Here is a 60948-nt window from a genome sequence, read left to right on the forward strand (position 1 = left end):
TAAAATAAATAAGTAACCGGGATGTAATGTATAGCATAAGGAATATAGTCAAGATATTGTAACAGCTTGGTAGGGTGAAAGCTGGAACCTAGAATTATGTATATAAATGTTTTATCACTGTGTTGTACACTTGAAACTAATGTAATGTAATACTGTGCGTCAACTACCCTTCAATAAAAAAAATAATTATCTTAAAAAAAATAAAAAATAAAAAATAAAAAATAAAAATAAAACCAATCAACTTTCCTCCTGGAACAGTATCTGATATCCACTCTCATTACCATAGTCAGAAGCCAGATGAAATTCGTGCATGTTTCTCAATTTTTGCAAGTGTGAAAAAAAGACGTGCCAGTCCTCGAGGTCCCAGGGTGAAGGGATTTTACTTTATCGGAGTGGTATGCCAGTTCTGGAGGTCCCTAGGCTGTATTTCACTTATAAGCCCAATACTGCAACCTCACAAAAGAGCCGAGGCAGCTTTCTGCACTTGCTAGCAGCTTTATTGAAAGGTGGGACGTGGCTGGCAAAAGTAGGCCATTTGGAGAGGTGGAGGGAACACATCACTAATCATCTGCCAGGCTGCTTTTTTTGTTTACATCGAGTCTGGTAGCAAAAAAGAGAAATTGGGCATTTCCTTAGGCTAGGCTTTCTACAATTAATTCTCTGTGACAGCACAGATGTCTCCTGCTTGGGAGAAGCCATCGAAAGATTCTTTTTGGTGTGATGTGCTCTCTCAAAGTGGGGAAGCAAAAGTATTGCTTAGACGAGCGGGTCTGGATTCTCAGCAAACCCTGTCGTGACAGGGAGGTTGTGTCCCTGGAGTCAATGAGTTTGCTGCCTGTCCATTCCTGGGGTCCAGCATGGCTTTACACCCAGTGATACCTCATTCAGCCGGCAAGATTTTTTTGTCCAGATAACTATAGGTTGCCTCTTTGTGGCAACTTTCCTCCTGTGAATCATTCTGCTGAAATTTATGGAGGGCCTATTATGTGGCAGGCCCCGTGCCAGGAACTGGAATTTAATGGCATGGATGCCCACAGTCAGTGGGGGAAGCAGAGACACACACAGAGCGTAATAACTTGTCCAGAGTGGGTGAGTGGGTGCCGTTTGGGTGTTCTGTCCAAATATCTTTCCCTGGCCCAGTGTACCCACCCCTGCCATGTGGGGAGGCTGCTAACGGCTCATGGCTGCCCCCCTCCTCCTGAGAGTTCCCCTCAGCCGTTTGGGGCCACTTCTCTTGGTTGTTATTCCCACCCGCAGGCAGCCCCCAGCCTAAGGCTGACTGATAAGGAAAATCGAAAGGCCAGAAGCCCCTGGCATCAAAGTGAGGAGAGGACCATTCCACAATGTCACTCATATTCCAAAGGACCCGACCCCTCCACCCATCTACCCAACCACTGGGAATCAGGCCAGGGCTGGGTTCTAACCAGGACCCAGCCCCCGTCATCCTCCCTCAGACCCTCACGCATCTCTCTGAAGAGCATTTCTGCAAGAAGCCACGTGCCCCAAGTGCCTATGAGAGGCTCTGCTCCTAAGGAACTGAAACTGTGACAGTTTTATTGCAACAGTATTTCAGAGAAATCTTCCTGAAACGTTAACCCTTCTTTGCCTTTTTGAGCAAAGACTCTTAAGTATAATTTTGCATGTTTTAGAATGATTTCCCCTTTCAGTAAAAAGAGGACATTGAATAAGATGATCTCCCCTCTAACTCTTCTGTGTCTTAGGCTTCATAATCTTGAACACCACTTAGGGGATGGGCGGAAAGAGACAGACGTGGGTTTGTAGGGACCAAGGGCAGGCTGCCTTAAGATATGCCATTTTGAAGGATATGAGCAGACTGTTTGCCAAAAAAGTAATAAAAATGCCTCTTAAACATGAAAAAACAAAAGATGTGCCATTTTGACAGGCAGATTATTTCAGAGTTGAGAACAATCAAGGCCCAAAAGACTCAGAAAGAAATTTTGACCTCCCAGCCCCCAACTGCATAAAAAGAATTTAGGTGGAAACCTGCTCCAGGAGGAGGGCTCTCCCTGTAGAAGCTATATTATAATGTGAACTGGCTGCAGTAGGCTGGCAGGAATGGGGTAAAGTCTGTTAAATCTCTCCCTGCATTTCATTGCTTCTGTGTAGCCCATCAAGTATTTGTCAAACATTCGCTCTTTTCATATTCCTGTGCATCACTTCCCTTTTCCTTTGACGTCTCAGATGCCCGCCGCCTTCTCCTTGGTTCAGGATGCCCTAGAGTCCTCACTCTCCCTGTCTTTGGCTGTGTCTATGGCTTCCCCATTTGTCCGTAATGAAACTTTGTTTTTTTTTCCTCCTGTTAATCAGTCTCATGTCAATTTGATGCTTAGACCAGCTAGAAGACCCTTGAGGAGTAGAGGAAATCTCTTCCCCCACAACAGGTTCAAATTCCGACCCTGCCCCTAACAGCGGGGGGCCCTTCCAGCTGCTGCCCTTTGCTGAACTGCCATCCCCCCTACTGAGTGGGGACTCAGTGCTTGTCGCAGGGCTACTGTGAGGGCTAAATGAAACCATCTGTATTGGAGCACATGATGCAGCATCTAGAATAAATCATAGGTGTTGTTAATACTAACATTTTACTACCATATCAAAATAGGCATGCCTGCAGAGGCCTGCAGGACAGCTCGCCCCACACTGAATGGTCCTAGACTTCTGTGCTTTCTGATTGTTGGTTTCATTTGGTTATTTCTGCTTTTCGTCTGTCAGTTATCTCCAGTGATTCTTTCCTGCATTTGAATTTTTTGACTCTAATCTTCTATAGGCTGGAGAAACCTTCTAACCGGATTTAATAGAATTGATTGGGTTTATTATTACTATTATTAAATCTCTTGGCCCAGACTGGAGTTACCACTTGGTAAATTGTAGATGTGTAGCTTTCAACTGAAGTAGAGCAGGGCACATGGGACAAACATCACAATAAATTCTTCCTGCTACTGATGAAAAATGCTGGGATATAAATAGATAGTTAGGAACAGGAGGGATTCCATCTTAAGACTAAGATACTATTTTAAAAACCACGGAGTTAGGAGATAAGATTCCTAAGATACTTTATGGTAATCAGCCAATAACTGGCCCTGTCTTAACGCAGGACAAGCAGTCCTAAATGGCATGTTTCCACTGCTTGAGGGTCACCACTATCTTGGAAAAGAACAGGATCAAGAAATTCCTGTGTTATGTTTATCTTAAAGGACTATCTAGAGGACTGACTATGGATGGTGACATAATGTCTCTCACTGAAGATAGACATCAGGAGACCACATGTCAAACCTACACCCACCCTGGTCCTTTGCCCCATTCTTAAAAAATTCTTAAAAGACATAAATCCTAAGCTTTTAAGCATGTCTCCTGTCTGAGGCTGCCCACACTCCCCTTTCTTCAAGTGTGTGCTTTGCCTTAAATAAAGAGCTATTGCTGTCCACCTAACTGCACTTGGCCTCGGTGCTCTCCCACTGGTGAGCATCTTTGTTACTTTGCTATTTCATTCAGTTATCTAGACTTAAGCACTAGTCTTCTCTCTCTCTCTGCCCTACTTCAGACAAGTAGGGAAGGATTACTGAGATCTCTGATTTGGGCTCCCAGGTTCCCGTTGCCTGGCTGGCCCAGACAGGACTGCGGCTGTATGATCATGCTCTCCTGTCTGTGCCTTTGGGAACTTCTCAGAACATCACCTGGCCCCATCCAGCGCTCTGTGGCTCCCACAAATTCTGGGGTGGTAGGGCCTTAGTTCCCACACCATGGAGAGATGCCCCATGGAAAGATGACCCTGGTTTCAGGAGTTGGTAAGGGATCTGTCATTCACTACCACTCCCGCTTTGATGAATTCCTTCCCTACCTACATTCTTCCAACCTGGCCAAGAACCCTTTCTGGATCAGAGTCAACAACCCTCCCCCATCCAGACTCAGGTTTCACCTTGTGCTCAGGGAGAGACCTCCTCAGGCGAAGCTGCCTGACAACACAACTAGATCGTAAGGTCTTAGAGCAGAAAGATGATGCCCTAATCATCAATCTCTAATGCCTATCCTACTGCTGGTGGGTAGTAGGGATCCAATAAACGCTAAGTTTATTAAGTTTATTAACTTGAAATACAGTTTAAATAAGGATTGAAAATAAAACGTAAGGAAAGGGGCTCAAAATGAGGGCTCAAACTGCTACATAAGTCAAGCCCATACATTTTTGTCCTGGATGGGTAAGGCTTCTGGGTAAATGATTTTGAGATTAAAAATTAATATATATGTGGATACTGAAAAGGGAAAGAAGCAGGCAAATCTTATCTTTCAATTTATGTTAATATGAGGGCTAATTCAGAATGTTAAAATTCTGCTTTTTTTCCCACAGTCCCCACAATAGGCAGAGTGTCTTAATATTGTGGGTTTTGCAAACTGTAGAGAAACCCAAGGGCAACACATGGGTATTTATCGCCTGTAGCTCCTAATCACCCTCCTTTACTCTCTAATGTCTTTCTTGTCTGATTCCCAAAGTGACACAGATTCTCCCAGCCTGTTTTGGGGCCAAGTTGCCCCTTGCTCTCGGCGGGTCGGGCAGAAGCCAGATGAGAAAGAGCTGGGTGCTTAATCAGCTGTCTTCGCTGTTGAGGCCACCAAGCAGGGCTGGAAGGAGAGGCCAGCCCTCCGAGATCAAATTCTGCAAACTGCTGCCATGGCACATTTTGTTCACTCAACAATTCCCCTGGTTGAACAACTGCCTGACCCTGGGATTGCTGGCTCTGCGCCCGGGCTTGGTCTTCTTATCTCCCAGGAGCCAACCGCGCAAGCGTTTGGGCTGGGCTGCCTTTAGGCCTAGTAAGAGAGTGCTTTTCTTTTTTCTCTTAAAAGCCCAGCAGCTTCTGGGCAAATGTGATCTGGCCAATGCTACATGGAGATCAGAGCATCAACTGTTAAGTCCTTCATGATCCCGGTTTGGACGGAAGCCTCAGAATCACCGTGCTGATTTCCCTAATTCAGTGACCACCGTGTTAGGCTGCCCATTAGAACCACCTGGGGACTTTGAAGTGCTCTCTGACCGCAGGCTGTGGCCCGGACCAATTGCATCAGCATCTCTGGGGGAGGAACACAGGCCTCTGCTGCCTCCATTTACCTCCGTTGCTTTGGGTGACATCCACTGTAGAGCAGTTTAAAAGATTTCAAATGATCCAGCTCAGAGAAGAGGAGAGAGTATGACATTAAGATTCATCTTCACTGGAGAACCAAGTCAAGAAATAGCGAGGCCCCAGGGAATGTAGAAGGAGAACCTTCTAGAGGTTATCAGACTCATGGGGTTCAGGGTTCTGGTACTGCCACCTGTTACCTCCATGATCCTGGAAACCTAACTCTGGGCTTCCATCTTCTCCTCTATAAAGTGGGAGTTAAAATCCCTCCCCCGCATGGGTTTTGTGCTATAGGTGATACACGGAAAACTCTTTGTATACAGCAGGTATTCATAAAATCATGGTTGCTGTTAAGGCAGCAGTGTGTCCTCACCCAGACTGAGACCCTTTGATTGGACTAAACTGGTAAGTTTTTCCCCATTTAAGTTGGACAGGAGGATTAGAAGAAATTTAAACTATTAGAGGGCTACTCTAGATGATTTCTTTTTTTGCTTTATACTATTTTACATTATTTTCCAGTTGAACTAGTTAGCAAGTTTTTTCATATGTTCCCAGGCAATGGTGCTTTCACAGCGTAACTTGTATATGTCAATTCGAGTATTTAATTTTCACAGTTCATATTTAAATGACAGAAAAATAAACATCTGTGGAGGCTACAGAAGTTGTGGGAGGACTTCTGCTTGTTTTTCTTGTGCTCATTTACACCGTCGTTTAGTCAACCACATACTTCCCAAAGACACCTTTGTAGAATTCCACTCAAGGGTTGTGAAGTTAATATAAATACTCTCTGCTAAGTTAGCTGTGAAACCATGAACCAAAATTCATCTAACTGGGAGTCTTCCAGTTTGGTTTTTTAATTCTGAGGACTGTGCTTCAAGAATTCAAGAATCTCAAAACTATTTCCTAGTTTTGAACACATAAAAGTTCCCTCATCCAAAATTAGTAGCATAAGTAACATTAATTAAAAGCTTATATGCCTGGAACAGTGCTAGTATTTTACACGCATTGTTTCATTTAATCTTCTCAGCAACCCCGTGAAATTGGCATTACAATAATCCTGATTTTACAGATGAAGAAATTGAGACTCAGAAAGTTGATTTATTCAAGACCAAGCAGAGAACTGGGATATAAACCTGTATCTGTCTGATGCTGAAAACTTTGCTCTTAAAAAAAAAAAAAGCTTTACTGAGATATAATTAACATGCCATACAATTCAACGATTTAAATTGTATAATTCCATGGCTTTTACCAGAGTTGTACAATCTTCACCATGATCAATTTTAGAACATTATACTCACTCCAAAAAGAAACTCTATCACCTGATGAATGGATTTTAAAAACGTGTCATAACCATACAATAGAATATTATTAGTCCAAAAAGAAAGAAATGAAGTGGTGATACAAAAGGCTTTTGTTGCTTCTGCTTTTGATGTCATATCTAAGAAGCCATTGCCTGAGTTAACAATACTGTATTATGTACTTCAAAATTGCTAAGAGAGTAGATCTTAAATGTTATCACCACATGCACCAAAAATGGTAATTATGTGGGGTGATGGAGATCTTAACCAACTTTATTGCAGTAATCATTTTGCAATATATACGTGCATCAAACCATCACTTGTACACCTGAAACTTATGTGTTATGTGTCAATTATATCATAATAAAGCTGAAACAAAAAGAAACCCTTTTCTGATCCAAGGTTGTGAAGATTTATGCCTATTTTTTCTTCCCTTAGGTGTTTAGCACTTACATTTAGGTTTTGAAGCGTTTACTCGTAGTTACAAAGCTTTCCATTTTGTGTGTGAATGGACACAAATATATCCACCAACCCATGGAAGAGGTGAGGGAGCATGAGTACCTGAAAAATCGGAATTTGGAGTGATCAGTGGATTTTAATGATCTGTGTTTCTTCCTTTCCAACTATCCTTATAATTGAGAATTAAATCCCTTGGTCACGTCCTGAATATATTTAAAAATCTTGGTTTACGAAGTCCCATATATTTACATTTCCACGGCCCTAATTTAGGTCCTCATCTCCTCACCATAGGCTATTTTAATAATCTTCTAAACAGGCCAAGTTCTGTTCTCATTAAACTCATCACCCGTTATTGAAATGGGTTGCTCTGAAATCGGATTGGAAGACAGAGACCATACCTTTTCTTTTCATTATCATGACCTTGGTGCCTAGCATAGTGCCTCGCACCTAGTAGGTGCTCTACAAATCATTGTGGAGAGGAACATGCAGGGTCTCCTCATCTCTAAACTCTTCACGTGGACCAAACCCATTTTACAGTCTGCTGCTAGCTAATAATCCAGTTAATAATCCACCGCTCTGGTCATTCTCTCCCTTGCTCAAAGACTTTCAAGGACACTCCACTGCCTTCTGAGAAGCCTAGCTCCTTAGCCTGGCATTCGAGCGAGGGCTGTCTCTTGCTTTCCCAGCCACCTGGCCCGTCCGTGCTCACAAGCATCTTTGAGGTTGGTCAGGCCAAGGGTGAAGTCCTGACACTGCTACTTGTGAACCCGACTGGAGTCACAAGTTGCTTAAGCCCTGTAAGCCTTGGCTTTCTCACCTATAAAGTGGGTGTGCTGACTCACACTCTGCAGAGGTAGTTGCAGTGGTTTCACAGAACATATTTAAGCACCCGGAGTACTGTGGGGACTTGATGTATGAGAATGGTCACTTGCTCCTGTCATAGGTTTATAAGATTTAGTAAATACAAATATAGGATGTCCAGTTAAATCAGAATTTCAGATAAATGAGAAGTAATTTCTTAGTATAACACAAATATTCAAATATAACTGGGTATCAGGTATTTAATAGGGTGACCCTATCGTCAGTCCCAACCACAGCCCCGTCTGCAAACACGTATCCACTTTGTGCCTGTTTGAATGCCCTCCCTCTGCTTTGCCAGAATCTGCCACCGCTTTGAAGGCCCGGCTCAAGGACACCTCTCTCACAGGTCTTCTCTGGCCTCCTCAGACAACTATGATTCCTTCCTCTCCACTCCCAAAGCGCAAAGAGCAGACTGATCATGTGTCACTTAACACATGCTTCCTTCCACTCTGGAGAAGGATGTCCTGGGACTTATCCCCACTGGAGCCTGGAAGCTTCCAGAGCACCCTGACCGCATTGGGCATGCCACCTTATGCTTTATACTCAGAAGGTGCTGCCAGCTATTTGTTAAATGAAAAAATGAGGCTCAATTGTCCTAAATCAGAGCTACTTTCTGTTTTCATTTTCAGAGTAGACTTCCCTCCTTAAATCCTGGAATCCACAGCACATGGGCATCACTCACATATGTGGCTTTGCAGAGACTTAATCTGAAATCTTCCAATTTAGGAGAAAAGGGAGAAATGTTAGTATTTTTCTTCTCTGGTCAAGGAAATGAGAATTTATGAAAGAGAAAAAAAAAAGACTCAACACTGGCAAACATTGTTTACAAAATAAAATTATTACAGTTAAATGAAAATGTCCCCATGCAAACAGTTCTCTTTTGTCGCACGCACAGGCAGACAGATGTATCTCAGCAGCCTTTTGAATAGGTTTGCACCGAAACAAAATGAAACCTCCTAGGCGCTATTTGCCAAAGGATTTGCTCCCTTCCTTTGTTCTGCTAATCGTGGAGTGGCTGAAAGCTGCCCATTTTGTCTTTGGGTCCAGGCAGAAGGGAGAAGTCTTTTCTAAAGTAGCCCACAAGATTGCTGGCCTTCCTGAGACAGGATTTGGGAGCAGTACAAAGGAATCATGTGGGCCTTTTATGAAGAGTATCTGGATTGGGGGCCCAGTCATGTGGAAGACAACTGCTCCTGCCATTTGCACATCTTAAAGTAATCTGCTATGGACTGCCGCCTGTGCCCCCTCCTGCCCACGTAGACCGGCCCTCCCCGAAATGCCCTCTGATGTCAGGCCCCCTCTTTACTGCTCTGATTCAATGGCTTCTAATTGGATGCTCTGTCTAGCTAATGGCTTCAACCCAGCTGCTGGGCTGACATTTACTTACCTGGTTTCCACCCCTCCCTGTGTTCTCTGGCCTATTTTGTGAGCAGAGCTTAAATTAGGCAGGATTTCAGATCCAACACCTTTTTGTGTTTCAGTTTGGGTCTCTTTGGAGGGGAGGGGGGCGGCTGAGTAGAGAAGAGCCTTGGCAATAGACCCTGGGCTGATCAATGCTGACAGCTGCAGATAAACCCTGCTTGGTGGCTTATCTGGATCCCAGAACCCCAGCTGACTCTGGGCTGCCTGCCTTTGTTTGCTTTTCAACCTGGACCCCAGCCTGCTAATTTCAACTGGAACACTCTTTATTTTGCCGCCTAATACCAGGCCACTACTGAAAGAACTGCTGCTCGTTTCCATCACTGGGAAGGTTCTGGGCTGAACATTACACCTCATCATCAGGATTCACACTCAGCACTGCAACTGAGGGCTCCTATCCTCTTAATGGCTATCTTAGTTGTCACAATCTCAACTCATTCTCTTCCCTGTCCCTAGATGGGAACGTCTTTGGGGAGATGAGAGAAATAGCCCTGAAAGCATTTCCCATTTGAAACATCTTCTTTCAATCACTGTCTTTGCATTTGTCTCAGTCTTGTAACTTCAAACAATGCAGAATAGAAAGGGAAACCAGTGCCCCCAAATATTTGCTTAGAATGGATAGCCATGAACTGAGTTTAAAATTATTCTCAGATTACAGGTTATGGAATTTATATTTATAGGCATCACCCCACAGGACAAACAGGGATGGCCAAGCTCCCATTGATTTGGGGCCACGTGGCAGCAGGGCTCCGCCTCCAGCATCAACCAAGCAGCCATCGCCTAGGCAGGTGGTTTGCTTGTGGTCTATAATCTGTCTCCAGGGGTTAGTTTTACTTGACTCTTAATTATGTTCTGCTTTCCAGAGCCTCCAGGCCCTTTACACACACACACACACACACACACACACACGCACGCACGCACGCACACACACACGCACACACACTCCCTCTTCAATCAGGCTGTAGCATTCTCTATCAGGCGTTTCTAATATGGCACACAGTTCATTCTTGGGCTGTTCTGATGGATACCTGTCTCCTGGGCCAGCACTTCATTAGGAGTGACAGCCTGCTGCCAACGGTCACCAGGCCACCCTGTTCAGAGGCCAAAGTGCAGGTCAGGCCAAGTCTGCGAGACAAAGGGACAGTCACGGCGGAGTGGCAGTGAGGATGGAGCGGCCCCTGGAACAGGCGTATAACACAAACTGCAGTGCAGTTCGCTTTCTTATACCACATTATGAAATTAGGAGCTGGAAAAATGACAGCCACTCAGTATGCAGGTGGTACCTCTGCAGCTGAGAGGTTGATACACAAATCTCAGGAAACACGCAGGAGATCTGAGTCTCCATAGGTCTCTTATCACCTACAAAATCAACGTGGCCTGTGTATGAACACCTCCCTTTGCAATCCTCCTCTTTTCTTTCTAGTTTTCATCTCTTTCCTCTCTTTCTGGGGAGAGGGCCAGGGAGTAAGAAGTGGGATGAATATTTCCTGTGTTCTTGACACTCAGGACTGGTTTACCTGGTTATATAAACTCACATAAAAATCAGGATGTAAACTTGGATTAACACATAGTCTACAGGCACACACCTGATCATCTACATTTGCTCTCTTACAACACTAAACTATGTTTTCTACCTTTATCTTGTATCTACCTACCACTTCAGCATTTTATTAAAAATAATAATAATAAAGAGAGAAATGTGGTATATAAATCAAGTATAAAAACCAAATGAGTATTCATATTTGAACTGACTGTTTATAGTTCATAATGCATGAGCAAAACCGAAAGTTTCTGTGATGGCTGCCCTTGTACTGTTCACTATGTAACTTATTCATTATGTAAGAATTTGTTCTACATGTAAGAACTTGTTTGTTATGCCTCAGAAGATTGGAGACTGACGAAAATTAGGCTTGGGGTGGATTAATGATTGTGCATTGAGCATTGACTCCCCTATACAGAATTTTATTGTCGTTAACAACCATTTGATCAATAAATGTGAGAGATGCCCTCACAAAAAAAAAAAAAAAGGACAGACTTCCAATGGTAAAATAAATAAGTAACCGGGATGTAATGTATAGCATAAGGAATATAGTCAAGATATTGTAACAGCTTGGTAGGGTGATAGCTGGAACCTAGAATTATGTATATAAATGTTGAATCACTGTGTTGTACACCTGAAACTAATGTAATGTAATACTGTGCGTCAACTACCCTTCAATAAAAAATAATTATCTAAAAAAAAAAAAATCAGGATGTAGTTTACATACAATAACATCCACAGTTTGATGGTTTTTGACAAATGTATATGCCCTTATAACTGCTCCATCAAGTATCATCTCATAATTAATCCTCACACTTAATCCCCATGACAGAAGCTGGTGTGACTGGTTCAATTGTAAACTGAGGAGAGGAGGATGTCAGAAGAGTGACAGTGCAAACACTACAGCTCGAGCTGCTTTACGGACCTCACACCTATGGCCTCATTTAATCCTCTCCACGACCCCACTAGTCCCATTTTACAAATGAAGAAACTTGCCTCAAGTCCCACAGCTCAATAGCTGGAGTGGGATTTCTGTTGCTCAGTTTACCTTCTGACCCCCACAGTACCTTCTCAGAGAATTAAAAAATTCCCCTAGATTTTCTTTTGCTCTAGAGAGACAGTTCCCCCAAAACAGAGCACAGAGTCGTGGACAGACGAAGCCACTTGTACAACCTCGGTGAGCCCATCCTGCCTTCTCAAAGCCCCGCACGGTCTGCTCTTGCGGCAGGCACTGAAGATGTTGGCCTTAAAAGGCAGCCTGGTTTTGTTACACCTTGAAACCCTAGTCTTTTCATCTAAGAAACTTCTGCAAACCATTGCCCCAAGCAAAGGGATCCAGATCACCCTCAAAGGTTCGTCTGGACTTGGGAGATGTGCTGAGCTTTGCCAAGGCAGCTGCTCATCCTCTCTGAGCACTGATGGCCCATCTGTGCATGGAAAGGCAATGGTGTGGGGTGGCTGCCTGCGACAACCCACTCCTCCTCCTTTACCAGCCCCACCACCCCAGAGGAAGGGAACCCGCAGGTCCTGGATTAGGACTGAGGGCATTTGCCCTTTGCTTAAACGCTCTGGCAGCATTGCAAAGATGGCCCCTTTCTCTCTTCTTCCCATTCTGCCCCATCTGGCAAAGGAGTCTGGCTCTGTAAGTCTTCTTTTTGTTGGTTAGTTTCCATGGTAGTTATTGTCTCTGTGTGTGAGGGTGTCCGCCCTCTCATCCTTTCCCCTTACAGGCGCACTGGGGGATGAGGCAGGCAAAGGTGCCCAGCTCTGGCGAGGGGGCTGCTCTTGGTGGGGAGGTCACGTGTCCTGGAGCTTGGCCGCCCTCACGGGGCTTCCGGTACATGCAGGTTAGGGCCGCCTCCCTGGGCATCCGTGCATGCGGCTTAGGGCCGCCTCCCTGGGCATCCGTGCATGCGGCTTAGGGCCGCCTCCCTGGGCATCCGTGCATGCAGGTTAGGGCCGCCTCCCTGGGCTTCTGTGCATGCAGGTGAGGGCCGCCTCCCTGGGCTTCTGTGCATGCAGGTGAGGGCCGCCCTCCCTGGGCATCCGTGCATGCAGGTGAGGGCCGCCCTCCCTGGGCATCCGTGCATGCAGGTTAGGGCCCTCTACAGAGACTTCCGGTGTGTCCCAGCTTATTGGCCAGAGGCAGCAGCATGGGCTTGGCAATGGTGGAGGAAGCCCTTGGGGCCTTGTTGACACTACCCACAGCTCCCAGGAGGATCCTCCAGCCAACCTCTACCCTGCCCTCCCCAGCTCCCTTCCCTCCTTTGTCTTTGGCCCGTGATCACCTGATGCCCTTTTTCCCTGGTCAGGTGACTTTTATTTCAGTCCATTTGCAGAGTGTTGGCCGCCATCCCCCGCTCCTGCTGCTGGGGAGACAGGCAATGGTGTTGAGGGGAGGGCTGCTCAGCCCCGCCGGGCTGGCATGGGACTGGGAGGGGTGAGGAGCTCTGAGGGCCTTCTTCCAAAGCTGGGCGTCTCTGACTTTGAAGTTAAATGATCCTGCCCCGCTGGTTTTAACCCAGATCATTAACTTCAAAGATCAGCATCCGGGGCACAGACTGACCAACATTCAGCCAACATCCAGAACCCCTGGCTTCAGGTCTAAATTCAGTTCAGCTTATGGGATACCAAATATGTGCCAGTTGTTGTGCTTGGCCCTGAAGGGGTTCCGGGAAGGGCACATGACACGGTTCCTGCTTTCAAATGCTTAGCACCTGGTAAGGAAGATGGACCGTCCACACAGAGGGGTATGCACACTCTGGGGTCAGGCAAGCTGGATCTCACGCGCCTATTCTGGCTATGCGACCTTGAGCAAGTCACTTAACATCTCTAAGTCTCAGTTTCCTCATCGGCAAAGTGGGGATGATAAGAGCTCCTATCTCATAGGCTAAATTATATGCTCACACACATGCATAAAACTTAGATCCATTCATAACACCCAGTAATCATCATTACTAGCTAACTATTGTTACTGTTATTCAAATTACTTAAAATGTGTACTGAATTTGGCATAATGCTCTGAATATTGGTGGTGGTTATTACTAGGGGAAGCATTCATAAGTGGTAACATAGTTATAGATAAAGTTATATGAAAGCATGGGAAGGTTTGCTCTGGCCTGCAGGAATGCACCTGGCTCCTGGAGGAGGGAACATTGAGGCTGAGGACTGAAGGAAATAGGCTTTCAGCTAGCAGGGAGGAGTATGTGCAGCAGAGGGCACCAGGCCTAGGTGTGGGGGCAGGGAAGGAGAGGTCTGCTGGGCTCAGCTCAGAGGGGTTTGGCTAGAGCCCAAACACCGAGCGTGGCCAGAGGCTGGCCTGGACTTCGGGCTCCCAGCATCTCGAGGATAAAGGCCAGGTTTGGGGTGTGATGCTGTAACTAACCAGCCCAACACTGGGGGCAGGAAGAGTGTGACACCTGAAGACCCAGTAGGGGAGCCCCGAGACCAGGGTTTGGATCCTGGCTGAGCTTCCGATGGAACTGAGACTAGGCCCCTCACCTTCCCTGGGTGTGTTCCTCCCCCCCGTGAAATGGAAATAATAAAACTTGATTTACCTCCCAATTTTACTGCAATTACTAACCATGGCATAGGAATGTGAAATGATAAATCAGTATGTAAAATGCAAAGTACTGTTCTCAAGAATTAGTGTATCATCTGCACAGCTCTTGGGGAAATGCAGAGGATTTAAATCATTGAGCAGGGAGATTTATGAAAATCATCTAGTACAATGCCTGACTCAACCAGTAGTTCAATGAATGATCTCTTCTATAATTGATTGCTTGACTCATCCATCCATCCATTCATTCATTCATTCATTCATTCATTCATTCATTCAACAAGCATTCCTGGAGTCCCCACTGCCCACCAGGCATTGGCAGGAAAGAGGGGTAAGCCATGCATGCACCCTGCCCTGAGACACTTACAAGCAACTTATGACACTGACAACCTGTGGGCGTCCTTGTGCCCCATTCTAACAGTTTCCATCCCACTCCTCGGCTTCTGGCTTCTTTCAAGGATTATTTCTGTTAGACATTTTAGTTGGCTTTAGACACACCCCTCTCTCGTGGGTCTTGAGAACACCTCCTTCTCTGCCCTCTGCTGGTGGGGAGCTGGAAGGGCTTCGCAGTAAACAGCTCACTGTTCATTACTCATAAATACCAAGCCTTCCCTCTGCCTTCCGTCACCCTTAAGATGAACTGAAGTGCCTTAATATTTAAAGAGGAGTGAATTTGTAATTAGCACCTTAACAATATCAGAGTCATTCCGGAGGCTTTCTATTTAAATGCAAATTGAATCTTCCCAAAGGAAAGCTAATAGTGATGAAAGGAGGTAGCAAGAGGATGCTGGCACGAGGAGAAAAGAGGTACTGATGTGAAGTTGTCACTGACGTGTTGACTTGCTGCCTACATCCCAATGACCAGGCTCTGAGCCAGAGGGAGCCTAACGTGGGGTCTGGGTCCCTAGAGCTCAATTCCCCCATCTACTCTTGGGGATGTCCAAGCAGTAGCATTTGAGTGGGTCCTCCCTGGGCTGCTGGAGGTCACCTTAGAATCAGAGTGGCCTGGAGACAATATGGACAGACCTGGGTTTGAATCCAAAATCTTCCTCTGACTAGCTTGAGCTATAAGAGCTGGGGCTAGTTTCCTAATGTCTCTGAGCCTCTATACCTTCATTATATAAGAAATTAAAGTGTGTTCTTCTCAAACGTGCTGTAAAGATTTTGCAATAAACAGAGAAGATGTGCATGGTATATAGTAGGTGCCCAAGAAATGTAAGTTTCCTTCCATTGTTACAAGATATTGCTATGCCAACTTAATGTGTCAAGGTAAGTGAAAAACAAGTTGTCAAGAAACAGGTGGAGACCCTCTCTTTCCCCTAAAATAACTTAAGGGGGGTGGAAAGGGGCATATTTTCTGTAAAGGGCCAGATAGGAAGTGTTTTACCCTTTGCAGGCCATACACTTTCTACTGCAGCTGTCCCACTGCACCGTTGGAGCAGGAAGGCAGGCACAGACAACACACAGACGAAGGAGCATGGCTGTGTTCCAATATAACTTAATTTATAGACACTGAAATGTGAATTTCATGTAATTTTCATGCATCACAAAATAGTTTTCTTTGGATTTTTTTCTTAACCATTTAAAAATGTACCAAACATTCTTAGAGCACCGGCCTAAGTGGAAAAGCAGAAGGCACCCTGGATTTGGCCCGCGAATCACTGTTTGCTAACCCAGCCCTAAGGTATTGCAAGAGGCCTTCACCTGTGATCTGGGGGGAGTCTGTGCCAAGCTCAGAGGAGAACTCCCGAGGCTGGGATTACGGGGGAGCAATGACATCCAAGGAGGCAAATAGCCCTTTCTGGACCAGGATGACCAAGGACAAAAGGACACACAGGATCCCTGGTGGTCGTCCCTCTTGTGGCACCAGCCATTAGGTCAGGGCATGAATAGTGGTGTCATTCTGCTTCTTGCCTGGAGATGTCCAGGGAAGGCCTGATGGCTCCTGGGCTCTGAGCAGGGGCCACATTCTCCTGGGGACAGGCTAGGGAAGAATGCTCAAAGACTGTACCTTGCTGCTGTCTCTTCAACTGGGAAAACAGTGCAGATTCCCTGGGCTCCTCAGGCCTGCCAGGTGCACACATGCCCGCCCTGGGAGGGCCTGCTGATGAGGACGTGTAGGCCTTCTGATTCACCCAAGGCCTTCCTGGGCTCTTGCATCTGTTCTTGCATACACACACACAGCCCACTTGCAGCCCGCCCATCATACCTCCCCACTTCCTCTCCATCCTAGCACAGAGAGAACACAGGTCATCACACCAGATGGCCACCTTGCTGCTGCCACAGATTGTTGGTCTCCCGTGGGAGAAGAGCGTTCAAGCAGGGCCCTGGATGATGGCAGCTCTCCATCCCCACCCCCTCTATAATGTGCCTCTGCCTGGCTCTTCTCCAGAACTTCTAGGAAAGAAGGCATGTATGCACATCCATGTGTGCAAACCCACATATGTGCATGGGCATGTCTGTGTGCTCACGTATGCATGTTTGTGCATGTGTGCACGTGTGTATGTGTGTGCTTTCACTTGTGTATGTAATGTGAAACACTAGAGGAAAAAGAGAGGAAGTTAGGAGAAACAGTGCCAGAGAGAAAGCTACTCCATTCTTCATACCCACCACAGTGGGCTGGCACCTCTTTCCAGCTGGGCCTGCTCCCCTGGCACCCATGGAGGAAGGTGGGCTCTTAGAAGTCAGCAGAGACACGGGGTGGAGATGAGAGTGCTCCATGAGAAGTGGGTCCAAGACCTGGCAAGAGGAAGAGGCAGAGCAGGGCTGGAACCTCTGAGGGGGACTGCTCTCGCTTCCTGGCTCCCAGGAGGCCCCGGGCTGAGTGTCATCCCATTCCAGTCCAACCTATAGGCCCCCATCTGTCCCTTCCCAGCCCTGTAGAAGGGCCCAAAACCTTGGACCTCACCAGACATCAGGTTCAGACAAAATTTGGTGCTAGCAGGGAGGCAAGGAAAGAGTGATAGGCCATGAGAAATCTTCCACCTAAAGACAGCGTAATGATCGAATAGAAGCCCAGTAAATGGGATTTCTCAGTGAGCAATATACACCTGGGGAGGAGGGACTCTCTAGGGCGTGGCCCCTTTCTCTCCTGAGTAGAGATGAGACAACAGCCTCACAGCCTGAGCTCCTGTCCTCCAGATAAGATACTTTTGCTAGGATGAGGGACCCCAGCAGGAGGTAAGCAGGAAAGCCCTTTGTTCAATCATGTGTTGGCAGAAGACCTTACCTCTGGGCCTGCAGGGCCCCATGGACTGGACTGTGGGTCACCAGAGCCTGCCAGCCAGAGCCAGCCCTCCTTGTGCTGCCTCCCAGCACAGGCACACACCATCCATGACAGGCAGGCTGGCCCATCTGCCAATCAATCTTCCTTGCCGATTTCCCAGCTGGAGCAACCGAGCCGGTGTGTAAATCATTCAGAGACATCTCAGCTCTGCCAGGACATGGAGCTCTTTTTAATTAAGAAGAATGGAGGATGCTGCTGGCTCTGGAAATGGCGATATTACCTTACTAATGGGCATTTAAAGAGCTGTGTTTGAGTGGTCTGCGGCTGTGCTTCCAGGCTGCTGTGTCTGCTCCTCTGCAGGGCTACCCAGACCCCCAGGAAGGCACTGCTGTCCTCTGCATTAGGGAGAGTGGAAGATAGGGCCCCAAGTGGCCCCAGTGGCCAACCAGGCCCCTGCATGGTAATCTGGGAAAAACAGACATGTTTCTGCTTTTAGAGGACGGGCCAGAATTGGGATGGCTTGAGCCCTTATGCTCTCTGCCTGCTGTCCTGGCAGCCCGTGGGAAGGCAACAGGCACCCCAGAAATGTCAGGCCCCTACAGACAGCATGATTAGGCCTGCAGGCAGTGCTCGAGGTCTACAAGGAGCTAGTCTACTAGCAATAGCTGCAGCTGTCACAAGGCCCCCATGTCCTAGGCTACTGGAGGGAATGAGATGATGGCAGCAACAAGGCTGGGGAAAGACCCCCAGTGAAGTCCTTTCTGGTGACTGAACCTTGGGTAGCTGGCAGTGCTCACGAGAGTAGGTGGGCCAGATCCTTGTGCAGACCTCCCGGAAGAACACGAGGATGTCCATTTTGAAACCTGCTGTTTTGTCACTATGGTTAAGCAATTCTTTCTCTATGGTTTCCCACCCTGTAGACCCCTAGGAGGAAAGAATGCTCTGGCTGGGGAAGATCTCAAGCTGCTGTCTTCTTCCTCTGTTTCCTTCTAATTTTGCAGACACCAGAAAGGCTACGACTTGCTCAGAGGAGCACAGTCCATTTATGGCAGAACATGGGCTGGAACAGAGGGCTCCTCACCCTCAGCCCTGTGTCTCTCCTATTTCCATCATCTCCCAGAGGAGGTGATACCACAGCCTCTCACCTCACCTTGTGCTGGTATTTTCACTTTCTGATGCTTGTGGGCAGGAAATCCTTCCTTGTTTATAACCCAGATCCACAGGTTTTATTAGAAGCCCCTGTTCCTCTTATAATTTCCTCAATAAACATGGGGAAGTGGCCGAGGTCTTTCAGAGGTTTCCCTTCCTGCTGTCGTGATCACCTCATTAAACAGCAGAAGGGTTCACAGCTCCCAACTCTTTCTTACCAAAATCGTGCAGCTCCTGAGTCTGAAAACCAAGACGACCCCTCCCTCTAGCCTCCAGCCCTTACCTGAAATCCGCTTTCCAACATCCCAGTTTTACCTGAATAGGCGTAAAGGTGCTCACAGGTGGACAGGTGCATCCTTTGACTGATACCCATCCCTCTAGCCTGGACTATGCTCAGGAGAAGGAGGGAGCAGGGCAGGTAGTGGAAGGAATGTGGCTGACTCAACCCTCTGATCAAGGCTGCATGGTTAGCAGCAGGGGGACCAGGGGACAACGTCTGAGGCCATTTTGCGGGACCCTTGTAGTGGCAGTCAGTCCACATGAACAGGTGGAAGTTATGGTTCTGACTGCTGCCATCTGCGTCACACCATCTCAAATCAAGCTCACTTGAGCCCTAAGTCCTTCCTCTGGGCTGATGCTGGAAATGGGCAGGAAGAGGCTCTAATGAGGCTTTTCTATGGTGGGGGAGGAATCTACTCTTGCCTCGGTCTGCTGGCAGCCTCAGTCTTAATTGGATGAGTCATCCTCACTCCTCACCCCTTGAATACACCCTAGATTCTGATGAAGAATAAGATGAGTCTCTAAAGGAAGGGCCCCAGCTGTTGTCCAGAGTAGAGTGCCCATTGAGGCAGCGTGGAAGGGATTTCAGACAGCCAGAAAGAAGGATAGCCTGCCCCATATACAGGCTGATCGGTGGTTGGGTACAGGAGGCTGTGTGCCCTGGTGAGGTGCCCATCTTATGAAGTTGGCACCTGCCCCTTGGACACACTGGCTTAAACACACCTGAAGTCAGAGGTATGGAAACTTGCCATCACAAAGGAAGGAAAGAAGATTACCCTTTACAGAGTACCTACTACATGCCCAGGAACTACGCCTGGCATCTTGTTCCTCCCATAACTCTAGAAAGTAGGTTTTCTTACTCCCTTTCACAGACAAGGAACTGAGACTCGGTGTAAGTGACTCGCTCGTGGTCACACAGTGAGTGGGGCGGCCGAACCAGGATTCAGGCCCAGCCTGTCTGATTTCAGAGCTCACACACTTGCCCACTGCCCCATGATCTGTGGGCACTGAAGTCAGGGAACCACACAGAGAAGGTGATCCCGTGAGCTGGGACAGAGGGCTCCTCACCCTCAGCCCTGAGTCTCTCCTATTTCCAGCATCTCCCAGGGGAGGTGATACCTCCCCTAAGTGAAAAATGAAAGGCATATTGTGATAAAGGGATCACATTCTGTTGTGATCCCCCGGCCAGCACAGCCCACAGAGGGCGCGCCCGTGGTACCCACTGCCAGGAGGTAAATCACATTTCTGAAGGAGGAGGAGCTACAGCACCCAATCACCAAATGCCCTTCCCTCCCCTATCTCCTAAAACATGCCCTGCCCTTGGAATTCCACCAGTCCCTGGAAACCCTACCCACAATGCCTCCATCCACAGTCTGCCCCACTGGGAACCTGCCTAGTTTACTAGGAAGGATCTGTTTCTCTGGCTGAGCTCCCCTTCACAAGTTCGATTGCTGTGTCAGTAATAAAGACTGCCTGGTACCGAAGGCTTTATCTTTAGAGACGTTCATGAACTTTCCTTCCCCCGCTTCCCCACTCTCCCAGTGCCACCTTGCAACCAAGGCAAAAAGTCAAAAACTTTTTTTAAGAGAGAAGAAAAACCCAGGCCAGATGCAATGCAAGGTCTTAGAGCAAGAAGGATTTAGGTTTGACCTGAGGAGGAACAGGGAAAGTAGCTATGCACTGGAAGGGGTGGTGAGCAATCAAAGGGTCTCTGGACTCCCCCGCCTCAGCTTGGTACTCCTTAAGGCCCTAGCCTGGCGAGCTTGGCCCCAGGCATGGAAACCACAGGTGACTCAGGAAATCTTAAGTGGTGGTTGCTAGGTTACAGGCTTTCTCTAAGCCTACTTGGTGAAAGGACTAAAGGATGTCACCTGGCTGGGAGGAAGAGGGAGGCGGAAGGAGTCAGGAGATGGAGAGAAGCCAGGACTTGCAGAACGAGCAATTAGGCCATGGTCTGGAAGGCCATCCTGTCCCTAGGACTCTTCCAGGGCTCTGAGTCCCTACATCCCATGGTTCTCAGAGGCTGGTGCTTGTGCAACACAAACATTACGTTAGAATGGGGGCTATTCTGGGTCTGGATTGCAGTCCTTTCCCAGTTACACTGCCTGGCACAGACAGGATGGCAGGGGGGAGAGGGGCAGTCACTGGAGCCCCCTGGGGGTGGGGGCTCCTTCCTTCACTGGAACAGGACAAACAAACAGAAGCCAGGTGAGAGCGGAAAAGCCTGATGCCCTTCATAAGGCACAATTCTTTCATTTGTGATTTCAGTGTGATAAAGTGAAAAAGCATTGGGTGTGGAATTCACAAACTAGATCCACGCTGAACAGATCACATGATCATAAGTCAGTTACTTCATTTCTCTGAGTCCCAGATTCTTCATCTCTAAGAAGTGGATACTGACACCTGCCCTGGCAACCTTTCCCAGGGTTGTTTTAAGATAATAAGAAAATGGATATACAAGGGCTTAGTTTAGTCAATGAGTTAGGCAAACATAAAGTAGTCGGAACTCTGTATATCTGCTTATCAAGCCACCCAGCTGGGTGGGTAGAGGAGACACAAGAAGCCTGGCCTCATTGCTTTGGTAGAAGGCTCTGCAGGCAAAAGGGGCTGAAGAGGACCCCAGTAAGTCCCTTTGAGGAGGGTCGGTGGCTTTCAGTCTTCCTGATCACCCCATGCTGATTTTGTGAGCGCGGTTCAAGTGGAGTCTCTGGGCAGATTGCGATCCCTGGGAAAAAAGAAATGTTTCATGTTGCCCGTGAAGCTTCATTAATTCAGACCACATTCCTTCGGAATTTATGAGTTCTTGCCGAATACAGAAAACAGAACACAGTCTTCCTGTGAAGGTTCCTGAAGGTGCTCACTTTATAAGTACAGAGAACTCAGCTAAAAACAGTGGACTTTCCAAGCCAAGAACTCAAGCTCTCAGGATGGGCCTATCTCGAGTTGTGAGGGGCAGAATGTTTATGCTTCTGCTTGTTCTCAGCCTTCCCTTTTCTTAGTTTTGCTGACAGTAGTAATGGTGTTAACAGTAATTTCCCAGGCCCTTGCTATGTGTCAGAAGCTGAGCTGAGCACTTTACAAATACTATTTCATGTAACCTTCACGAAAACCTACAAGGATGTGTCCATACTACAGAGTGCTACTCAGAAATGAAAAGGAGTGAACCACTGACACGCGCAACAACTCGATGAACAGCCACTGAGTTACGCTGCAGGGAGGCAGGGAGAGGGGGACTGGAAGTGTTCGTCTCTCATCAATGTCCATATCCCCGTTGTGATATTACTGGGCCAAAAGTGTTGTAAGATGTTACCATTGAGGGAAACCGGGTGAAAGGTGTTTTTCTTAACAACTGCATGTGAATCTACAATTTATCTCAAAATAAAAAGGTTAACTAAAATAATAGAAGAAAATTTAGGCTCAGAGAAGGTAAGTGATTTCAGAGCCAGAATTCACACTCAGGTCTGTCCAACTCCCACGCCTGAGTGTTTCAAGACTTGGCTATAGTCAAGGGAACTAGGTAGGAGGCCCCCATAGGCCTGCAGTCCATCAGACAAGGTGGCCCACCCGTGTCATGGGCAGCTTTGTTACTGGGGACTACTGTCCTGAAAAGGCTATTGGAGAATGGCTTGGAATAATTATTTGGCAAGCGCTATGAGCTGATGTGGAGGGCCAAGATTGGATAACCAGGTTTCCCCTTCCCAAGGTGTGTGAAGCAGGGGTGGAGGAGGGAAAGACCACCTGTATGTCAATCTGTGCGGGAGTCTCTCGTTATGTGTCCACTATCTGTGCACTTGTCAGTTCCTCGGTGAATATATCTATTTACAGGGGCGGGGGGAGAGGGAAGGTGGGCGGGGAGTCAGGTCACGTGTAAGTTACGCCTATGCGTGCGGGTCTGCATATGTTAAGTTTGGATCCCCTCCCCGCCCCCGTGACAGGTCTGTGTGTGTCACACCCACATAACTTGTTTCTATTAGGTTAAGCCATTTTATAATACCTCCCCCAAAGCAAAGCTATTGAGCCAGCCTGTCACGAACTGGGTCTGTGTACTGTAGATAAACTGGGTAATTGGACTCTCCGCCTCCTCATCCAAAACAAACACTCACAAACCGCCCACCCCCACGCTGGAGGGAGTCTGGTCCCTGTCATCTGGGTACTTGGCTCTAGTGCCCCCCTTTCCCTGACCCTGTAGACACGGTGAGCGTCTCCGCCGGGGGCCCGCGGGCCGGGCGCTGCCAGGGCTTATGTAAAGAGGTCGCCGATTGCTCCGCCGCCGGACGCACGCGGATTCCTGCACAGGTGTGGTGACTGCGGGTGGGGCCGTGCGCGGAGCGGGCTCGCCCGCCTCCTCCCTGCGGGCGGCTCGGCTTTTCCTTTCTGCTGCTCATTCATCCTCCTCGTCTGCATGTCTGACCGCGGAGGGCCGCCTCGGGAAGGACAGAGGGCCCTCTCCTCTGCTCCCCGCCGCGTGGGGGGCCCCGCTCTCGGGGAATGCGTTGTCTGCGCCCAGCCGCCGCGCTGCTCCGGCCTGGCTGCGTGAGTGGCGCGGGGGCGCGGGCGCGAGGTCGCGGGGACGGGGCGCTGGGGAGCGAGAGGCGTCGGCCCCCAAAGATGGTAACTCTTTGCTACGCGGGGAGGTAGCCCGGCGCCCGGACCCCGAGAAGCCCGCGGGGCTGGGCTGGGGACAAAGCGGTGCGGAGCGGGATGCCGCCGCGCGGTGGCGCCGCGTCCGCCGCGTCTTCCTTTTAAAGTTGGCGGGGGGCTGGGAGCCCGCCCGCGCGGGGACGCGAGGGCGCGTGGCCTCGACTGCCCTTGATTCGCCCCGCTCCTTGCGCAGGGCCGTGCGTGGACGCCGCCGGACCGCTGAGCCTGGAGGGACAGTGAAGCGCCGGCCGGCGTCGGGGTCCGTGCTCGGGGTCGGCTGGGAGCCGGCGGACCCGAGCGCGATGGAGGCGGCGCGAGGGGGCGCGGATTAGCCGGCGGACCCCCGGACTAGCACCTCCCCCGGCGCCCTGGCGCTCCGCGGGAGCGGGGGCGCGGAGGGTGGGGCCCCCGGCCCTGCCATGGAGGTGCCAAACGTCAAGGACTTCCAGTGGAAGCGCCTGGCACCACTGCCCAGCCGCCGGGTCTATTGCTCCCTGCTGGAGACCGGGGGGCAGGTCTATGCCATCGGGGGATGTGACGACAACGGTGTCCCCATGGACTGCTTCGAGGTGTATTCCCCCGAGGCCGACCAGTGGACTGCCCTGCCCCCCCTGCCCACAGCCCGGGCCGGGGTGGCCGTCACCGCCCTAGGCAAGCGGATCATGGTGATCGGCGGTGTGGGCACCAGTCAGCTGCCCCTGAAGGTCGTGGAGATGTACAGCATCGATGAGGGCAAGTGGAAGAAGAGGAGTGTGCTGCGTGAGGCTGCCATGGGCATTTCTGTCACGGCCAAAGGCGAGTGGGTCTAGGGCTGAGGACGGGCAGAGAAGGGAGTGGGGGGCCATGGGGAAAGGGGTGGGGGACAACACTGAATTGGGGCCCACATTCGGGATCCCGTCCGATCCTTACAATAGATGCCAAAACTAGAGACCCACAGGCCTTATTTTACAGATGGAAAACAGACTCAGTAGGTGAAGTGTCTAGCAGTTCTATGTACTGCCAGAGCTCCACTCCATCCGTCCCCTCCCAGCAGGCTGGACAGGTGGGTCCAGAGGGGAGAGCCCGAGATTTAGAGCAATGTCTCTGCCCACCCTCCATTCAGCAGAAGGATGCAACCTCCCACTTGCAATACCCCATGGCCTGAAATCTGCCCTGTAGGTGTGACCACCTCCAGGCACATATGTGGGGTCCTGGGGATGTTCACTCCATTCTTGTACCATCATCAGGGCCCACTGGTCGAGCTTTGGGACCTGATGCCAGGGCCTTCTGCCCACCCTCAACCTCCCCCTCTGCCTTCTAATCTCAGAGGCACCCTGAACAGAGGCCAGAATGTTTCTGAAGGTTGTGCCCCTGCAGCATCTTGCCCGGATTCACTAAGTTCTCAGGGCATGCATGTGCTCACCACACGGTTTTATGATTCTCATTTCACTCTCTCAAAGCCCCGAATTTCCTTCTCTTTGGGCCTGGTACAGCCCAGAGTACAGAGGGGACTCCAAATGTTCTTTTGCTAAAACACAAAGGGTTTTATGGGAAATGGTCCAGTAGGAATTAGGAGACCCCAAGTGAGGATTAAACAGCTTTAGTGGGATGCAAGCTTCCCTCCCGCTCTTGCAAAACCATCCCAGCAGCCTGTTGGGTCTACTATATATCAGGAACCACTACTTCGTGAGCACCTGCTCTGTTCTGTCTCTCGGTCCCAAGGAGAAAGCAAAGAGGCAGAAGATCTGGTCCCTGCCTTCAGGAGCCAGGATCTAACCAATGAAGGTGACCAGGGAGAAACTCTAACCTGGAATCCCTCAGGGCAGAGTGGCCAGTGGGGCCTCCGTGAATTCTTAGTAAGAAGGATGGAAGGCATGGAAGCCTTTGGAGATAGAGAGGGCAAAGGCACTCCTGCATCCCCAGGCCTCAGTAGTGGTGCTGAAAGATTAACAACTAACATATATTGAGTCCTCACAGTAAGTGCTCTATTCATATTAGCCCCGTGGATCCTCGCAACCAGCAAGACGAGGTAAATGCTATTATCATCCTCATTTTAGAGAAAAGTAATGGGCCCAAAGAGGTTAAATACCTTGCCCAAGGTTAAGCAGCTAGTGTTGATGATGGAGGCTATGCTCTTAACTATGACACTGAATGGGTTCAACAGTTAGTTTAACAAACATTTACATGCCTGTGCGTCAGGCATTGTACCAGATGCTGGGGCCACAGATAAACAAGTTCTCTAACCATGTATTGGGAGAAACAAAGATTATTTTAACAGTGATGGTGAATGGGGCAGAGCAGATGCCGTGGGAGACACAGAGCTGGTGCTCTCAGCTCAGCCTTGCAGTTCAGGGACCCCCAGGGGAATCTGAAGGATGGGTAAGATTTGGGTACAAGATGGGTGGTGTGGAGTGGATGGAGGCTTCTCAGCTGGAGGTGTGTTTCAGGTGACAGGGATGAGAGAGGCTGAGCTTATGTAAGGGAAAGTCCCCATTAGCAGGCCCCCATCCCCTGACCTCAGGCTAGGGTTGGGGTTTATTTTTGCAATTTTTCATTAAGATTAGAAAGCAGGAGAAAATAATGCTCATCCCTGTAATACCCTTGAGAGAGAAAGCCTCTTAGAGCCAGAAGCAGTGAGGTCTGGCTGCTGGGGAGGGAAACTGGGTCCCTGACAAGGAGGTGCTGGGGTGAGACCCAGGGGAACAGGGACACCTTCCCCAGGTTCTCTGATGCAGTGTGTCAGGCAAGTGCCTGGAAAGGCTGCCTACAGCCAAGTGCAGTAGAAAATGGGAGAGGACTCACTCCTCAGAGTGCCCAGCTCGCTGCCCAGGCAGGATTTCTTAAAGGAACCCGTTTTCACCCCAGAGCGTCACCCTCATGTACCCCTAGCCCAAGCTGGTTTAGTGCAGGATGTCCCCTGGAGCCCACAAGCCTCCCAGTGTGTGAAGGAAGATGGCATTCCCGCATGCAGGTGACAGACACAGAAAGAACCAGCAGCGGGCCAGGGTCCCACAAGGCCGGCCTCATTTCTCAAGGCTGTTGCTGGGTCTAGAGAGTTCCATTCTGGGAGTGCCTGAGGAACAGGCCACTGCTGGAGGGCCTCAGGGGAACAATCCTCTTTGGCATCCCCTCTGGCTGCCCAGGAGGGAGGAGAAGGGAGGGGACACGGACTGAAGAGGGCTTCCAGGCCTAGACACCACCACAGTCGACCCCTGTGTAAGGCCTGGTGTTCCAGGTTTAGCCAAAGGCTGGACACCAAGGAAGGCTAAGGCATGCAGGCCTGCGCCGGCTTCAAGAAGACCTGGGACCTGGGCTCAACCATGACAGCGACTTGCAATGGTCCATCAGCCCCACTCTGGCAGAACCGTGGTCAGGAAGCTGGCCTGGGCCTCAGTGCTGCCATTCAGGGTGTTCACAGAACCTGACCACGGTAGGCAACAAGTGTGGGCCGGCCTCGTAGGGTCTGGTTGCTGAGCCAGGGGCTGTGCGTGGCCTTTCTCCTTAGATTACCGAGTGTACGCAGCAGGCGGGATGGGCCTGGACCTCCGCCCCCACAACCACCTCCAACACTATGACATGCTCAAGGACATGTGGGTGTCACTAGCACCCATGCCCACCCCAAGATACGCTGCCACCTCTTTCCTCCGAGGCTCCAAGATCTACGTGCTGGGTAAGGACAGGTTATGTGTCCCACATCTGTCCCTTCCGTGCTCCCTTGGGTCAGTTCCCACAGGAAGCAGTGCCTGTGTACTTAGCATCTCCTTGCTCCTCGGGGGTATTCACACTGCCCTACCCCTCAGGGGGCTCCCTGTGTGATTGGGTAGCAAGAGGAAACCCAGGCCCTGTCCTTGGGGACTTACTCTTCTGCCCAACCCCACCCCCTGCCCCGCCCTGCTCAGGGGGACGACAGTCCAAGTATGCGGTCAATGCCTTCGAGGTCTTTGACATCGAGACTCGCTCCTGGACCAAGTTCCCCAGCATTCCCTGTAAGCGGGCCTTCTCCAGCTTTGTGACCCTGGATGACCGCTTGTACAGCCTGGGAGGACTGCGGCAGGGGCGGCTCTACCGGCAGCCCAAGTTCCTCCGGAGCATGGACGTGTTTGACATGGAACAGGGTGAGCTGGGCGCCAGCCGCTGGCTGCCCACCAGCCCCTGGCTGCCCACCTCCCCGGGGCCCGTTCCCTCCACCTTACCCTCATCCCATCCATCCCCCAGCAGGGTGACAGAGGTCTGAACACTCTTCTCCACTCAGGACTACTTTGGGGATCAAAATCTTTCATCCAGACAAAGCTCATTTTAATTGGTTGGTTATTTATATGAAAACCTTTTGTCTCTTCTTACAACAGGTGAGGGTTGGGGGAGCTCTTTCCGGCTTTTTTCCTGGTGGAGAAACAGGAGGATCCTGACTCCTACGCTCACTGCCTCTAGTTAGCTTCCTCTCTGGCTTAGAGCCTGTGGGAACAGAGGCAGAACAGGGTGATTCATTGTCGGGCATTGAGGTTGCCTGGACTGTAGCAAGAGTGGGAGAGGGTGGAGGCCATGGACAGTATTCTTCCAAACAGCAGGAGGCGTAGGATATGCTCTGAGCACACACGGTAGGTGGAGTGGACCAGCTGTCCAGGGCCAGCGCTATTTGCTGCATGTTTACGTGTGTATTTGGTAAGCGTGGCCGGCACCTAATTCTCTCCCTCTACCCCGCTGTCATCCGTGGCCTGTAGGGGGATGGCTAAAGATGGAGCGCTCGTTCTTCCTCAAGAAGCGGCGGGCAGACTTTGTGGCCGGCTCCCTGAGTGGACGGGTCATAGTGGCTGGAGGACTCGGTAAGGATGGAGCTTCACAGGTTGGTACTGTGCTTCTGGCGCTTGGTGGACCCTTGGCACTCTGCATGGGCAAGAGAAGGTACTGGCTCCTTGGACACAGCCTGCCTAATTTACCACTTTATTCCAAAAAATTCAAAACACTCCCTTCCTCCCAGCCTGGACTTCATGTGTCCACGTATGGGCCCCCCATGTGGTCTTTCTGTCCTCTTATACAGGGGAAACTGAGGCCCAGAAAGCATGAGGGACATGCTGCTAACCACATAACACAAGCTTGCTGAGCGCGGATCCCTGGGGCCTATCCAGGAATGACTGGAGACCTAAGTGTGGTGGGGATTAGCTTGGTCCTCTTTCTCTGACCATCTCTTCTCCCTGGATACCCAGGTCCATCATGGAATAGGAAAGCAATCTGATCGAATAAATTATTATAATAAATTCAGGATTTGCTGTATCACCCCTCCCAGAGATTAGTGGTGTCTTGAAGGTGGGACCCCCAACATCAAGAGGGGAGAGAGATGGACAGAAGGGCTTGCAGGCACCCAGAGTTTACTCAGTGTGGGCAGACTCCCTCCCACTTTACCCATGCATGCGAGGAACTTGATGGGAGCTAGACCATGTGGGCAGCTTTTTAGTAAAAGGCAGAAGAGAGGCAGTAGTGTCTAGAAACTTCTGTAAATCAGGGGGTGAAGAAAGAAAGCTTAGTCTTGAGATAAAAAGACAGAGACAGTCGGAGGGGCAAAGTGGCTCTTTTGGCCCCAAATCTACTGGCCAGGGTAGAGAAGGAGCAATTCTGCGGCCAAGGAAGGTGATGTTGCTTAGCTTCTGCTTGTGGGTTCCAGAGGGAGGTGGGGTGGCGGTGGGGCATGGACTGGTGGCTGGACTCCTTTGTAAGGTCCAGTTCCCTCGGCCCTTTTAGGGAACCAGCCCACTGTCCTGGAGACGGCAGAGGCATTCCATCCAGGCAAGAATAAGTGGGAGGTCCTCCCCGCCATGCCCACGCCCCGCTGCGCCTGCTCCAGCATCGTCATCAAGACCTGCCTCCTGGCCGTGGGGGGCGTCAATCAGGGTCTAAGTGATGCGGTGGAAGCTCTGTGTGTCTCTGACTCCTAATCAACGGCGCCCAACGCCTTTGCCCTGGACCGGATCACTCCACTCTTGACAAGAGGAAGAGTCTCATCAAAGCAGTTTGGGCTACTTCCCAGGATGCCAGGTCCTGTCAGCAGCCAGTGGGGTCAGGCCCTGGGGCTGTAAGTGACCTGTGGCCACCTCCAAACCCTACCGATCTTGGAAAACTGTAAGAAGTCCTGATTAGTCCACAGCCCCAGGTTGGAGCTCAGCTGACCTCTGGGGAGAGTCCTCACCTGCTGCTCAGGCAGTGCAGTGTGCAGGTGTACCTGCTACCTCCTGATAGCCTCTCCACTCCCCGTCTCTAGAGGGGGAGGTGGGCAGGGCAGGCCTGACCCAGAGGATGGCCGCTATCACTGTCCTTTCCCCAGCTCTGAGCTAGTTTGAGGGTCTCATGGGATGGAAATTGGAGAAGGGTTGCAAACCCCTCTCCTCTGCCTCAGTCTACATCCTTTCCCCATTTGGCGGTCAGCTGTGGGCCTGCCCTGGACCTCATCTACTGAGCGGGAACTGGCCCTGGAGCCAGACGCAGCCGGATTGGGAAGGAAGTCAGGTTCACGTGGACAGGCCTGGGTCAGCAGCCTTGGCCGGGAAGGACCCATGCCTCTCAGGGTTCTTGATGGGAAGGAGCAGGCTCCTCACTCTATTTCTCCTTCTGCCACCCTCCCTACCAGAGGGCTGGCCCTTTGGTCACCCACAGCTCCAGAGTGTGTGTCTGAAGCCTGATTTACACTGTGGCATCAAAATCCACAAAGGATGGACTGATTGCACTCGGGACAACAGCGGCAACTCAGTGATTAAAATCTACGTGCCTATCTTCTCGGGCACCCTGGTGCAGGGGGTGGATGGGTGTCTTGATGGGTTGAGCGGACCCTATGAAAGAGTCCCTCCGATATCCTCAGGCTAAGTGGGGTCCCATGTGGCCACCTATTCTTGGCTGTTCCCTCTGAGGAGGTTCCATCTTCAAGCCACCATCCCAGCACCAGTCACTCCTAGATGACAGTGTCTCTTCCTTCTCTTAAGTGTTAACACTCCATGCATGTGTTAAGAAAAGGCTGTGCTCACTAGCTGACCTCTTTATTAGGGTGCAAACCGCTCGTGTCTGGCCTCAATTCATTCGGCTTAAGCTCATTTCCGTCTTGCCCGAAGTTGAACGGGGATTTCTCACTGGTTCAAACACTGGAAAGGTGTGCCTCTTTTTCACTTATATAGGACTTCTTTCTGATTCCTAGTTCTTTTTAAAAGCACTGCTACCATCAGGGATGCAAAGATGAAAAAAAAATACCTGCCCTGGAGGGATTGTGGAGGAGACAGCCTTCCTGTGCACGGGGCACTGGTGTAATTAGCTCTCAAGAGGCAGAAACAAAGGAGGGAGGCTGATGGGGATCTGGGATCAAGAGAAGGCGACACCTTGCTGGACCTTCATGGACAGGTGGCACCTGGGTCTTTAAGGGTTTTTTCCCCTTCTCTGGGCACCTGGACCCTCCCTGTCCTCAGGTCCTGGGGGAGGCTGCTCCTGCTGCAGGGCCCTGCCTGCCCACCCATCCTGTGGCCACGGGCGCCCCCTGGTGAGCAGGCTGCAGAGAGGCCTCCCTGTTGCTTCAGGACGCCTGGGTTTCAGGTCAGCTGACTCAGGTAACTGTTCCGAAAAGGGGCTGGAGTTGCTGCAGATCACGTGAGGGTCAGAGCAGCGTGATAGGGAAGCTGTCCCGAAGTCCAGCCCTTGTCTGATCGCCCCATTCTGTTTCTCTGCCGCCCCCTCTCTCCCTCCCCAAGAAGAGTCCCTCCACCCTTTCCAAGAGGAAGCTAAGCCTGGGGTTCGGGGTGGGGCTTTCCAAGCACACAAAAAGGCACCAGATCCATGGATGGAACTGAGGAGTTTTTAAATAGTCAGAACCTTAGTGGTACAGCCAGCCCTAAAAGGTTGTCCCCGATAATGAGTATGGGGGATTTGCCACTGGAACCTGTGAGGGTCACTCAGGGCTGGGTCTGCTGGTATCTGCTGAGGATGCACCTCTTGGAGGTCCATGCGGGAAAACTTTGGGATACCTCACTGAGGAGTGAGGGAAGGAGGGGACATCAGTGGTGAAGCACATGGTCCGCACTTGCAATGCCGTGGAGCCAGCTCCGATCTGGGGTCGGGTTGGACGCGGGTCTGTCCTGGCTCTGGGCTGCATTCCCTCCCCCCCTTGGGTTTTCTTATCCCCATCCCTCTAGGTTCCTCCCTTTCCTTGTCCTCATTTCCCAGCCTGTGCAGCAAGAGCGGCTGTGACGGCATCGCCCACGGCGGCGAAGCACCTGTCCCAACCCCAGGTGAACTCCATGAGCTAGATAGCATCTCACTGGTGGGTAAGAAGACTCAGGGGTTGTATAACTTGGGCAAGGTCACGAGCTCATAAGTGACTGAACCGGATCCGGTTTCAAAACCCGTGACCACAGGCATTGCATTGCGTCAAAGGAAACAGCGCGTAGGAAAGTCAGCTGCGCCGCCCTAGGTAAGTGGCTCAAAATGTCAAACCTGGAAAGATGGAGACTTGGTTTCCCAAAGAATGAGTCTGCAGATCAACAAGGAAAGATTAGGAAGGGCTCCCTAATGTGAAAGGAGCGTATTCCTAAATTTACACTGTGGGAGAGTTCCTCTCTAGCTCTTTGATTCTGTCGGCTGCTGTCACTGCATTTAACACCTATTAAGCGTCTGGCACATGCTAGGGCACATGGGATTCCTACCCTCCAGACTCGATCTGCAGTTCCATTTGATGAGGTAAATGCCATCTGGAGGCACCCCACCCTTCGTGGGTACAGAGAGCAGAGTTGAACTGAGGATGTCAGGGCAGGTTTCCAGAAAATAAATCTCAAACTGTCCTTTGAAAGAAGAGGGAGGCAAGCCAAGCAGAGAATGATCCTAGGCTTTGAAGCAGGAGAGATGGGTTCAGATCATGATGGTTCTGGGCTAATTGGTCTTGGGTAATGTTTCCTCAGTCTGTTTCCTTAATTAAATGGACAAAATAAAGCCTCTCTATGAGGTGAGCTACCTACTGTGTGTACCTACTACATGTAAAATGTAGCTACCTACTATATGTAAAATGATTCACATGTATTAGGTGAGTGGCTGCATTATTATTTTTCATTGTTGTTGAAGGAGACGTAGAAGTGTTTTCAAGCCCACTGGGAGAAAGGATTTGGCTTTTTGGGGGGACAGCACTCACACAGCAGAGCTCCCAAGGAAATGGGGCTGGAAGTATAGGCTTGACAGATCAAGACAGGCCTTATGTGCCTTGCTAAGAGTCTGGACTTCAGCTGTGGGAAATTGGGTGCAAATGAAGGATTTTAAGTGGAGGAACGTCAACAGTCAGATTTGTACCATTGGGGTATGGGATATTCAAATTTCCTCTTCTGAGGAAAATGAAGTAAGTGAGGTCACCAAGGTACCATCTAAGGTCAGAAAGAACCCCACATGGGGTTGGAGTCCTTGGAAAAAATGCAGGCCAAGCTTTCCAGACTTTCTCTGAGGAAGGTCCATCTGCTGGGCAAAGTGCCAGGAAGGTTCAGGACCTCGGAAAATAGACAATTCCCTCCCTCCACCACTTCCTCTCCAGAATTTTTTTCTAATACTCTTACATTTGCACTGGGGGTTCTGGCCCACAGAGGTCCTGCTTGGGAGGTGAGGTACAGTTGGCCTTTTCCAACTCCTATCTTACAGAATTGAGAAACTGGAAACCCTGGGGTTAACCTAGGCAGCACAGCTAATAAGTGATAGGAAGGAAAGTCTAACCCAGCTCAGAGGCGTGCAAAACCCCCATGGCTGCTCTGAACTCTGCGGTAAGAGGAATGGTCAGTCATCCATCCATGCCCCCAGGTGGCTGCAGAACAGGACTGAAAGCCTCCAGCTGGAGAGAACCGGACCTGTCTAGTGAAAGCAAACAGTTGCAAAGGCAGGAGCTTTAAATCAGAATTAAACAGCTGAGAAGTGATGGCAGGAGGCAGGACCCAGGCAAGAGCTGAAGAGACAGGCCCACCAGAGGGCCCAGGCAGGTGAGGCAGATACAAGTTTCCATCTGTGTTCTTTTCCTAAGGCTTCTGTAACAAAATACTGCCAACTGGTGGCTTAAAGCAACAGAAATATATTCACAATTCTAGAAATCAAGGGGCCACCCTCAGCCTGTGTTCCTTCCTTGCCTGGCTCCTGGCAGCTCCTAGCAAAACTTGATGTTCCTCGGTTTGTGGCACCGTGACTCCAACCTCTCCCTGTCTTCACGTGGCTTTCTCACCTGTGTGTCTGTGTCCACATTCCTCTCGTCTTGTGAGGACACCAGTCACTGGACTAGGCCCACCTAATCCAGCATGACCTCATCCTAACTTGATTATAGCTGCAAAGATCCTATTTCCAAAAAAAGTCACATTCACAGACAATGGGTTAGGATGCCACCATAGCTTTCGGGGGAACACAGCTGAACTAACACCACCATCTAATGGACAGAGGAGCAGGGCAGGAAGAGCAAGAGTCCCCTGAGAACTGAGCCTACGTGGGGAGGCTTCGCGGAGAAGCCTGCTCTTAAAACCAGGCCTCAAGGGACGGGAAATCTGGGGGCCAGGTGCACACAGGAGTGGGGAGTGGTGTGAAGAGGCTAGAGGCAAGTTGGGGTGTATGCAGACTTGGAATAGTGGGTTAATGCCTCAAGAAGAGGGGTTTGGGGGAAGGTCGATGTAAGTCTGATGCACTTGGTCTGGCCATGCCTCTCAGACCTCACCCCTCCGCAGCCTCGGCACAGGGAGGGACAGGAGAGAGAGGGGATCTCTGGAGAAAGGGTCGCAGGCCAGCCGGTCGGGAGGGCAAATGCCTGTCGAGTGTCCTGTGTTAAATTCATGGAGAGTCTGCTTCTCCTTCATGACAGAGCCCTGCGTTTTAATGGTTTAAACTATGGGCTGCTTTTCCAAATACTCCAGCTCATTAGTTCCCCAGGCAGATGAGCGCCTGGTTCAAAAAACCTCCAGAGCCTGTGTTGCCAGTGGCAGGAAGCAGGGCACCGGGAAACCACGGTCTGCAGCCCATAGGCCAACGGGTTCCCCTTAAGTGCGAGTAAGCTCTTTGCAAATCACATGCAGTTGGTATTTCACACCCAGGGAGCTTCCTGCAACCCCTCCCAGCGTGCTCTGGGGCAGCCTGCCTCAGCACGCTGACCACACACACACACACACACACACACACACACACACACCACTTCCCTTTCTCTCTCACATTCTTGTGCTCACACACCCTGTAAGACACCTCACACATGTGTGTACTATCTCGCACCCTTGTACCCCATGCTGTTATGCAGACACACCTTACATGCACACTCATATTTACACTTAAGTACTCTTTTGTGCCCACACACTTCACACTTGCCTCACATTAATGCTTGTGTGAGGCAGACTCTTACACACTTCAAATTCACATACCTCACACTTTTACACATTTACATATTCATGTCACACCCACATGTACACCTGTTCCCACACATCTTTATGCTCCTACACCTCACACGCGTGTATACCTCATACACCCCCACACACACTCACATTCTCATACACACTCAGAGCAGGTGGCCAGGCTCAGAGTCCTTTTACTATGAAAGCAGAGTGGCTGCCACATGATGCCATTTCACCACCCTGCCACTCCCTCCCAGCAGAGCCCGGCACCAGTTTGCCATAATGGCTAGAGGGACCTCTTGCCCCTGAGATCCCTGTGAACCTGGGAAAGACTGGGTTCCTCACAGGTGAGGAAACTGAGACCCGAAGGAATCCTGTGACTTCCACACGTCCTGAGCTCTGTAAATGGAGGAGCCCAGTCTTTCTCGCCACCTTCACATCCTCGGCACATAGTTCGTGCACTTGATAAACGTGTATTGAGGGAGTGAATGGACGGCTCCTTTAGAGGAAGAACCGGAAAGAGCCCAGCACCCAGTCCCATTTCCTCCACTAGCCGGGCCGGACACTCCTGGCGCCTGAGACTTTCCATGCAATCCCTCCAGCCACCTACCTCCTCCAAAGAGGACATGTTTGGCAGATGACTCAGAGGTCAGTGGGGTGGGGGCCGGAGACCGGGGAAGTGTCCCAGACTTGATGCCTGAGGTGACATTTCAGAGTTGATGGGTTTTCCAAATGGGTCACAGAGGAATCTGCTTCTTCTCAGCCTCGTGGGGCCACCCTCAGCTCCGCTCACCCGCCACACCGCTGCCCTGTGGAGACGGCAAGTGAGGAACCCCAGGCTCGCAGCAGGGGCTTCTGGCCCGCTCAGGCTCTGGCTGGGCTGTGCAGGCCCCTCCCCTGGTCAGCCTGGGAAGGGAGGATGCGGCTATGCCAGTAGGCTGGGGGACCCTGAGGACCCCAGTCACTGTTTCCCGCAAGCGGCCATCCTGCTCCGCTTACCTGGGGGCCAAGGAGGAGGACTTGGGGGCAGCCTGCCTCCCACTCGACAGAAAACGTGCCTGGGTCCTTAACTCAGTTGAGCAGATCACATTCTTAAAAACAAACATTTATAAGGGAATCGTAATTTTCGAATCCCTTTCCCAGGCTCCCTACTCCAGATTCAGTGTCCCCACCTCCGGGAGAGGAGGACCAGATGGGAGCTGTCCTTCCAACTTGGTGTCACTCCATCTCGGCCCTCTGCTTCCTCCAGCAGCACAGCCCTGGCCACAAAGGAGCACCTCCTCTCTGGTCCTCTCACCCATGCACCCCTCAGGCTGGCCTCTTCTCCCTCCTTAGGGTCTCTACCTTGGGTCACACCCTCGTCACCTCTCGTGAGGACAGCTTCACAGCCCCTCACTGCGGCCCCCCCGGCCCCCACATGGCTGCTAGATGGCCTGACCGTTCAGAAGTTTTTCTCATCTGCAACTCTGGCAGTCACCACAGAGCTTAAACCCCTTCCCTCGGCTCCCCTGCCCTTCCAGGTGGTTCCCAGCCTTCCTCGTGGCCTCTAAGGCCCTTCGCAAAGGTCCTGCCCTTCCAGCCTCCCCTCCTTCCTTCTGCTCAGTGTTTCCTGTGGGAGCAAGCAGTTCCCCTCACGTGTCCCCACTGCTGGCCTCCTCCTCGGACACAGCCCATACCCTCCGCCCAGTGTGCCAGTCTCTTGTGTACCTGGCGAGTACAAGCCACTGTCTCCCTACCTCGCCACCATCACACCAAACTTTCTAGGCACTCCTCATGACCATGGTGTCCCACTAAGTCTTGGAGGCCCAGAGCATTGTGCAGGGCGAGCCATGCAGCGTCTCAATGTGTAACAAGTAAGCTGAATGGAATAAATGTGTAGCAAACAATTGAACAGAATGAAAGTCAGAAATCAAAGCACCCAGACACAGTACCACCTTTTTTTTTTTTTTTTAAGTTTTCATGTCTCTTTAATCTCCTCTGGTTTGGAACAGTTCCTCAGTCTTTCTTTTTTTTATATACCATAATTTTTTTTATTATCAAATGTACATCACAGTGGTTCAACAGTCCCCCACCCCCTCCTCCTTCGTAGCCACTAATCACGTCTCTGTCTACGAGTCTAATGCTGTTTTGTTCCTTCTGTTTTGCTTTGTCTTTACATTCCACAAGTAAGTGAAATCATATGGTATTTGTCTTTCTTGGCCTGGCTTATTTCACTGAGCATAAGACCCTCCAGATCCACCCATGTTGCAAATGGCAGGATTTGTTTTCTTTTTATGGCTGAATAATATTCCATTGTGTATATGTACCACATCTTTTTTATCCATTCATCTATAGATGGACACTAGGTCACTTCCCTCTGTTGGCTACTGCAAACAGGACACAGCGCCACCTTTGAGAGTAACCTTTACGATGTCCTCTCTTCCTCTGAGCCCACATGTGGCCTGTGACTGACACAAAGGTCCAGATGCAGGAAATCAGCAGTATTTCAAACCCCCCTGCTTAGGGATTGGCTCCCCTCTTCCTTTGTCTTGGCCTCTGACAGGAGTGATAGATCAGGATTTGGCCTTTCATAAACTGTGGGTGACACTGGCCTATTAATCCAGGCTTGTGATAACAGCCCCAGAGCCAGACTGTGCTGGTGTCACTCGGGACCAAGAGAAACATGGCTGTCCTACCCAGGGCTGGGAGCTGGTGACCCGACTAAAGAATGTGCTTTGCGTGGGGCTTGCATTCCAGGAGGCCAAGGGCTCAGGCTGCCAGGGGGAGCCAGGCCCAGGGTACACGTTTCCCCCCCTCCCTCCTGGCCATACCTCCCATGCCCTGCCTGCCTGCCCTTCCCTGGACCTCGGTGAGGGCAGGGTGGTGGCTGTGGAGGCAGGGCCAGGAGAAGAGGACACTCAGCACCTTCAAGGGAATGGCGTTTGAACGGAGTGCGCAGTACAGAACTCTGAGCCACAGTACCCGCCACCACGAATGTCCAGCTGCTGGGGGGCTTTCCACCGTTTACAAAGAGCCTCCACATCCCGGTGTCTCCTTTGGCCAACCAGAAACTGAGGCCTAGTGAGAGGAGTCACCTGCCCCGGGCCACATGGTAGGCAAGAAGCAGCGCTGGGCATAGAATCCCATCCTCTGACTGCCATTCTGAGGCTCTCGTACCCCTTGCCTCATCTACATCAACAGCCTCTGTACCCCAGGATCAAACCAAGGCCCTGATTTCACAGGGTCCATGAAGGGTCAGTAAAATAGTGGATGTGAAAGTGCTGACCCCGTAGAGATAGGGGATTATTTTAATTTACTCATATCCCATCTCAGTCCATCATGGATCTCAGGTGACTTATGGTAACAACACAGCGGGGTTAGTGGGTGGAAAGGACTTGGTGACTCTGGGTGCCCAGTGAATGAATCCCTTGGAACCTTCTATCCCAGTCATAGTTTGGTGTCCCCCTCCACTTCCCAAGTCCACAGCCATGGGAGGCTGAGAAAAAGACATAGGAGTGAAGGGCAGAAAAAGAAAAAGATCTTTACATTTTGCCATTAGCAATGAGGTAAGGAGAACTTTCCTAAACACCCAATGAGAAGCCCTAGAGTAAATCTGCACAAATATCCACCCACTCAAGCCTCCCAACTCTCACAACACCCTTGTTCTGGCATTAGAAAACGGTGCTGAGAGTAGTTCAAAGGCCCTTCCTCTTCTCCCCTGCCTCAGGCTCCTCCCCGCCTCCCCCAGCCCAGAGCCCCAGCCTTGGGCGGTTTCAGTGACTGCTTCCCAGCTCTGAGCTTATCTGAACTGTCTCCTGGCCCAGATCAAATCAGCTGAGTTCAGGGAGTCTGATAAGCCCCTTGCTGTCATAGCACCTCCCTCCCCCACTCCGACTCAGATCTCTGCCAGAATTGGGGGGGAAAGGGACTTGGGAGGACCAGACCCCAGCAAAACCCCACACAGACTGACAGGGAGGCATCAGTCTGAGGGCCTCAGTTCTTTCATCCCACAGCAAGCCCGCGGGGCCATCAGGAGGCCCATTTCAGGTCCAGTAAATGACAGAGAGCTTTGCCCCTGGAGAGACTCTGGCAGATTCAGGAATCCTCTCTAGGCCCAAGTATGATGGTTAAGAGTGATTGCCTGGGCTCCATCCCGGCTCTGCCATTGGCCAGCGTTGTGACCCTGCACAGGTAGCACTTCATTTCTATGTCTCAGTTTTCTCATCTGTGCAAGGGGGTAATCATATGTTAGCGCTTAATTCACAGAGTCGTGGTGAGGACTGAACCTATTCACATGGTGGCCGACACACAGTGAGCATGCTACCTGTATAAAAGAGAATAATTCTTACCCATAGAGGTGCCGAGAGATGAAAGATAGAGTCGATGAATGGCAGAGCAGAGCCTGGAAACTGGGTTACCAGACTCCTGAGCGAAAACGTGGTGCCGCTCTGGGGTGGGAGAGGGAATGGGGCTTCTGAAGGTCCTGTAGTGAGGGAGTCAGTTACCAGGTGGGCAAAAGGACGGGAGTGACTGATATTCCTGATTTGTCCTTACTTAGATATTACAGAGGGTTACTCCAGAGTTGAAATGGAACTCAGAGTTTAATTATCCAAATTCCTTTTTATAGATGAAGAAGTTTTCCCCAAGAGAGAAAGTCCTTGGCCATGACCAGTGTGTAGGCTGGGTGTAAAAAAGGAGCCAGAACCCAGAACTCCTGACTCCTGCCCGTCTGTGTGTGCCCTCCCTAACCCTCCAGGCAGGACACAGGCAAGCTGCCTGGTTTGGGAAGAGACGTGACCTTCAACTTAGGTCATGTGCCTCCCAGCCTCACCTGTGAATAACATTCATTTTCCCATTGTAACCAGGAGCTTGGGGACTGTTCTTAGTGTTTGCCACACAAAATCCCCCCCAACTCCTGATAAGGCTTACTAGAATTTAGAATATAAGTAGCCCATTAGTTCCATTTTGTATATCCAGAAATACCGCAAGGCAATGTCATCCTTAGGGACTCCAACTGTGATGTGAACTAACGGTTTGCCTCCCAGATCTGTTATTCTCAGCTAGGGCTGCGGGGCCTTGGACATGACGCTTAGAACCAGGGCTGGATCAATGCCCATTATATAGTATCATACCTATTATTGTAGTCGCTCAATACATTTTTGTTGAATGAATGGATGATTGGCTCATTAAAGGAACAGGCTGCCCTAAGCAGCCCCCTAGCCCCCCGACTTGTTACACAGCTTTGGGCATCCCATAAAATTGCTAGGCCTAGTTTGGTCAGAAGAAGGCAGCATTGAGTCAGGCATCCGAGTTTGCCAAACCGTCCATGGATTCCCACCTCCTGATGCTGGAGGGCCACTTCCAACGTGCAGGATGCTATCCAGGTAGTTCCGCCAGCCCCTGAGAGGGGAAGGTCAGCATCTTCAAGGCCATATTGTCCACCACCTGGGGGTGGAGAGCCAGAGAGTAACTCATCTTCAGAGCTCTGAGGAAAGGGAATATCAGGGTTGAGATCTCAGGCTGCAAGTGGATGCTGAGCTGGGCCCTCCAGCCTGCAGCATCCCTTTTCTCAAAGAAAAAGAGGGGCTCAGGCATCTATACTGAGAAAAATGCCAAAGGAGGAGATGCCCTAGGGTCTGGAAGCCCCCTAGAGCTCATCAGATCCAGAGAGCGCTCGGCTGGCCCTTCTCTGCTCTCTTGCCCACACCACACTCACATCTCCTCCCCTCACCCTCACCCCCACCCCCATCCTGAAGGCCTTTCCTCCTGTTTATTAAATCCCACCTGCCCTCCCAGGCCCAGGTGGCGTCCTGGGAAGCCTCTGTCAAACCCCTGAGCTGGAATGAGACCCATCCTTTCAGCTGCACGTGGCACTCTGTACTTCCCTTGAGAAGCGGCCCACTTTCTGCCTTGGATGGTACAGTAAATTGTGTATTGAACTTATATCCACTACTGAACTGTAAATTTCTTGAGAGAGGGTAGCTAGATCTTACTCATCCCCCAAAACTCATCTTCAATGTATTTCTTTTTCAGAAGACCTGTTTCCCCCACAGCCACCACCTCACCCCCAAAGCAGGGCCTTGGTGTCCCGCACCTGCCCTCCCACCTCTACCCTGCACGTTACACATCACAGCAATCCTTACTGTGAGACACATTGACATCCCCTTCTACTGGCCTGGACCCACACAGTCAGGCACACAGATCATGAAGCAAGGACTAGAGCAGGTAGATGCCTGTTCCTAATTGTTTTCCCAGTGTGGTCCCTAGTAGGCCCATTGAATGGTTATCCCCAGAGCCCTTCAGACAGCTATCAGTGACTGGTGTGGGGTGTGGAGGCAGGCTTCAGCCTCCCAGGACTGAATGGCTCAGCTCAGCCCAGATTCCCAAGCAAATCTGACCACGTGACCCAGGAATTCCCCAAGATCCGCAGGAGCTGAGTCCCCTGACGTAATCAGATTCCCTGTAGGGCATTCTTGCTCCATGACAGATCAGGTCTCCCTTTAAGGAATTTGAGAGTTGAGTTTTAGTAGTTAAGATAATTTCCAAGTCACATGCTCTTCCGGCTCTGTGTCTGTCTGACTCCCTCCCTGTCTGCTGAGGACAGACAGTAGCCAGGCCGACTCACCACTAAAGCTCTGTTCTGTAATCTTCAGGGGCCGCCAGGCTGCACCTTGGCTGGAACAGGGGAGAACTCTTTTCTCTGGGGTCTTTGGCCATCCGTGGTTTGCCTCTTAATGGGGATTCACCTTCTGGTCACAGGACGTTTCAGTGGGGGTGGGGAAGGTCCAGGAGTGCAGGAGGTCTACCCCCACTGCCCTTGCCAGTTCAGCTACTAACGGAGGGATATCTGTAGATGCTCTCACTTCAGTCTTTGAATTCTATTGCACATGCATTCCCTTGGTTCACAAGAATCAACCGAGTGCCTTTTATTGTGCCCAGCAGTGCACTAGTTGTTGGGGATACCTGGAAGAATTCGTAGGAGTCTAGATTAAGCCTGAAAGGGACCCCTAGGCTCATCTGTGTGATTCTTTCATCATTTGAGAAATGTTGACTCATCTGCCATCTCACGTCTCTCAGGTCTCAGCTTAAAAGGCCCTGTTGGCAGGAAGCTGCCCCTGACCAGACACTCCTCCTGTCTGGGCTAGAGGCTCCCTCTTGTTATATACCTGAGGTCATCCGTTCTTACCTCATCACAGACACATCTTCCTCTGTCTAGGATTTGCTTGTTTATTTCTCACTAGACTGAGAATTCTCTGAGGACAGAGACCATATCCATAGGCCCAGCACCTAATGGGCACCAGTATTTGTAGAATGAATAAGTGATTGGTAAAAGGCCACAGAACGAGTTGGTATCAGTCAGGACTACGACTCAAGTCACCCAACACTCAGCCCACTGCTTTTATGTTACCCAGGCTTCCTCTTAAAAGCCCTAATCCATCTGGATGGCCCCAGTTATCTGGGACCCCAAGTATGGATGCAGATCTCAGGGGAGAAAGGAAATAGCAGGTCAAGGGAGCTGTTACCTGGGTCTTATTCTATTTTCACAGATAACTCAGAGCAAGAGAGGAGGTCAGAAGAGGGAAGAAGGTCAATCGGACTATCACCTCCTGTGGCCTCCCGGAATTTGGGGAAGTGGAGCTGTTTTCCTGCATAAGTAGATCCTCTCCAGCCACAAAAGAAACATTCTCAATCCCTAATTCACACTAGAAGGGATCAAAGGAAAGTGGGCAGACACTAAATAAAAAATTCATCTTCTGGGGATCTAGTCCTTCTAGACCGTTAGCATGCCCTGAATACACAACTGGAGTCACCATCCTTTTGGGGGGTCTGAATCCCAGCTCTGCCAGTTTCTCACCAGTTGAGTGGCCTTAAGCAGAATAATACCCACTTCACAGGATTGGGTTATCAGGAATACTCAAGGAAAATGTTCCTTTTCCCTTGATTTTACATGCCACACTTCGAGGGAGGAAGGGAGCCTCTGGACATTCTCATTTCACTCCAGATCACACACAACGGGGATTCTGGACTCAGAGCTCCAGGCCTTAAAAGCCAAGTCAAACCTTCCGACCTACCACCAGTCCTCCTGGCACCTAAACCACACAGAGGAAAACCTTGAGTAGGCAGCTATTTACAGCTTTAGGGACACAAGTTAAATAATAGGAGCATAAACATTTTTTATTGAAGTGAATGGTTTTCTTTGGCTTTCTCCATTCCTTTCAATACTTAATAAATTCCATCACATCTTGAGGGACCAGCTCAACCCTGGAAACCTTTTTTGATGAAGAAGAATTTTTTAGAACTTCATTTCTGGGGTCCCGTTAAGGTTGCCCTAAGTGAAGACAGGTGAACCCAGAACGGTTGAACAGCTTTCCACAAGCCCTCCCACTTGGCTGGAGTCTGCCCCCCACCATTCCATCCCCCCTTTCTCCTTATGGTCTTAAAGAGGTGGTCGAGTGACTTCATAGATTTTGACTTGAGAGGAGCAAATTACTCAGACTTTAGAAATACTTTGGTGACCTCTAGCACTGTCACATTGCCCCTTTCTGAGAACAGAGCACACTCGGAAGATTAACAGGTTGCTCTAACCAGAACCGAGCGCTACTCAGAGGCAAGAGCAGTTCTAAGGCTCCTCGAAGGTTCCAGACCCCAGTAGTACCATCCCCCAAGCGGACTCTGTCGGCGTCCCCTATTCCCCAGGCCTGTCCCTACCCGCGTGCGGGGGTGGGGTGGGGGCACAGGTGGGAGGTGCTTCTTTGACACCTTTCCTAACCACGCCAAAGGGAGGAGGCGGGGCCAGAGGCGCGGGCGAGCCAATGCGGGCGACCCTGGTCGCGCGCAGACGGAGAACAGACCAATGGGCGCGGGGAGGGGCGTGACCCGGGCCTCCGGCTCGGAGCGTTTATTACAACTCCGAATGCGGCGCCCGGCAGCGCGTTCTAGTGCAGCGGTGGACTCCTCGCCCGACGTGGGACGTGCGCCCCGGCCGCTAGCTCTCGCTGCGCAGCCCGTACCCCCTCCGCCCTCGCGCCCCTTCTCACCATGGAGTCCTTGGCTTTACCTCGGCGCCCCGGCCCGGCTCCCTCGGCCGCCGCCGCCCTGGCCGCGGGGCTCGCCCGGCCCCTGTCCGATGGGCTCATCAAGTCGCCCAAGCCCCTGATGAAGAAGCAGGCGGTGAAGCGGCACCATCACAAGCACAACCTGCGGCACCGCTACGAGTTCCTGGAGACCCTGGGCAAGGGCACCTACGGGAAGGTGAAGAAGGCGCGGGAGAGCTCGGGACGCTTGGTGAGTGCGGCTCCCTCTCGCGGCGCCGGGCGGGCCGGCTCGGGGCTTGGCGGCCCGCGCTGAGTAGTGGGAGGTGGGCCGGGGGCTGGCGCCTTGCTCCGTGGGGCGGCCAGCAGGCAGTCTTTACCTCGCTAAGGCTGCGTGTGTGTGGTGGTGGTGGTGGGGATTCCATCGCAGGTACATCTGTCCATGACCGTTGGGACGGTGAACCTGAGAACCCTCCAACACCCAACACTAGTCAGCATGTGGTGACTGTCAAGTAAGTGAGGCGGGCCGTTGGCGCGGGGTGCATAGAGGACGAACAGCGTCCTGTGGTGGTATGAGAAGGCTCCCTAAAGAAGATGGGACTCAAGTTGAATTTTGCTTGGAACAGACATTCCAGTCGAGTGGAACGGAAAGAGGAAGTAGAAGGCGCTGATTTTCGTAGGGGTTTAGTGCGTGCGTGCGTGGTGCACGGAATGTTGGAGTGTCCAGTTCCTCAGGTCAATTGTTACAATCTGGCAGCCCAGCGTACCCTGCAGATCTGCTCAGGGTGGAGAGGTGGGCTTGACACACTGGTCTTTTCCGGCGCTATAACTGACTCAAAGTTTCCTTATGATGGGTTTTTTATTCTGGAAAATGTGAATAGGGCTCTGGTTGCAAGGTCCACTGTGCCCCAAGACCCATTTGGCCTGGGGGCCTTTTCAGAAATATGTCCAGTTAATCTTATATGTGTGTGTGAGCCGCAGTAGTAATAGTAGTAGTAGTAATCTGTGCAACCTTGAGCACTTCACTTTATCTGTACACTCAGTTCCCCTTCTGCAAAAATAAAACACAGCCTCCCTCACAAGCTGCTGTGAGAATTGAATGAGATACAAATGTGAATTTAAATTGTTCCTAACATAGAGAACCCACAGTGAGAACTGATATTTATATCTGGAAAGGCCAGCCCTGACAGGATGGCAAGTTTGCCAAAAGTTAGTTAGCAGTGGCTCTCAAATGTGGGTTTACTGTGCATACAAACCACCTAGGGTGTTTGTTTAAAATACTTATTCTCTGGGTGCACACTCAGGATTTTATTCTGAATGTCTAGGATGGGTCCAGATAAACTACATTTTAACAAGCCTTTTAGGGCAGGTTGTCTAGGGATTGTTTTGTCAAATCCAGTTTGGTGCTTGCTGGTGTGGTGGGGGCCGGCGGGCAGAGGGTCACACAGGGTTTGCCTTACTAGCTATGGTAGTAGTTACCTCCCCAGAATGTTTGCTTTTGCAGCCAGTAACTGATTTGAAATTCAAGAAGTCATTTCATTGGTGAAGGAAAGTGGATGCTGGAGAAAGGGGGTGGATTATGGCCCCATCAATAGGACCGAGTATGTTTTTCCTGCTAATACCTGGCACCGTCCCCAGTTGCCTGCTGCCAGGTCATAGCTATTGGGCAATCATGTACTTCTGGCTTTCCTTTTCTTTCTCTTTCTATAAAGTATGAGGGCCTGGTGAGGCTTCAGGCTTGAGACTGCTGGACCCAGGCTTTGTCAAGGGCTTAGCTGGACAATAGCTGCTTGTGGCTCCTCCCTCTTGTTTGGGGGGGCAGACTGGGTTGAGAGGACTAGGGTGGCCCAGAAGCTGGGAAACTGAGATTGAAGTTCAGAGATCCCATCAGGCTCTTGACCTGGGTCACTGCATGCAGACGTGGGTGCGTGTACCTGCCTGTGTGCTTGTGTGTACCTGCCTGTGTGCTTGTGTGTGTGTGTGAGAGGTAGGGAGGGAGAGAGAGAGAGGAAGAAAGGGGGAGAAAGAAAGAAAGGATCTCATGGATTCTGGAATGAGATAAACCCAGCTTTCCGTTTTCAAACTTCAGTGGCTGTAGGCAGGGATTCCAACTCCTTATTACATCAGAACAGGGAGAATTCAGAAGGTGCTCCCTGGCCTCATGCCTCTTTTTTGAGCAAGGAGCCAAGATCAGCAGGAATGGGACCTGCTCTGCGTTAGCCTCCCTGATTCACGGACTACCCAGTACTTCTGCTGGGAACTTGCTCAGGGTCTCATCTTTGGAAAGCAGCTGCCTGCTGCGTTACTGGTTTCTCAATTTGGAGAGTTCTCGTCCCCAAGCCACCCCGTGCCTGCCTCTTCACTGTCCTCCCTGAGGAGAGACGGAGCTGGTGCCTCACGATCTTCACTGGGGGGAAGGGGCGTGGGAGCAGCCCATGACCTCCCTCAAAATGGACCAAGATCGCTGGCAGGGGCTAGATTCAGAGGACAGCCTGTTGGGTGGCTCCCATCCCCCTCTTCTCTTCACCTTTCTAGCACATTTCCCTTTCCCAGCCTACCTGGGTGAGATTAGCAGGGGCCAGATGGGATTGTTCGGAGGGAGGAGTCGGTGGGCAGGACTAATGGCTACTCCAGGAGGGCACCAAGGAAAAATAAATATTTGGCCTGGATCTTCTGGTCTCTGAGTACATGCCTGCTATCCAAATGACATTTCCTCCTGTGACTCTCCCAGCTCCCTGACCACCCCTCCCCCTAAAGAGAAAAGCACCTGCGGGGTTCCCTGGGTTGGTGGAGCCCACCGAAGCCTTTGGGGTGATCTGCATGGTGGTCTTACCTCGAAGGAGTGCCGTGAGGAGCCAGAGGGGAGTCCACGTGCATAGTGATCTGGGCAGGAGTGCTTCGTCGCTTTTATATATTGGATCGCTATGTGGGATTTCAACATATTTGAAAATGATTGAGATGGTCAATTCCTTCATTGACAGATGGAGAAACTGAGGCCCAGAAAAGGGACATGACCTGTCCTGTATCTGGTTCGTGGCATGCCTGCAATGTGGGCTCCTGACTTGGCCGCCCCAGGCTCTGGCTGAGTGCTGCTGCTTTGGACTGGACGTTGAGCTGAGCGGGTCTTTACCTGGGTGTGCTTTGTCATCCAACAGCTGGCTCTGGGTTGGGGGTGTGGTAGTAGTCACTGGGAAAGAACCCCCACCCCCGCACGGGTTGATCCTGGGAGGGTGAACTATGCTGCATTCCTGGTTTTTACCTCCTCAGAGAGGCTGTTTAGCTCAGAGTTGGACTGCAAGGGTTCAAATCCCAACCCTCTTGCTTACCAGCTTTGTGACCTCTCTGTATCTGTTTCCTCATCTGTAAAGTGGGGTTTATAATAATTCCTATTTTGTGGGGCCCTCATAGGATTAAATAAAATATGTAAAGTGCTCAGCACAGTAGCTGACACACACACAGTGGTATTATCCCAGCAAGGCAGGCTTTGACGAGACCCTGTCCTCTCCTGAGGGGTCCCCATCCTGGGTCTGTACCACTCTGAGCAGGAGAATGGGGTGTGCTGAGCTTCTTTGACCTAAACCACTTTGGACTCTACTTTGTTCAAAGTCCAGCTCTCTCCTCTCGCCCCTGTTCCAGAGAAGGGCTCTGGCCTGCCCGGCTGCCATAGGGCGCTTCTGCATGTCGCTGCCTCCCAGCAACTCCTGCCCTCCCTGCTGAGCAGCAGGGAGGGAGGCTCAGGCTGCAGGCAACTCTTGTCCTTGGGCTCTGGCCAAACCACACAAGAGGGCGGGCAGGGAAGCGCCTTCCCGGCAACCTGGCAGAATGGGCAGGAGGGTGGCAAGGAGGGGATGGGCACAGCATGGAGTTTAGGGGAGGTGGCTCTGACTCCCCTCATGCCTGGAGCCTATTTCTACTCCCTGCCTGGTTCCCTGGCAGGCTTGGTGGGGTAGTGAGCCTCCCCCAGGCCAGCCCCCACTCTGCCCAGCCTCAACTCCGTTATCTAAATGGGTCACACTCCAGCTCCTTGCTCCGCCTCCCAGACGGCAGCTGTTCTGTGAAAGGCCAGAGAGGAGTCAAGGACCCTGGCTCAAACTCCTGGTGATAACTCTGCCCAGAGATGCCCAGCTTGCACCCTCTCTCCTGGCACCAAGAACCAGCATCTCTAGATACTCTTTTTCTGAAACCTTTCTGCAATCCTCCTGAATCCAGATCATTCTTTGTCTGAGTCCCTGGGATGTTTAACCAATTAAGCCCCACCACCCGTCACTCAGGTTTGTTTGTGTATATCTGTAAGTGGTATGGAGGCCCGTGGCGGTCCTGCACGGCGGGCCCAGGGCTGGGTTGGGGAGCACTCCCTCTCCAGGGTGGGAAGCAGAAAGCTGGAGGCAGGGCAGGGCACCTGCAGGAACTTTTGTCTTCTGAGATGGCCACACCTCCAGGCAACACTCCTCCTCTTGGATGCTGATTCTCCTTGATGTGTCGGTCACCTTCCTGGACTTCAGTGTTTGCTATTTCCAAATGGGGTAGGGGATCAACTCTGCGGCCTTTTCAGCATGTAGGGCTGCAGGGGCAAGAAAATCACTGGACCAGTATCAATAGGAATTTTGCTCAGGCAGGAGGACATAGATACCGCATGGGGCCTCTGAATAGATCCATATAATAGTCCTTGACTAGCACCTTCCCAACATAGTGTCAGGTGACCCATTTCAGAAAAAGCTCAACAGAGAATGCTTGAGTTTGGAATGGGGCTTAGAGATCCTCATGGGCTAAGTCGTATTGCCTTTCTGGCCTTTGCTCAAAACTTTCTGCCTAGAATACCCTTCGTGCTTCTCCCTAACCTCCCCCACCTTGGCTTGGCAAACCCCACTCATCCTTCAAGATTCAAAGGATTTTTCTTCCCGAGGTGGTTTTCCTGGTCCTCCAGGCAGAGAAAGCTCTCGGCAGTGCCCCTGGAGCCCCTGGGCAGGCAGGGGCCTCAACTGCCGCGTTCACCACACAAGGCGGGAATTTGTTTAATTGCCGTCCTCCATCTGGACTGAGAGGCTTGGTGCACAGACTGTCCGATTTTTGTCTAAATCCTCAACACCTAGCATAGTACCAGGCACACAGTAGGTATTCAGCAGATGTTTGGAAAATGAAGGCCCTTTCATTTTTCAGATGAGGACATTAAAACTAGCCAGGCCAGCTAACCAGATCACTTAAGTGATCACCTGTCTTGAGTTGCAGAGCTCCACAGGGCAAATGAGGGTGAGGTGCCTAGGCTCATGCCGCCCACCCCACTGAGCAGCTGGTGTTCACAGTTGCATTATCATATGATTGTTGTGCCTGGATTTCCTGCCCTCTCTGAGAAGGGCGGCCATAGAATATGATCTAAACTGGGATGCTTTGGAGAGTCAGAGGGGCATTACTAATAATTATTCCAGAACGAACGAGAATTGTCCCCAGGCACGTGGCTGTCCTCATCTGGGTGACCCATCCAGCGTTACCTTTCTTCTTGGCTCTAGTCAATATATTTGTATTCTGGAATGGTTGCCTGCTATCTTGCAGATGAGAACAAAGGTCCTCAAAAGGCTGACTTTCCACCCACCCATGCCTGGAAAAAAGGGCAGAAAATCTTATCTGGGCACTGGCCTTATCAGTCAAGGTTCAGCCTGATGACTTAGCCAATAAATATTTATTTGTGATGTGTGTTCACCAGTACACAATTTTTGAATGCTGTCTGTACTCTGAGCACCTTCTAGGCCTGAGCTGTTGCTCTCATTACTCTGACAGGCTAACCAGCAAATGGCTAAGGGCCAGTCCCCGGGGGCTGGGATAGGTTGGGAGATGGTGGCCCACCCCCACCGGGACAGTGACACATCACTCTTCTTGTCTGGTACCTGCTTGAGAACTGATGGAGGCACAGTGATAAAATTTGGTTCCTTCCTGGGGAGTGCCAGCCAAGCCATGGTCTCCTGGGACTTACATAGATAAGTGTGGGGGGGTCCCAAAGTAGATAACGGGATAACAGAGCTTACAGGAAGGGGAAATTGTTCATTGAGGATTTACAATTCAGATTTAGAATGATAGGCTTCCAGAATTGAAAGAAATGCATCTCGGGATACAACTTGTATACCCGCTTCCCGTGCGGGGACTCCTCCTAGCACCACCCAGACCCCTTTATTATTTTTTTTGATAGTTCATTTCTTTTACACTTTGTCTTCTTTTGACCTCTTCCCCCTAAGGCTGTGGTGATTTACCTCATTGTACACACTTGTACATCCAAGATGTGCCTAGTTTTTGCCTGTGTGTATCTTAAGCTGTTAGATACTTGTTTCATTTTCTAGGTTTGTGATTTATGTATGATTTATTTTGTAACTGCCCATTGGTATCATGTTTGCGGCCCTTCATCTGAAGAGCTGATAGCATTTTATCTATTGTTTAATTTTTAAAACAGAATTTTAGAAAAGAATTAGCCCATAAAATCTCCCCTTCAGAGGGGGAGAAGAGGTATGGAGAGGGAGGCGTACAGGAGCGGTGCTCCAGGCTGAATCCTCACAGCCCCCTCTTCCCCACCCCACCCACTGCCCGTTGCAAAGCCGTGATTTTTCTGTTTCACTCACTGGAGTGGTTTGGAGCAGAAGGGGTGGCGGCCTGAAGAGCGCCCCTGAGGTGCAGCTTGTGCTCTGCAGCTGCAGCATGCGGGCCTCTCCGGCATCCCTGGGCTGGAGGCCCGATGGTGACCGTCCCTCCTGCTGCCATTGTCCTCCCTGCCCTGCGCAGGGAGGGCCAGAGAGCCGGGCCTCCCCTCTTTCACAGCTGCAGCTCCAGGGGAGGAGCGGGGCGGAGGGCACGCCATCCCTGGCCCGTTGCCGGGGTGACCGGGCCACTGGCATTGTGAGCAGCTCCTCTTACGGGATTACGGTGGTTCCGCATTCCTGTCCCAAGGGGAGCACAGGCCTGCACGCCCGCTGCCCCTGCGAGCGGAAGCCATTGTCCGCCGCCGGAGCCCTGTGAAAGGGTGGATTAGCGGCCCCTCTCCTCGAACTGTGGTGTCCTTCTCTCTGTCTCCTTTTGTACCTTGAGGGGAGCAAACCCTCCTGGGAAACAGAACGAGGAGCTGTTTGCCTCAGTCTGTGGCCTCAGATTTTTCATGATTTACCCTCCCCCGCTGAAGAGGAAGTCTTGTATTTACCATTTCTGTCCTGGATGGGACTTGTCAGAAACTGACCAGCCCTGTGACGCCGGCCCCGCCCCTGCCCAGCGCCCAGTGCCTGCGAGGGGCCGGTTGCCTTTAGATGGCCCATCTCACAGGTTGGAGCAGGAGAGCCCCCCAGCATTTTAGTCAGCCTGTTTGTTTCACAAAGAAGAAAACAGTCTCTGAGATCGGGGGTCCCCTGACTCCCCAGCAGTGTCTTACACCCATATGCACGGAGGCACCTGTTCTCTGAGAGCTTTGCTTAACCTACATGCTGACGGTTGTTCCTCCACTTCCTCTTGCCCCACCCCACCCTTCCTGCACCCCCTGCACACACCAGCCTGAAGGGTTAATCCTTCTATGGTATTTTCACCTTTGGGGACAAGATAGGAAAGCCCAGGACTTTGTGTAACTGTCTCTTTGTTTGTCTGTTGCTAGAGGAGGGACCTTCCTTAGCTACACTGAAGAGACTGGTGTTTTTTTCATAGTTTTTTTTTGTGGTAAAATACACCTAACAAAATTTACCATCCAGAATGTTTTTGTCACCCTGAACAGAAGCTCTGTACCCATTAAACAGTAACTCCCCATGTCCCCACCCCCTGGCAACCTCTGTTCTGCTCTCTGCCCTATGCATTTGCCTATTCTGGTTACCTCATATGAGTAGAATGGTACATTTGCCCTTGTGTGCCTGCCTATTCCATTTAGCCTGTTTTTATGGTCATCCACATTTGTGCCAGTTCGTGACTATATGACTTTGAGCAGGTCATTTAAACTCTCTGGGTACCACTTTCCTCACACCTGTAAATAGGGATGATCTGTACCTACCTCCCAGGGTTGTTGTGAAGCCCAATTTATTTACTAAGACAACAAATGGTTGTTCAGGGCCTGCCGTGTGGGGGGCGGTATGCTAGGCATCAGGGATCCAGTGGTGAGCGAAACAGGCCTGATCCCGTCCTCATGGTGTGCTGTGGGGGATGCTTTGTAAATCATAAAGCATCAGCCTTATGAATATAGGTTGTTACCTTGCTTGTAGTAACAGCCAGCAGAGCACGGTCAGAACTCCCAGAGTGTCCTCAGGTTCACCTTTACCTGCCAGACCTTTCTCCTCACTCTCTTGCATTCTCTCTGTTCCCAGGTGGCCATCAAGTCAATCCGGAAAGACAAAATTAAAGATGAGCAAGATCTGATGCACATTCGGCGAGAGATTGAGATCATGTCATCACTCAGCCACCCACACATCATTGCCATCCATGAAGGTACAGAAGCAGCGTATTTGAAGCTGGTGGGGGGAGAGAGAGAGAGAGAGAGAGAGAGAGAGAGAGAGTCAAAACAGATAACACAAAGAAGTAAAAAAGACGCAGGCTTTAGAGTCAGGCAGAAGCTGGATCTGAACGCAGTTGTATGACTTTGGATGACTAATTCATTTAATCTCTGGGTGGGCCTCAGTGCCTCATTTGTAAGCCAGAATAATCCCACCACCTACATCACAGGGTGGTTGCAAAGATCCAATTCAGCAGCAGCAAGTGCTTAGCTCCTAAAAAGAAATCAAGGGGTCATAGGCTCTTCTCTTGTTACTGTTACGTTTTCCATGCTTGAACACCACCTCCCCAAGCCAGTGGGATCCTTAGCAACCTGGGGGAACATCCCTAGGCCTGAGCCTGTGTCAGCTGTGTGTTGTTAGTCTTACAGTACATCCTACAAGGCAGGCTCCTAGTGTTTGACCTGAACTCGGCGTCATTCCCGCCACGGCGCCGGCTACTGCCTCGCCCCCTTGTCTCTCTCGGCTGCCTCCTGCTCTGACTTGGGCGCTGGTTCTCCGCTCCAGCTGCCGTGTTCCCTGTGACCCAGACGACAGAGTGAGCAAGTGATGGTGATGCGGGAGAGGGGGAGCACACTCCCACACACATCTGTCTGCTTCCAGCCTTTACATAATTACCGAGGAGTTGGGAAACAAGGAGCAAGCCTATGGCTTTGCCCTCTGTCCGGATATCTCTGGTGGGAAGTAAGAGAGAAGCCCTCTGTCTTGGGTTCTGTTCAGAGCAAGACTAGGGAGTCACTGACACAGCCCCATGGTCTGAGCCTGTCCCATGAGGAGCCCAGGCAGGTGGCTGAGAAGGCTAATTGTATCTCCGTGTATTTCCCCCAGGGAAGAGTGGGCAGGTGGCAGTATTGGTTAAGCCAGGCTGAGCTTGTGATTGGGCAGAGTCTGCGTGTGTGTGTGTGTGTGTGTGTGTGTGTGTGTGTTTTCTCCCCCACACCCACATCTCTAGTCAGGTCTGGGGACTGAGTTTGGAGGCTCAGGGTGTGGCTTCTCCTGCACCTACAGATTCAGTAGACGTAATCACGGTGACTGCATGTCTGGCAGGGCTCCTGCAGACCCATGCCCATCCTGCCCACGGACTTTAAGACTCATGAACTAGGGGGAAGCTCCAATCCTGAAGCTGTTCTTCAGAATGTGCACTGGCTGGCTCTTGATCCCCAATTTCATTACACGAAAATTTCATGCACCCCTGCACAGGAATGAAGAACTAGAGGGGTGGAGTCTCAGTGAGGCACCCCCAGGGGACTGGGCCCCCATGAGGGCCATCCACTCACGTTTGCCTGGGAAAAAGCAGTCCTCCGAGTCACTGCCCGGGAGCCATGACTCGTCTTGGGAGAAGCCTCCTCCCTCAGCAACTTCTCACAGACTAAACACCAATAACTCTGAGGCTGGCCGAGCAAGCCAAACTCCTAGGACCCGTTTGACACAAAGACGCAATGTCATGGACGTGCGTGTTCTGACACACACCCGGCTGAAGGGCCAGTTTGGTGAGCCAGTCCTTCCCTACCTTTCCAGGGGGCTGGAGCTAGAACAGTGCTAGATGGGGAAGGAAGGCCTTTCCTACACAGGGTGATGAGCCAGCTGGGGCAAGCTGACTGCCAGGAGCCTGGCCAGTCACGTAATTACCAAATATTTGTTGATTGCTTCTGTGTACAGGCACTGGCCTGGATACTGTGGACAGGATTCCAAGATGTGAGGGTGATGAATATCTCAGCCCTCTGCATTCCTGTATAGTTCACAAACCACTTTTCATATACTTTTATTCCTCTCCTGATCCTCAAGGCAGGCATTATTATGGGCATTATTTTTTAAGTTTATGCATGAGAATGCTAATAGTAAATATAACAGTAGGTGCCGTTTATTGAGTGCTTGCTTATATGTCAAACCCTATGCTAACTTGCTCAGCTAGCCCGAGCTGTCAATGACGTTTATCCATTTCTCACTCCAGCCCTGTGAGGTAACCATTATTATCCTCTTCAAATGAGGCAACTGGGACACCCTGGTTGATTAACTTGCCAGGGTCACCCAGCTAGCCAGTTCCAAACCTACATTCTTACTGATGTAGCTACAAGAGATATGCCCAAGGTCACAAGGCAAAATAGTACCAGATCCTGAACCCCAGAGCCTGACTTTTCATTCTCATCCACTGACGTTTCTCTGCCTTCCTGGGAATTTTCAGGGTAGTCTTAAAAATCCTCAAAAGCCCAAACTTCCAAGGAGAGGAAGAGTGAGCCAGTTCCCTTGACCTTAACTCTCCCCTGCAGGAGAATGTTGAAGGCTTCGAACGCCCTTCTGCCACTCCTGGCCACCTTGCTGCCCAATAGCAGACATCCCTGGAGGGAGGTCCTGTCTGGTTTGGGGCCAGGGAGGAGTGAGTATATGACCCCAGCAGCGCACACTGGAGGGGCCTGACATTCCCCCCTTGCTCTGGCCAGTGTTTGAGAACAACAGCAAGATCGTGATCATCATGGAGTACGCCAGCCGGGGTGACCTGTATGACTACGTCAGCGAGCAGCAGCCGCTCAGCGAGCACGATGCCCGACATTTCTTCCGGCAGATCGTCTCCGCCGTGCACTACTGCCACCAGGTGGGCACCCACCTGCCCCAGCCCTGTTCTTTGGGGGTCCCTGGGGCTCCAGGGCTGGTTTGCACCAGAAAGATTCTGTGACTTATCCAGGATCACACAGGGAAACAGAAGCAGAAGCCAGATTTGATTTTGAACACACTCAGCCTAGGGAATGTTGCTGTCTCTGGTTTCAAGCCTCTTGGCTAGGGGTGGAAGGCCTGTGATTTGTTGCGCTATTTGCCAGTAAAGATGGGTATCCCCAGCCTACCTATGCTCACGCCGAGTCCACCCAATTCGTGTTTACTATCCCACTTCCATGCTAGACCCTCATGTCCTTCCCTCCCTGGTGACCTTCCCCTGATGCTCCTTCTCTCTCCGTCTTCCAGAACAGGGTTGTGCATCGGGATCTCAAGCTGGAGAACATCCTCTTAGATGCCAATGGGAATATCAAGGTGAGCCCACTTGTTATTTCCGGAGCCTCCCACCGCAGCCTGTCTGCACTCTCCCTAGCCAAGCATTTCTCTCTAAGCCCTTACGGGGTTCCAGAAGGAGTGGAGCAAATCTCAGACTTATACCAGTAGGGACCTCGGCCATCATTCTCTCTGGTGCCTCATTTTGTGGATGGAAAACTGAGTGAGGCCTTAAGATAAGGGGTGACTTGCACAAGGTCCCATGGCTAGCATGTGGATAAGCCTGGGCCTGACTCCCTGAGCCGTGCTCTTGATGTCACAAGGCTGACAGATGTCTAGATATAGGGTCAGCCAGAGAGCTGTGGACTGAGCCCTCCCCAGTATGTGTGCACGTGCACAGGGCATGTGCGCTTCAGTCTGCTGCATTTAAGCAGCCCTCCAACACGTTTCCTCGCAGACCGAGCACTCCAGCACCACCTTCCTGCAGCTGCACAATGCCAGTGCTAAGTAGTTAAATCTAGGTTCCTGTTGACGAGATACACTTAGATCGTAGGGCTGTAAGGCAGAGAAGGCAAGGGCTGGCCCTGCAGGTACCTGGGGAGGTGCTCTGACTCTGCCATTGGATGCTCCTCTGAATCTTCCTGAACCCAGGACATAGTCCCTTCTCGAGTGGCCCCTAACCCATGCCCTGAGGTGCCCTGGCTCTGAGTTCATTCCCCTTACCCAGCCAATTCTCAGAAAGCAGGTGGGGCTCTCTTTGATGCTGATCAAGGGCAGGGAAGCCAGAGCCAATAAACCTGCACAACCCGGACAGGCACGAACTTTCTCATCTATACCTATCATCTGCCTCTTTATGGGCTTCAATTGGTAACTACTTGATAAGAGGCCAATAAAACCATAAACGAAGGAGCCAGAGTTTCATAAACAGCCCCTCCCCACCCTGGGCACACATGACCCTCTGCTAGGGGTGAGAGGCCAGGAGCAGCAAAGACACTGGCTTGAGCCTCTCTGGGGAAAGGGTCTCTCCTGGGAGCAAGAAGATGGCGTTGGGCCTCTTGAGCCCTCGGTGTCGGATGGCTCAGGGTATCCCGAAGGAAGAGTCCCCTTCTGGGGTGGTAACTGCAGCCCCGATCTTTATTTTGGCCTCACTGTTGCTTCTCAGCTATCCTGGGCTGACTCCAGGTTCCTGCCACCACAGTCCTGCCCAAGTGTGGGCAGAGAGAGGAGCCCTTTGCTAGAAAAGGCAGCCCAAGCCTTGTGTGGTTAATGAGTAACGGGGCTGTGGCCTTGCCGTGGGAAGGCGGCTCTCCCTCTCCCTCTGGTAGACCCTTAGTCGGTCGGGATCCACTGAGTCCCTGTGGGCCACACCTGTGCTAGGAGCCTCAGGAGGGATGGGGGCAGAAGGAAGTCAGCGCGGGGAGTATATTGGCACAACAGTAGCAGGGGCAGAACTGGGGAGCTGGGGTGACGGTGACCCTTTGGGAATAGTAGGGCATCGTGGGAGAAGTTAATCTCAGGGTGAAAGAAGGCTTCTCCAGGGTAGGGGGCTTGCTCGATCAGGGGGATGTATGTAGGCAGGAGCATCCTGGAGCCACATGGTGCATGAGCCGAGGGGCCGGGGGAACCTGAGGACCTGGAGCCCCCACACACTCTGCCTGGGTGTCCCTCATCAACACGACCTCCTCTGGGCTCTTGCAGGGCCTGAGCTATGTTGGCAGTGGCCACTGTGGGGTAGAGGTCATGGGCATCTTTACCTCCTGCTGGAGCCCAGGTTGCCCCAAGACCTGGGGAAGGGTGGGCTGAGAGATGCGGAATGACCGGGCCTTGGCTGACCTCCTGTGCGTGTCTGACCCGATCCTGCAGATCGCTGACTTTGGCCTCTCCAACCTCTACCACCAAGGGAAGTTCCTGCAGACATTCTGCGGGAGCCCCCTCTATGCCTCGCCCGAAATCGTTAACGGGAAGCCCTACACGGGCCCAGAGGTGAGTGTCCACCCTCCCCCACCAGCCTGCCTCCCCCATTTACTGTGACTTTAGATCCTGTGAGATAGGTGGGCTAGTTTTCTTGTTACTCCCTTTTTCAGAGCACAAAACTCAGCCCCTTCCCCACAAAAGGAGTGATTCGCCGGGTCTCTAGCCAGGGCTGGCCAAACTGGGACAAGAACTTAAGTCTCCTGACCCCCAGGCCATTCTGTGCCCCTCCCCTTCCTAGTGCCCATTAGCTTTCCGGGCACCTCCCTGGCCCAGAGGTATGGCCTGGTCACTGCTCCTATTTGTGGCTGCCCCTCCCAAGGGTGGCGATTAACACCACCTCTCCCCGTGGCCCTCAGTCCCTTTTGCAGCATCACCCCTTTGCTCCTGGGGACTGGAGGGAGGTGGTCCCCAGGTGCGCTGGCCTCTGACCTCTCCCACATGTACCCCTTTGTTCTGTAGCATTGAAGGCAAGTCAGGAAGCCCTCGAGCCTGTGGCTCCCGGGCATCCTTGCTGACCATCTGCCTCTCTCAGGTGGACAGCTGGTCCCTGGGCGTTCTCCTGTACATCCTGGTGCATGGCACCATGCCCTTTGACGGGCAGGACCATAAGACGTTGGTGAAACAGATCAGCGATGGGGCCTACCGGGAGCCACCTAAGCCCTCTGGTGAGTGAGAGGTGTGGGTGTTCCCGTCCAGGCGCCGAGTGTCACTGATTGCTGAGGCTGGAATTAGCAGTGGCAGCAGTAACATGTAGGTTAGGGTGCCTTCCACGCTGCCGCTGGTGTCCGTGACCTCCGAGGAGGAAGAGGTGCACACTAACGCAGCAAAGCTAATGATGGCGCCATAGTCCTGAGGGGTCGGGGGACAGAAGAGAAAGTTGGCAGCTTCCAGAAGATCTGGAGGCAGTGGGGAGGTGGACCGGGCTGCGGCATGTGGCATTTACGGAGCCCTAGGTGGGAGTGGCCAGAAGTGACACAGGTGTGAGCAGTGTCTTCCCACAAATAGGGGTAAGACAGTGAGGGGGGTGTGCGGGGTGACCATTCTCATGGCTGCCAATCTAAAGCCCCCAGTCTTGTCTTCCAGACGCCTGTGGCCTGATCCGGTGGCTGTTAATGGTGAACCCCACCCGCCGAGCCACCCTGGAGGATGTGGCCAGTCACTGGTGGGTCAACTGGGGCTACACCACCCGTGTGGGGGAGCAGGAGGCCCTGCACGAGAGCGGGCACCCTGGCAGCGACTCTGGCTGGGCCTCCATGGCTGACTGGCTCCGGCGGTCCTCCCGCCCCCTCCTGGAGAACGGGGCCAAGGTGCGCAGCTTCTTCAGGCAGCACACACTGGGGGGAGGGGGCATCAGCCCCGGCCTGGAGCGCCAGCATTCACTCAAGAAGTCACGCAAAGAGAATGACATGGCGCAGCCTCTCCAGGGGGACCCAGCTGATGACACACCCCCTCGCCCTGGGAGGGGCACCCTCAGGCTGCCAAAGAGCATTCTCAAGAAAGCGTCGACCTCCTCAGAGCAGGCACAGGAGGGCCCCGAGGCTGCCCCTGTGCTGCCCAGGAAGGGCATCCTCAAGCCACCTCGGCAGCGGGAGTCTGGCTATTACTCTTCCCCTGAGCCCAGCGAGTCTGGGGAGCTCCTGGATGCCGGGGATGTGTTCGTGAGCGGGGAGTCCGTGGAGAAGCCCCCTCAAGCCCCGGGGCTGCTGCTGCACCGCAAAGGCATCCTCAAGCACAACGGCAAGTTCTCCCGCGCAGCCCCGGAGCTCGCGGCCCCGTCCACCTTTGGCTCCTTGGACGAGCTGGCCTCACCTCGCCCTGCAGCCAGGGCCAGCCGCCCCTCGGGGGCTGTGAGTGAGGACAGCATCCTGTCCAACGAGTCCTTTGACCAGCTGGACTTGCCCGAACGGCTTTCTGAGCCCCCGCTCCGGGGCTGCGTGTCTGTGGACAACCTCATGGGGCTTGAGGAGCCCCCGGCGGAGGGCCCTGGGAGCAGGGGCCTGAGGGGCTGGTGGCAGGACCCCCTGGGGGATAGCTGCTTTTCCCTGACAGACTGCCAGGAGGTGACAGAGGCCTACCGCCAGGCCCTGGGGGCCTGCTCCAAGCTCAGCTGAGGGGGAGGCGCTAGCCCCACTCCGGGCAGGCTCTACGATGCAGCTGGCTGCACCCTGGGGGAGAGCGCCTTCTCCCCTGCCTCTCAGGACCAGCACCCCAGCCTGAAAGGCTGAGATGGTGTGCAGTTGAGCCCTGGAGAGGGCTTGATGTGGGAAGGCGCAAGTGGAGTGTCTCTAGGGTTCGGTGTCTTCAGCCCTGTTGAACCAAACAGATAGTGGGCAGAGAGAGCAGAGAAGCAGAGAGGAAGGCCTGTGGCCGAGTCCAAACTGCCTGCTTTTGGGCTTGTGGTAGGACCACAGCTCTGGAAAGAACCCTGTATGGGGAAGTGCCCATGTCCTTCACTGCTATGAGTACGTGGTGTGTGTGGTGCCTCTTGGCAAGGTGGGGATGGACTCTGTCCACATGTGCTTTCTGGTCCCCACTAACCATGAACAGTGAGAGGTGGCATCCCCTAATGTGCCTGGGGAATTCTGGGAACGGTCTCCTAGAGTGGACCCTCCCATTTATCCTAGTGGTAAGAGAACACAACCTCTATTTCCTCAAAGGTTCTCTCCCCTTTCCCATCCTCCAAACCCGGAGCAAGCCTCCTGGAGCCGCTGCTATGAATCTAAAAGACTTGAAAAGGCTCAGGATGCTATTGGACTTCATCTCAAGGGTCCAGATGCCCCTGGACCCCACCTTAGACCTCAGACTCTGAACTTCTCCAGCCTCCAAGCTGCTCCTGCTACTGAAAACAGATATGTCTATTTCTCTGGGCTTTCAGGACCCTCGAATGTCATTATTTATTTTTTAGTTTTCAGCCCTGTGTTTTTTAAAAAGTGAATCTTGCTATTTTCAATAATGTGAACACTGTGTTCTGGGGAGATCCGCTATGACATGTAAGTTTTGTGTACAGAGAGGTATTTTTGCAATGATTCCCTACTGATGGTGGGGCAATGGGGGGACCTTTTATGAATCTGCATGTCCCATCGCACTGCCCTGAGAGGGTCTCTGGGTCCCTCCCTCCACACCCTGGTTCTATCTACCTTACGGTCCTTCCCTCTTCCCTTTCTCTGTAGCCAGAAAGAACCACTCTATCAAAAACAAGACGGGTGATTGGAAAATAGCCTCTGTTGTCCTGTTCGGGAAGGTGGAGCCTTCTCCCAACACACCCTCCCTGTGCGCTGTCACTGGTGGCGAACAGAGAACCTGCTTAATAAAAACATACAACAAAATCCCAGCTCTTAGCTCCAAAAGGCTCCCCCGTTATACCTCCATCAGCACTTCAGCCCTGTTAAATCATAGGCAGGAGAGCCCTGGGCTGAGTCCCAATTTGCAGTTCTGGCCTTCAGCACTAAAGGCAGAACTGGGTTTAGCATAAACAGCCCCGCCCCCGCCTCCTCTCCCGCGCCTCCCACCCCTCCCCCATCCTGCTTTGTTCCCCGCTGCTTGAAGACCCCCCCGCACCCGCCCCACTGCCTTTATTCTCTCCTTCCCAAGAAATCCTCTTT

At 51.5% G+C, this 60948-nt stretch overlaps 2 protein-coding genes across 5 annotated transcripts; both read left to right on the plus strand.

The window, feature by feature from the left end:
- The first annotated feature begins 23026 nt into the window (after positions 1-23026).
- Positions 23027-32889, plus strand: KLHDC8A (kelch domain containing 8A). 3 transcript variants are annotated; one of them, XM_057508063.1, is made up of 6 exons: positions 23027-23212; positions 23751-24352; positions 27042-27206; positions 27436-27651; positions 28255-28356; positions 29270-32889. In XM_057508063.1, the coding sequence occupies exons 2-6, from the start codon at positions 23977-23979 to the stop codon at positions 29461-29463; spliced, it is 1053 nt and encodes a 350-aa protein (XP_057364046.1). In that variant the 5' UTR covers positions 23027-23212; positions 23751-23976; the 3' UTR covers positions 29464-32889. The 3 variants fall into 3 exon arrangements, with proteins under 3 accessions (XP_057364046.1, XP_036765613.2, XP_036765614.2); XM_036909718.2 differs by lacking the exon at positions 23027-23212 and adding an exon at positions 23220-23449; XM_036909719.2 differs by lacking the exons at positions 23027-23212; positions 29270-32889 and adding exons at positions 23220-23449; positions 28572-28788.
- A 10880-nt stretch (positions 32890-43769) lies between these two features.
- Positions 43770-60672, plus strand: NUAK2 (NUAK family kinase 2). 2 transcript variants are annotated; one of them, XM_036909715.2, is made up of 7 exons: positions 43770-44151; positions 52211-52331; positions 54832-54983; positions 55349-55414; positions 57236-57355; positions 57879-58011; positions 58430-60672. In XM_036909715.2, the coding sequence occupies exons 1-7, from the start codon at positions 43906-43908 to the stop codon at positions 59455-59457; spliced, it is 1866 nt and encodes a 621-aa protein (XP_036765610.2). In that variant the 5' UTR covers positions 43770-43905; the 3' UTR covers positions 59458-60672. The 2 variants fall into 2 exon arrangements, with proteins under 2 accessions (XP_036765610.2, XP_057364047.1); XM_057508064.1 differs by lacking the exon at positions 43770-44151 and adding an exon at positions 44256-44410.
- The last annotated feature ends 276 nt before the right edge of the window (positions 60673-60948 follow it).

The sequence above is a fragment of the Manis pentadactyla genome, chromosome 9 (assembly GCF_030020395.1).
Source record: "Manis pentadactyla isolate mManPen7 chromosome 9, mManPen7.hap1, whole genome shotgun sequence".
Classification (NCBI taxonomy): domain Eukaryota; kingdom Metazoa; phylum Chordata; class Mammalia; order Pholidota; family Manidae; genus Manis; species Manis pentadactyla.

Coding starts and splice junctions, on each gene's coding strand:
- KLHDC8A (XM_057508063.1), top strand. CDS start 23,977: ATGGAGGTGCCAAACGTCAAGGACTTCCAGTGGAAGCGCCTGGCACCA. Junction 27,207..27,435: donor CTCCAAGATCTACGTGCTGG/GTAAGGACAGGT, acceptor CGCCCTGCTCAG/GGGGACGACAGTCCAAGTAT. Junction 28,357..29,269: donor CATAGTGGCTGGAGGACTCG/GTAAGGATGGAG, acceptor CGGCCCTTTTAG/GGAACCAGCCCACTGTCCTG.
- NUAK2 (XM_036909715.2), top strand. CDS start 43,906: ATGGAGTCCTTGGCTTTACCTCGGCGCCCCGGCCCGGCTCCCTCGGCC. Junction 44,152..52,210: donor GGGAGAGCTCGGGACGCTTG/GTGAGTGCGGCT, acceptor CTCTGTTCCCAG/GTGGCCATCAAGTCAATCCG. Junction 52,332..54,831: donor CATCATTGCCATCCATGAAG/GTACAGAAGCAG, acceptor TGCTCTGGCCAG/TGTTTGAGAACAACAGCAAG.